Source organism: Gymnoscopelus microlampas, assembly GCF_963454915.1.
Source record: "Gymnoscopelus microlampas genome assembly, chromosome: 18".
Lineage (NCBI taxonomy): Eukaryota > Metazoa > Chordata > Actinopteri > Myctophiformes > Myctophidae > Gymnoscopelus > Gymnoscopelus microlampas.
This window is the reverse complement of record NC_139955.1, coordinates 36,311,944-36,384,032: the sequence shown is the minus strand read 5'-3', so window position 1 is coordinate 36,384,032 and position 72,089 is coordinate 36,311,944. Positions and strand designations below refer to the sequence as shown.

The 72,089-nt window shown below is 42.5% G+C and overlaps 3 protein-coding genes and 1 long non-coding RNA gene across 5 annotated transcripts; all 4 read left to right on the top strand.

The window, feature by feature from the left end:
* Positions 1-1,337: 1,337 nt before the first annotated feature.
* Positions 1,338-5,629, top strand: LOC311034040 (protein eva-1 homolog C; the record flags this gene model as incomplete). Its single annotated transcript, XM_084041780.1, has 8 exons — positions 1,338-1,442; positions 2,730-2,935; positions 3,381-3,504; positions 3,696-3,848; positions 4,095-4,238; positions 4,785-4,862; positions 4,945-5,025; positions 5,244-5,629. The coding sequence occupies exons 1-8, from the start codon at positions 1,346-1,348 to the stop codon at positions 5,627-5,629; spliced, it is 1,269 nt and encodes a 422-aa protein (XP_083897906.1). The 5' UTR covers positions 1,338-1,345.
* A 13,649-nt stretch (positions 5,630-19,278) lies between these two features.
* On the top strand, positions 19,279-20,854 carry LOC311065436. The gene is made up of 3 exons (XR_014602831.1): positions 19,279-19,388; positions 19,804-20,015; positions 20,487-20,854. It is a non-coding gene; the product is annotated as an uncharacterized lncRNA (long non-coding RNA).
* A 1,749-nt stretch (positions 20,855-22,603) lies between these two features.
* Positions 22,604-46,361, top strand: ocrl (OCRL inositol polyphosphate-5-phosphatase). 2 transcript variants are annotated; one of them, XM_084041512.1, is made up of 24 exons: positions 22,604-22,753; positions 24,441-24,519; positions 27,617-27,708; positions 28,178-28,216; positions 28,657-28,770; positions 30,001-30,195; positions 31,538-31,799; positions 32,231-32,398; positions 32,654-32,755; positions 33,588-33,702; positions 33,847-33,963; positions 34,500-34,681; positions 35,531-35,642; positions 36,705-36,814; positions 37,271-37,406; positions 37,557-37,667; positions 37,896-38,061; positions 38,603-38,838; positions 39,672-39,695; positions 41,331-41,447; positions 42,518-42,602; positions 42,904-43,031; positions 43,270-43,381; positions 44,020-46,361. In XM_084041512.1, exons 1-24 carry the CDS (start codon positions 22,699-22,701, stop codon positions 44,142-44,144), a joined length of 2,982 nt encoding a protein of 993 aa, XP_083897638.1. In that variant the 5' UTR covers positions 22,604-22,698; the 3' UTR covers positions 44,145-46,361. The 2 variants fall into 2 exon arrangements, with proteins under 2 accessions (XP_083897638.1, XP_083897639.1); XM_084041513.1 differs by lacking the exon at positions 39,672-39,695.
* A 135-nt stretch (positions 46,362-46,496) lies between these two features.
* Positions 46,497-61,384, top strand: vimr2 (vimentin-related 2). The gene is made up of 10 exons (XM_084041514.1): positions 46,497-46,794; positions 48,325-48,469; positions 49,417-49,575; positions 51,184-51,303; positions 53,338-53,433; positions 54,199-54,330; positions 57,434-57,562; positions 59,164-59,274; positions 59,415-59,539; positions 60,924-61,384. Exons 1-10 carry the CDS (start codon positions 46,685-46,687, stop codon positions 60,964-60,966), a joined length of 1,170 nt encoding a protein of 389 aa, XP_083897640.1. The 5' UTR covers positions 46,497-46,684; the 3' UTR covers positions 60,967-61,384.
* Positions 61,385-72,089: the final 10,705 nt, after the last annotated feature.

The following is a 72,089-nucleotide window of genomic DNA, read 5'->3' as shown; positions in this document are numbered from 1 at the left end:
AGTGGATGATGGGAATTTCCATCACAGAAAATGAAATTGTTTTTTCTAAAACATGAAACAAATCCTGGAAATTAAATGACTAACACAAGTCCAGCCCAGTAGGAAACCCAGCTCAGACAGTCCTGCTAAAGCATCCTCCTCTTCTATCATACATGTCTGCAAAGACTGGGAGGTTATGAGCTGAACTTGTCCAATTATCAAATACCTCCTCCCTCTGCCCCCTTCACTCTACTACTACTACTCCCCTCCAGCTCCAGGCCAGTCATACCAGGGAGCTCTGAGGAAGTATTAGTCATTATATGTACAATGCCTTTAGGAGGTGAATGGAATTTTAATGGACAAGTTGTGGGAGTGTCATGCTGTTACGCACAAGATTAAAACGTGTCTTGCCTTTTCTTTTATCGGATCAATGTATACAGAACATTCTGATCAGGACTTATGTTTACCATATCAACCTACATAGGAGACATCTTGGAGTTGTTGTTTGATTTCTTTGATGCAATTTCTATTTCTATTCTTCTATTTCTAAGTTCATGCTGTGCCATTCGAGATGAATATATCTTTTATGGCCTTTTCATATCATCATTGATAACATCCACCACACCCTACACAGACGTCTGCACTCACCAGTAGTGCATGTTAGCCTCCAGTGTTTGGTTGTTATGACAACCAGGATTGAGAAAGACAGCGTTTGTAAAGGGGAAATTAATGATCAAGTCATAGCATTTCTTGGTAATATTGGCTACATCGTAAGGATGTCCTGAAAGTGAAATTCTCTCAGTGTTCCCGGAAAAGACAAACAGCAATGGAAAAGTGTGACTTGCCACTGACCTTTCTCTTCCCTCTTTCCCTTCCACAGAGGAAAAGGAAAGCCCTATCTCATGGAGATAAATGGTCATATCTCTGCGGGACACGCAGCAACTGGAAGTCACTCCCTGAAAAAAGGTGCCTTATCTCCATGAACAGGGCCCTTGGTTTTGACCATTAGGCCCATTAGAATAATGATAGTGTCTTGATTTTGCCAATACATACAGAGAGGGCCAAGATTTCATCCCACAAGAACAATGAAAACATATTTAGTGAACTCCTCACAGCTGTGCACAGGAGTTGATCAACGACAATTGAATATGTCTTTTTGGAATTCTTACGCGCTAATACAACATAAAGGTACACAAATGTCTGTGTGAGCTCTACTCTAGGCAGTCAGCTGCTTTTATGGTCACTGGGGGGGCTGTTCTTTGGCGAACACAATGGCATCATTGACCCCACAAGACACTCGCACGCAGTGGGTCAGTAACGCAAGTCATTGCGATTAAACTCTCTGGCGTTATGCGAGATATGTGCGATGATGGTTCCATGGAGTTTCAACAGGTGCTGCTGTTTTCTGGCTCTTCTCTTGGCTCTAAACACACACACTACACTGTCTGCTCCTGACTTCTCTGGTGAGTGCATTTTGACGTTTCAGAATTTCTTAGAAGTATGGGGCAAAGTCAGGAGGTTGATCTGTTCAATTTGGCAGTGCAAATGGTGCAAAGGAAGCTCCTGAAAGACATCAAGAATCCCCTCGTTTATCTTCTGCATATCCGGTGCTACAAACAGCTGCGATGGCATGCTGAGCCACCAGAACCAGGGGTTAGGAGAGTGTTGAACCTGTCCTCTGTGTTCTTGTAAATGATCCAGAACAGGATCAGAATGGGCTATCTCAGCATATTGAAGCAAAGCCAAGTCTTCCGGGGGGTACTTTCAAAGCAATAAACAAAATACACTTGAGATTAATGCATAGGTAGGAGGAATACTAGAAATACAGTTTGCTGACTTTTTTATGATAATGCTGATTTGTTCCCACAGGACAGAGAACCAGTCTCTGCAAGTATGACGACGCTTGCCTTTATCAATGATACCTATTGTCAACAATCCAGCCCAGATGTCTATATGACCCTGATAAAGATCTGTATCTGCTTATGTCTTAGAGAGTTCTAATAATAGTTCATTGTGAGCGAGTGCCTGGTACTCTGTTGCACTCTGAAGCCTGCCACTGAGGCACACAGCCAGGAAGACGTGTACACACATACACATGTAGGGGACAACGGCAGGAAGTGCAATGGGAGGGGAGCCTTAGATGACCATTCACTGTCTATATTTACTTGGCCCAATGCGTTTGTATCCATGAGGTCAAATGTTGTCTTGGAGAACTGCGCCCTGTGTTTGGGACACCACCCACTTGTCAACCAGAGCAGGGAGGGGACAAATAAGCATCTAATACATCCGTAAAAGTGTGCCTTATTGAGAACTGAGTCAGTCAATCATTCCCTGTTTTATTAACGTGTCATGTCAGGTTTAATTGTAATACATTCAAACATAAGATCACACTTTTAGTTATATGGCTTATGTCATGGTGCACTTCTGCTTCTATAGATATGATTCAAATATGGCTGATATGATGAATAAAGTATATTCTAATCTTGAGATAAATGGCACATTAAACCACTCCCCTTCAGATTAGATAAGAAAGTGATTACATGCACGCTGGCTTTGTATCATTATACAATTACAATGCTGAATCTGTTAGTCATTTCCCTCTCTTTAATTCATAATGTAAAACACACTGAAGTCCACAAACTTCTGAGGTCCACAAACTTCTGAAAACCTACTATTACACCACCAAAAACATATCACACGTACGATAGGTTCCTACTATTACATTTGCACCAACTTGTATTATCTTCCAGTATACCTCCACACAATTCTGAAGAACCACACCACCCATGCCTGTGATGGGGCCACACTCCGCATCAAGTGTCCCTCAAGGACATCTATAGCCGTCCTATCAGCATTCTATGGACGACGTGTGCCAAGTCAACATTTATGCCCCACTGCTAACACAACCACACCTGTGGAGGACGACACTGAGTGTACGTCTTCCATTGCTATGGAGGTAACCATCTGATGATCTGATGTCGTCATTTTATGAAAGCAAAGCTCTATACCTCACTATTACTGCAACTATTGATTATTTTCTCAGCGATTATTCTATTATTACTTGTTTAATTAATTCATCAATTAGTATATCAGGGGTGTAGACCAAAATCTACACTGTAAAATCCTCAGTGTTCACTTAACTTGATACACATTTGTATGCTCTCAGAGTTACAGACCTGTAGGGGTCCATTTGGATACACCGCTCTATATAGAGGAGTTCAGCCAAAGAACATGTTTTGGTATTACCTCAGTCTTTCCTTGATCAGGGAAAAACAAACCCTCCCATCTTGGCGTTGTTACTTCACTTAGCCTCATACCAAGTTTAAAACAAGTAACACTGAGTGGATGTGATAAATGGAAACTGTGTCACTGACAGTGGTTGTGTTTTCTTGTCCTTGCAGAAAGTAGTGTCAGAATGTCAGGACCGGCGCTCCTGTTATATCCCTGTCATTAGTCCAGTGTTTGGCCAAGACCCCTGCCCGCTCACCAGCAAATATCTCCTGGTTTCCTACAAATGCCGTCCAGGTATTCATTATGGTTAAAATCATATAACCAGGAAGCAAATGCTCTTGGGGTCTAGCTGTTTATAATGATTTAGGCCTACATCAATTATTTTATATGCTCAAAAGATATTTTAGATTATTTTGATTATGTACTTGTCACAAATACATACTGACATTTCTTTATTATTATTATTGTTTTATTTTGTTTTCCAGAGCACCATCGTACAAGGTTGGTGTGTGAAAATGAGCGCTTGAGGCTGGCATGCAAGAATGACACTGTCTTGGCTATCTACTCTGCCACCTTTGGACACCTACTGCATGGAAGTCCCAACTGCCCTCAGGAAACTGCCCCACATGTTGACATGGGTCTGAAACTCTCATACATGGAGCTTAAGTGCCATCTAGTGGTCAAAGTACCAATTTAAATCAATCTGACAGAGAATGGCTGTGCTTTGTTAGTCTGTTATTATTACATGAGGGTAATCCATTCACTAGAGATCCATTCACTAGAGATCAAATATATTTAACAAGTCTAAATCTGATTACAGTTCAAATGTTGGGTATCAGTGCTTTCTATGAGATTAATAACTTCAAATCACACATTTTCCCCAGAGTGTCTGTCCCCATCAGCCCTGCGGAAAGTGTCACGGAGATGTCATGGCAGAGCTAACTGTTCAGTGTTGGCAGACACTCAGACCTTCGGGGACCCCTGCTTCCCTGGCACCAGGAAACACCTGCGAGTGTCCTTCACTTGTGGTAAGTGACACGGCACAGGGAGGATGTTACTGTTTGTGAGCAGTGGTGGACAGAAACAAAGTACATTTACTTTATACTTTACATGACTATTTGTATTTTTGGATACTTACAGTATGTTATGACTTTCATTCCACTACATTTCAAGCACAAATATTGTACTTTTGACTCCACTGCATTTCTAGGACGGGAAAAAAAGTACATTATGAATTAACCACTTAAGCCCTATTTCAAATATGGTGAAAAGAGACTACAAGCTCACAACGCTTCGCAGCGTCTTTTTTCACTATTATCAATATATATTTTTACATTTTCTGGAAAATCTGTGAATTATTGGGAATATTTTACATTTTTATACAACAATGCATTGATATTAAAAGGAAAATGTACTTTGTAATTTGTACTTTAGAATTCTTAAGTATTTTTTAAATCAATACTGCAGTATCATTCACTCAAGTAGAAATTTGGCAGAGCAGCTTTCACTGTTTGTGAGGCAGCATGATTATTTGCATCAGGTCTTATGTGCAAATCTTACATTGTTTTCTTCAGTGCCTCGATACCTTCTCGAGGATGTTGTGGGTCGTGGTGGTTCCACGGATCCCTTCATGATCTCTGACTACACACATGGTAAGAATAAGACAGAATAGCCACTATTTAGTAGCGTGTAGACATTCACCGGCTTCTGAGCCCGGCCCCCTCTCACCTGCAGGCGGATGGTACACTGGCCCCAACTCCAGGCCTCAAAACATCCTCTTAACCAACTCTCTGGAGGTCTTAGAAAAAATTCTGGGTATGTGTACACACACTGACTCCTGCTATGTAAAACTAATGTGGCTCCTCCTATTCTACAGAAGACATGGGTCTTACATGTCTTATGAGAGATAGGTCTCTCAAGCCTATAATCAAAATAACATAAAGGCCGGAATGATTACCTGCATAACTGTGCATTTACTTATTTTTTTCTTATTAGTTTGACCTGTGACCTTCATAAACATATCTCCTTTACAGGTCTCCCAGAGAGAGTGGCTCTGTACTTTGTATCTGGTATCTGTGGTGGTCTAGTATTCTTGCTCTGTCTGTTTGGCCTGCGCTCCACAATAGTGAGAGATGTGAAGGGCTTGGCCTCTGACCTGAAGGACGAGTTCAGCGCGTCTCGCAGAAGACGCCGGGAGCTCATGGAGGATCTCTATGACGATGACGTCTCAGACACCTCCTCCTTCCGCCGCCTGACACAGTCCTACCGCATGGCGGACAGCCTCAGTCCATCCGTGACCACCGTGGAGATGGTGGAGTGCGAGTGGCAAGAGCCAAGGAACCTGCCCAATGGAGATATCTGGCCGCATCGAGACTCCAGCCCTTACGCCATACACAAGATTAAGGCCTTCAGTACCTGAGGGGTTAAATATACCTATACCTTAGTAATGGAAAATCCACAACATTTAGGTTACTGTTGAACTGTAATTGCTTGAACACTGTCTGGTTTAGTATGGTTGTGCTCCTGTGTTTAGATCCCACTCAGGACCTGTTGTGTGCAGGCATGTGTCATCCCCCTCTCTGCTAAGTCTTTTCAGTATTTAGACTACACTATCCAACAAAAAGGCCATACAAATAATGTTGACATTACATTAAATTGTGTCTCTGTTTGCATAATACATAACTACGAGGTTCCCCTAACAGTTAAACGTGTAACAAGTCACATGGAAGCCTTAACTCCTGCCAATAGATGGCAGTATAACATTACTCATACAGTAACAGTAGGTCCAGTGGTTTTTGGTCTCAGTTGATTGTAACTATTTTCTGGTGAGAAGACTAGCATACTTGAGGTAATGGATCACGTCATGTAGGAGGAGTAGCTCACATTTGTACAAAACTCAAGTCATAATTAAATAAAGATGAAACTGTAGTAGAATGACATATGTGTGTCACTCACTTCATTGATCATCTTACTTAAAGTCAACTCAGAGGATATTGAAGGATATTAAAAGAGCGGCCTTCAAGTTCAGACAGTAGCCTACGACAATGTAGGGGTCAGTCAGTGGTGTAAAGTAACTGTACATTTACTGTACTTAAGTACAATTTTGAGATACTTTTACTCCACTTTGCAGGAGGGGTGAACAATTGTATATAATATAGAGGGGGTCCCTGCTTCATCTCTCTCAGCTAGGGGGTCCTTGGCCTGAAAATGTTGAAGACCCCTGTTCTAGAGGATAATTTACAGAAAATAACTCACTGAACAGTAATGTAGTGGAGCAGGAGAGGAATATATGGTATGTTACACATTGAAGTAATCTGTATCCTTGAGGTAAAAGTAGGCCTATAACATTCACTAAGTAAAAAAGATATTCAACTGCATGAAAAGTAAATATACTTTAATCTATACATTTACATACACAACATTGTGACAACAAACTTATGTCCAAAACCGTTTCTTTTTAAGCCCATTTAAAAATAATAGTGAAAATAGCCAATCTACAAGCTGACAACAGTAGACACGTTGCTGCCTTGTAGGTCTGCTGAAATAGTGAAAATAGCCGATCTACCAGCCCTGAAACATGACTGTCATACCATGACAGTCATGGAACCACTTGTTCCTGGTTTGCGAATTATTTTGTACATGCAAAATTGCTGCTATACAAAAACGTATTGTTACTGCACTGTTTCTTATTTGTAATAAAATATCACATCACAAGGTATTCTTCATTTTATAAATGGTCCAGTATATTATTAATTCATATCAGCCACTGTATTCCAGTGGGGCAAGGCAGCCTACTATAAGTCTTAAACAAAATAGATGTCACATGTATAAAATATATAAAACATAACCCTAACCCTCAACAGTGGGATAAAATCAATATGGTAACATCTTATGCAAATGAGCCATGCGGTCAAATGTAAACAAACCGCTAGTGCAGTCTGGATCTGTCATGACCATCATGGATGAACTTCAACCTGGTGTTTGCACTGTGAGTTCTTTATGTAGATGTGACAGTTGTAAATGTAAAGAACTCACAGAACGTTCAGATTTCAAAAATAAAGTGCTGACTCTCAAGCCACGGATATAACAAGTTGAGGCGCACGGCTCCAAGTACCCGCATCTTCCGTATTGTTCAATAAAAAGCATTTTAATCCGATCGGCGGCCATTTTTTTCTTTGTAAAGTAACAGAGTGCAGTACAACTTACAACAACATTGGAGAAAATAGCTGGCGATCGGATTAAAAAGCTTTTTATTGAACAATACGGAAGATACGGGTACTTACACCAGTGCACTTTAACTTGTTATATCGGTGGCTTGAGGGTCAACACTTTATATTTGAAATCTGAACGTTTATGTAGATGTGGCAGTAAATGTAAAAAAAAAACAAAAAATAGGAACAAGTGGTTCTATGTCGCTTGTGACAGACGAGCGTCATGTGAACCATGGCTACTATTTTCACTACTTTTGTGCAACAAAACATCCTCAGAGGATGACAATACCCGTGTCAGCAAGTGTCCATTCATCAAAGATCTCAAATAAGTGGCAATTGTTTGTTTTTCACGTCGGAAAGCTGCATGCAGACCAGATAAGGTGGTTCATTCTCTGACTCCCCATAGCCCCCCATAACCTGCCTACGGTATTCGGTAATTTGTACCCACACATTAATGCAAGTACCGCTTCCGTATCCGCTTTAGACCCAGACTGGATCAGCAACCTGCAAAGACGAAGCCCCCTCTAGAGTAGCTTTAAGAATAACTGTTATCCAAAGACATTTAATAATTAGCTCCTACCTAGCTCTGAGTCTAATTCATAAGAAAGAAATTCTGATTCCTCTGCGTCTGATTCCTCATCAGCACTGGATAGCACTGTGTTGTCCGTTTCCTTGGCAGCGTTGGCTTTGCTCATGCTGGACTTTAACTCATTGAAGCTCTTATACAGTTCCGGTTGCGTCTGTACCTACGACAAAACACACATACACAAAAAAAGAAATATGGTATATTAGATTACATATTCTAGATAAACTTCAAGTTGCAGTGGTGTCCGTGGCGGGCGGGGCGGCCGGATTATGAAAAGATATGCCCAACACCCACGCAAATCAGCATGTCACATGCCCATATATGGAGATACCAATGGGTGTGTGCCCAGGAGAGAGAGGGAGGGGGAGGGAGGGAGACATCCTATTTCAACCATGCAATAGCCCAATGCTGGGTACTGAAACCTGTTATTTGCACTGACAATACACAAGTCGCTTTGTAATGCGTCCATTGGTGACGCGTTGTCAGCGCAATATCCCTGGAAATACAGTGAAAGCAGAAATCGTGGTATAATTCATCAGCCAAACAGGGTTAATTGTGTGCTTTCACAGCCTAGGTTTTTTTTAAAGTACTCACTCTGATCAGCCTCTGAACTCTTCAAACACAGCCCTACAGTATAAGTTTTGTTTAAATTATCATTGTGTATAAACACTGAAGCCAAAGAGGCTTGAATTTTGACAGCAGCATGCAAAGACTTAAGTCATCAACAAATGCATCCGTGAGGTTAAATCCACCTTCATCCACGAGAAAAACTGCTGCGTTGTTCGCCGACAAGTAGTGTGGTCCCTTTCAGACTGCGAGTAGAACAAGTCTAGGGCCCACTTCGCCCGTCCAAGCTCCGTTATTTCCTTGGGTCTAGGTCCCACTTCACCCGTCCAAGCTCCGAATATATTTTATCCCCAGCCGAGACATGGTAACGCCCGTACTGACCTTAGAGGTTTGGGGTCGATACCCTTTGCTTTCATCTCAGCACGGAACGTTTTCTTTCTGCCTTTGGTTCTTAGACGACCATTGAGGAACTCCAGAAACCGTGTCAGGTCATTTAGGAACTTCTCATCTATACGGAAATTGCCTGGTCAAGGAGAGAATAATGGGAGATTGAGAGATGATGGTTGGTTATGGAGAAAGACAACTAGAATTCTATGGTGTCAAGTCTATCAGCCTGCCCAGCAATCATGTGTGCTCAACTAATCCATCATACAGCACAACTCCAATCGCTAACCTTTGTCAGTGTTCATCAACCTTTTTTGAGCGCTTTATGAATAAGACAATGTGTTATAACTCAAACTTCTAGCTGTGAGGCGACAGTGCTACCGACTGCACCACCGTGCCCCCTCTAGAGTAGCTTTAAGAATAAATGTTATCCAAAGACATTTTAAATAAATCTAATGTTAACTTGAGAGTGAGGGCCTCAAGAATGAATAAACAGATGAATAATTAGCTCCTACCTAGCTCTGAGTCTAATTCACGAGAAAGAATGTCTGCTTCTGTGTCTGACTCATCAGCACTGGGTGAGGAATACATGTTGTCCTTTTCCTTGGCACCGTTAACGTCGTCCTGTGGCGTCAACTCTGTTATCCTTATCCAGAAAGCAGAGGAGGCAGTTTACAAAAGGAACATGACGGTCTAAGCTAAAGCATGAAGCGGACCATGGTGTGCTGGATTTATTTTATTTAAAAACGGTTGATTCCCCACATTCTCCTATTATGTCCACCTTTAAAATAACTACATATTTAGAATATAAGACAGTGTTTTTTCAATGGTCAAGGTGACTGGACAACCATGGACAAATAATAACCTCTTACTTACTTTTCCCTGAGTGTTTCCATATTGGTCTGACAGAGGTGAAAACTAAAGAAACAGAAAGCATAAACACACAATCAATAAACTGTCATAAAACACGTCTCCCACATAACCAATAAAAAGTGCATATCAAACCACAAATACAGCATAACCAAACAATAAAAGCCCACAATAAGATGACAAACCAACAAAACATAAAAATAACATTCACCTTTTCCCTCTCCTGCTAGGTGCTAACCAGGTGCCTTTCCAGTGGCATGTCCGTCACTCCATCCATAAAACAGGGGTTACTAAACCCCCCCCTCCCCTTCCTGGATGAGAACACCAGGCCCACAAAGTCATCTTCAACTCAGTCCTCTGATAGTAGTCCAGCCTCGTCAGCTCCCCCACCACCTAATCACACACAAAAGAAACGTAACAATAATTGAACATATTACATATTTGCAATGTATTGTTATTCACCATTGATTATGACATCTGAACCTCTGTGGGGTTTAAATAGCTACACCTATTGCTTAATGGTGTATTGACAGAATAATGTTAAGCTTTGGATTTACGTTTGAAACCGTAAACATTGATTCCGTGGGGACTGATTAGATTAATTCATTAGACCAGGGGTCTTCAACGTTTTCAGGCCAAGGATCCCCTAGCTGAGAGAGAGATGAAGCAGGGACCCCCTACTCTATATTGTATAAAAGTGTGTTTCAGATTAAAGTTTTTTTTTTACTTAGTCCGCTCTTTTTTCCCTCTTAGTCTACTCTTTTTTCCCTCTACACCTATAGCCTCTTTGCCAAAAATAGCCGATCTACAAGCTCTCAACGCTGTTGAGGGTTAGGGTTATGTTTTATATATTTTGTTTAAGACTTACAGTAGGCTGCCTTGCCCCACTGGAATACAGTGACTGATATGAATTAATAATATACTGGACCATACTAAAATGAAGAATACCTTGTGATGTCAGTGACATTTTATTACAAATGAAAAATAGTACTCACATTTCCACTTTTTTTATACACAAAAAACGCTTTACATTTATCGTTCAATTTGGGTGTCCTAGACAAAGCATGAACATTTTTTTTTATTTACAAGCGACTTTACATAACAAGCCCGAAGTCGCTTGCTGCTGAGGTAGAACATGAACATCTTAAAACAAAAATAAAAATAAAACGGGCATCGTCTTCCCGAAGCCTTATTCATACTTAAGTCGAAGTCAATGGACAGGCACTGGACACAGTGTCTAGCTTCAAATACCTCGGAGCAATCGTGTCCGATTAGGGATCCAAACGGGAAGTCCTTGCCAGAATTGCTCAAACAACTGCTGCCCTGGCAAAACTCAAGCCCATATGGAAAGACAAAAACATCAGTCTGGCATAAAAAAATGAGACCAATGCGCTCACTTGTCATCGCAATCTTTCTATACGCTTGTGAAACTTGGACCCTGAGCTCCAGAAGAGAATACAGAGCATGGAGATGAGATGCTACAGAAGACTCATGGGTCAACACAGAAAAGCAAAACCACAGTCGGCTGGTGCTGACTTTATAGCTGACTGCTGGGCTTGATTGTCATGGGCTCCAGCTGACTGACTAATTAAGCAATCGAATTCAGCTGGCCTTGCCAATCAGTGGTACTCCACTGCCTTCAAATGGCCATTTTCACAACATGCTTTGAAGGTCAAGCCCATATGGAAAGACAAAAACATCAGTCTGGCATCAAAAATGAGACTAATGCGCTCACTTGTCATCTCAATCTTTCTATACGCTTGTGAAACTTGGACCCTACAGCAAAGCTCCAGAAGAGAATACAGAGCATGGAGATGAGATGCTACAGAAGACTCATGGGTATTTCCTACACCCAACATGTCACCAACGAGGAAGTCCGGCAAAAGATCAGCCAAGCCATCGGGCATCGGCCCACATGATGACCTGTTTACTACTGTCATAAAGATAAAACTGAGGTGGTACGGTCCGGACACATCACCAGATCCTCAGGCCTTGCAAAGACCATCCTGCAAGGCACCGTACAAGGTGGCAGGAGACGAGGGAGACAGAAGAAAATATGGTAAGATAACATCGGAGAATGGACTCACTTGAAACTCAGTGAGGCAATGAGAGCTGCCGAGGACAGAGAGGGATGGAGAGCTTGTCAACAGATCGTCTGTGGTGCCCCAACGAGAACGACCCTCCGGGGTTATGGGATAGGTGAGGGTGAGGTGAAGTCGAACGACGGGGCGTGTCGCCTGCCCGAAAATAACACCACGGGTCAGTTAGTTACGGAACTTGGTGAGAGGCAGCAGCTCATCGGTTCTCTTCATGTCCTGGACACGCTGGAGAGTCTGCTCGTCCATGGCCTGGTAGCAGCGTCTGGCGTAGTCCAGGAGCCTGTCCTTCGACGCCTCGAACTCGCCCACCTCAGCTAGCTGCGGGGACCAGAAAGTACATGTGGTTTTATAACCCATCTAAGCAGTGGCGTGCACAGACATTTTGAGGTGCAGGTGCTCAAGTAAATTATACTTTTTTGTTGACTTGGTCTGCTCTTTTTTTCCCCTCTACACCTATACCTCTTTGCCAAAAATAGCCGATCTACAAGCTGTGGGCTTGTAGATCTGCTATTTTTGGCTAAAGTTCTCCTCAGAAAAGGGATGCTAGGTTTCGAGTGGTTATGGTAAAAAGAAAAGTCATATCACATAAAGATTTGGCGGACCCCCTGTAGTAACTCTGAGGACCCCCTAGGGGTCCCGGACCCTCTGTTGAAGACCCCTGCATTAGACACATGTCTATAGCTAATGTTCTCTATGGTCAGTGATTACTAGGGTTTGATTTGACTGACTAATTAAGCAATCGAATTCATCTGGCCTTGCCAATCAGTGGTACTCCACTGCCTTCAACTGGCCTTTTTCACAACATGCTTTGAAGGTAGTTTTCGCCATGTTTAAGCTTTCAAAAGTATTTTTTTGGTGATGAAGATATATTACCTTGTGATCGAGAGTCCTCTTCATGCACTTCATGTATGCCACCTGTTCGGGGTATATTCTCTCGTGCGGGAACAGCACACTCAGGCCTTCGATGTCCAGCCTTGAAGACATTTGCACAAACAAATATGTACTCACAACCAAGAGACGCACACATGCAGGTCTGCACAGAAAACAAAAAAACTCTGCAGGCTGGTGCTGATTTTATAGCTGACTGCTAGGCTTGATTGTCATGGGCTCCAGCTGACTGACTAATTGCCAATCAGTGGTACTCCACTGCCCTCAATTGGCCTTTTTCACAACATGCTTTGAAGGTAAAGCCACCACCATCAGTGACAGAGCTCAAAGTATATCTAGGGCTCTTGAATTTCTATAACAAGTTCTTGCCAAATCTGTCTACATTACTAGCACCTTTGCACAAGCTTCATGTCATGGGGACCAGAACAAGAAGCAGCATTCAAGCAATCAAAAGAACTGTTACAGTCCAGCAGTGTATTGGTGCACTATGATGAAACCAAGGAGTTGTGTGGGGGGCCTGGGGGCGGTTCTGGCTGACCGCATGGCGGATGGATCCGAAAAGCCCATTGGGTTCGTATCACGCACCCTAAATCCAGCAGAGAAAAATTATTCACAATTGGACAAAGAAGGGCTGGCTGTGATATTTGGGGTAAAATGTTTTCATAAATATCTGTATGGAAGGAAGTTTCAAATCTACACTGACCACAAACCATTGATACGCTTGTTCAATGAGATGAAGGCCGTGCCCCAGATGAGATCAGATGCTGAGCAGGAAAGGATAATGGAAATGCAGATGCTCTCAGCCGCCTACCATTACCTGATTGTCCAGAGGCAGCTCTCGTAGAGGACCAAGTGTTGATGCTGGCACAAGACCCCTTGATGACACATGCACAGATCAGGAGCTGGACAAGCAGAGACCCCATTCTAGCGAGAGTATGTGAGTATCTACTGAAGGGGTGGCCTGATAACATGGGGGTTGAGTTTAGTCCTTATCAGGAGCTTAGTGTTCAGGATGGGTGTGTGCTGTGGGGGGCCCGGGTAGTGATTCCACAGAAAGGCAGAGCAGCAATGTTAGAGCAACTGCATCAATCACATCCAGGCATGAGTCGAATGAAAAGTTTAGCCAGAAGCTATCTGTGGTGGTCAAATATGGACATGGACATAGAGCATAAGGTCAAGTCATGCACCACATGTCAAGAGCACAGGAAGGCTCCTGCTAGTGCACCTCTCCACCCCTGAGAGTGGCCGGACAAACCCTGGAGAAGGCTGCACATAGATTATGCAGGGCCTTTCATGGGAAAAATGTTTCTTGTGATAATAGATGCACACTCAAAGTGGATGGATGTGTATCCTGTGAGTTCAGCCACATCGGCAGCTACTATAAATTGTCTGAGGAACAGTTTTAGTATACATGGAATTCCTGAGATAATTGTTTCAGATAATGCTCAATATTTTGTCAGTGAGGCAAGTAAGCAGTTTATGGCAAAGAACAAATTCACACATATTACAGCAGCTCCTTACCACCCGTCCTCAAATGGACTAGCAGAGAGAGCTGTACAAATCTTGAAAGACCTTGTGAAAAAGAGTTCAGGTGACACATTGGAGACAACACTGAACAGGGCTCTGTTGAGTTATCGCATTACCCCCCAATCTACGACGGGGTTGTCTCCTGCTGAGATGATGATGGGCTGGAAACTCAGGTGCACATTAAATGTAATACACCCAGACCTAAAGCAGAAAGTGGAGTAAAAACAGCGACAGAGTCAGAAGGCATATCACGACAGGCATGCATCAGCTCGTAACTTTCTTTTGGGGACACAGTGTATACTAGAAATTTTGGATATGGGCCTAAATGGATTCCAGGTTTAGTACAGGAGATCACTGGACCAGTGTATTACAAGTGTTGTTGGGGAACAGCAGACAAGTGTTGTTGGGGAACAGCAGAGTGGACCGGAGACACGTGGATCAACTATTCAGCAGACAGGAGATGGATCACCCGGCAGCAGCAGCGGCAACAGCAACCGAGACGGAGGGCAACGACTGCACGGAGACCGGGGAGGGGAACGTGGGACCCCCCCAGGATAGCAGCAGCTCATCACTGGCCGAGGAGGTTTCTACGGCGACACCGGCAGAGGAGGACGAGGGAGAGAATGGTGCAGCCGGAGGGGAGCTGAGACGCTCTCACAGAAAAACGAGACCAACAGATCACTTGAAGGACTTTGTCAGGTAAAAGGATATATATATATATATATATAAAATAATGATAATAAAAAAGAACGAAGGGGAACAGACATTGCATTTTTGTTTTTGATGTCTTAAACTTAGGCATAAACTACAGTGACTGTGTGTATGCTGTTAAAGACAGACTATTAGTGGGTGACACTATAGTCAGGGAAACGGCAGGCAGTAGTGCAAATTTAAGGGGATGTTATATGGTGGGTTTACTAGGCATGTTATCGACTGTCATTACGGGGCCTGGACAGGAGGGGGCACAAGTACACAGGTACACAGACAGGCGTCTTCAATATTCAATATACTACAGTAAGTTAAGTTAATGTGTGCATAACACTTGATTGATTGATTGAATACTTTATTTAGAAAGACATGGTAAAAGTACATGGAAGTACAATTCACAATACAAGGTCCTCTAAACTGGATCGCTCATAAAAGCACTTGGCTTATTTAAAATGAGATCCCTGTGCACTCAAATCATGATGACATTTAAGAAGACATACAAATATACACTACTATGCAGGACGTCATACAATCAGTTTACAGGTTACTGGTATGAAAAACAAGAAATATGTACAATAGACAGTTTTAGGAGGAGGGGGGGGGGGGTAGGTTAAGACTTTGACAGGGGCCAATTTGCAGCCTCCTGAAGGTGATTCTTTAGTTTTGAACACAACGGGTAAATAACTTAATTGTAAATGCAAAAAAATAGAAATCATTATAGCTTATTAGAAGTCTGTTTAAAGTCAGTGTTCAGTACTCTTTTTGCAAACTTAGTTAAAAGTCCTTTTATATCCAAAGTTTGCTTTCTCACCTTTTTCTTGCCTGACATTAACATTGTAAACACATTTTATTGTTTTCTAAACTAATTAAATATTAAAGCTTTTTTATTTATTACTGTGCACGGTGATCCCCATTAGTTTAGTTATGATTAGAATTCATCAATTGAATATTCAAATATTTCCTCTTTAGCTCCTGAGCTCAGTGAGGAAACCTTTTCAAGATTTTTCAAAAATAGCAGATCTACAAGCTCATAGCGCATGCATGTATAAAAATGCCTTTTTATGCCTTATGTAAAGCACCTTCTGTTGCCCTGGTGTATGCAATGTGCTATATTACAAATTAACTTCTACACTTTCCAGGAGGATTTTGATATCTTCTTCACTCCCGAGTCCCACCAACTTTGCTGACCCCAAAGTTCGAAAGCGATCCAGGAGTATCACATAATTGCCTACGAAATCAATAGTCGTTTATCCAAGGGGAAGGTCACAGCCCCCACAGTGGTGGCCAACGATCCTGATGGCAAGACCAAGACCATCTCAACCGAAGCTGGTCTGCGTCGTCTGGGAAGGCAACTGCAGCGCAGTGCCCTGGGGGTGGGCAAGGTGGATAAGGCCCTTAGGATCCTCAGGTCAGCAAATGTGTGGTTGGTTAACAAATCAAGAGAAAGGAAGCTAGTCCTTGCTAATGCTTAAACAAGGCTTTATTTATTTTTTATTATTCCTATTTACAATTGTGTTGTCCACTCTGCAGACATTTGTTGCTCAAGATTGTTTCCATACCTTATCATCTTGAAGACTCATTCCAGGCCACAGATAACAGTTGTGGTCACAGCTTTTATAATTATAATATTGGCCAATATCATATCATTGTTTTTGCTAGTTTTCTAAATTAGGCACTGTTGACAGACTATGCCCCTGCCATTATACAATACAATGTTATAATAAGAATATCTCAAATTTATATTGTGCTTTCTAAGTACCCAAAGATGCTTATTGACACTTTGGTAGAGGTTTTGGTTGTGTAGTTACCTTGTCATGATGTAACTTGTAAAATTGGTGAGATATCTTGCTCTGTTGCACCGTTAATTAGAAAATAATAATCCAAAAATAAGTCTCTTTGACTTGCATTGCACGGTGAAACAGTCACTTTTTTAGCACACGAAGGAACAAAGCAGATTCTGCCAAAAAAAAACAGTACAGCATTTGGTTTAAAATAAAAATGAAAATTTTATGTTGATTGAGCTATTCTTAGTAGGAAGAAAACCCAGACTGGATGCGCGTATCCTGATAAAAAAAATAAAGAAGAGCCTTATTGGGTTTTGTGATGTTCTTTATTTGCCGAATCCGCTTTGTTTGCATTCATTTATATGCTAAAAGAGTGACTTTGAGAGATATTTCACCATACAATGTAAAGTCAATGAGGGGATTATGTTTGGATTATTAACTTCTAATCAACAGCGCAATATATCTCGCCATGTTACGAGTTACGCCATGACAAAGTAATTAACCAGTAACTAAACAACCCAAAACTCTACCGAGGTGTCCTCCTTGTGCTTTAAAGAAATTCAGTATTTTGGGGGATTCTGCACTAAAATAAGATTATGTATAACAAGAGCAGACTGGGCTGGAGCATGTGGATTCTTCACTATTTAAAATGTGAATGAAGAGGCTCACTTCTTGTCTGTTATCTAATTTATCCTACCCCACACAGTGAGCTGTATGAGCACCACTGTAATCCCAGCACAGGAAAGGTACCGTTCACTGCTGCCCAGAGGCTGTGTCAGATGTTAAATGATGGTGCGTCCATGGTGATCGCTGATGACCTTGACTTGACAGCTGTCATCCACAAACTGGCCTGTCAGGCTGTAACTGTTTTGCGACTCAGGTAAATGGCACTGGCACAATTACATCCAACTTACCCGTACCTTAACCTGAGTTTCTGTGAAATGTGCAGTGCTTGCTTATTATTCAGAGAATAGTAACTGATATCAATGTAATTCTGACACCCTGTCACCCCTTTTAGTAGAGTAGTGTAAAAATGTTACCTGTCCCTCCCATAGGTTCAAACTACCTGCAGCCTCTCCTGTCTAACATTTGCAGATGTTGCAAGAGTGCAGTCAGTTGGAGCTGGCCCTTGGAGTACTAGTCAACTGCTATGGCATCTGCTTGCAGCATGTTACTGCCAACATAATGGACCCTGAGCTCAGCACACAGGTATAACCTACAGCAGTATCACAGTTGTGGTCATACAGGTTGTGGCATCTGGACTTGGCTTGAGACAGTTGCAAGTAATATCTGTATTTGGGTATTGAATTATGTCCTTTTTCTCATTACTCTTCTTTCAGCTTTATGGTAAGAACAAACTAATCCAGTACTATTCTTGTGTGAAAGATCTACAGAAAACAACATTATCGTCTCTCAATGTGGTTGCTGTGGGCCTCTTGAACAAGGTGAGTTCACCTGTGATCTCGTGAAAAGTTGTCTGTAGAAATGGTCACTTGTGTGTTTATTTTATCTTTCTATATATTCGTTGAAGGTATTGAACTGGAGAGAGGTGGATTGTGACTTGGCTATTGGACTCTGCACTCTTCTATCCAAAGCCACTCTTCAAAATACTTTGGAAGATTATTGACAGCACCAGGCAAAACTGCAGCAAAATCTTGGTATGATGAAATGGTTTCATTCATTCACAAAAAAAATAAAACGCATACAACATAGCCAAAAGCATCACACCACACAGGAATAACATTTCAAAATAACGCTTCTGTAGTCAACGTTTTCTTGGTGCAGAATCCCAGGAATTCCTCAAATCTATAAACAGTGGAGTGCATGATTAAGTTTGTTCATTATTTTCAAAGGCACAGCCCCAGAAAAAGGCAGCAGAGCCAAAACGAGTGGCTGTTTTTGTACATCCTCTTGTACATGACATGACTGAATTGTCCTGAATGCAGCAATAGAGAATTTTAGATATCAATGTATTTTTTCCATTCACTGTTTGTAAAAGGTTGGCTCCATAGACTGTTAATCTCTGTTAACTGTTAAAGGGATAGTTAAGATTTGGATTTGATATCGCACATCTCACTCCATTCTTGTCTTAAAGAGTTTTTAAATCGGCACACGATTACTTAGAAATGTCAATTGGAAGTTTGTTAGCATTTTGTAGCAATGCCAGTGGGAACAAATGAAATACACGTCCTATTTTATTTCTTTTTTGTAATCATCCACTTTTAATTTTCTAATGTCAGGCTGTGGGCATGGTTGAAGCCAGGGCAACATGTATATATTTGCCCTATATAGGTATGGATTCCAGAACTTCTCATTAAGTCATTTCCATGTAATTGTATTTTTAAAAAACTGATATTATTGTTGAGATATGGACTAGCATAAATATCAGAAGTTGTCCCTTTATCTGTTGCCCTTTCTTAACCCCATGTTTTTTCCTGCTTGTAGATATCATCCGGTCTGTTTTCCGCCAGCGCCCAGAGAAGAAAAGTGCTCTGATCCCAGTTCTGGTGAAGAACAGGAGCATCACACCTGACATCATCCTCCAGTACTGCAGGTCTGCTGGCCAACAGTTCATTGTGTTGACTTCGACTTAATAAACATGACATTTATTCCGTTTAAACTCTCATTTATTCACGGTGAACAGGCAGTAGCACAACAACAACCGATCCCTCCATATTCACATCTGAACACAACAACGCTCACTGCACATGCATTAAACCCCAGTGTGTGTAGTACCGTAAAGTGTACAACAGAGGAGCAATATATGTTAACACATTGGTCTTCTTCACAACAGTATTGGATGTCTATTTCCATTATGTTATCCCTGTGCCATGTAACAAAGCTGTGTGCAAGACTGTTGATGCTGTCGACTAAAATGATCACTGGGAGTTGCTGCATGCATCAAGTCCTTCTGGATTAGATTGACACGTTGACGTTCCCCTTTGCTTCCAACAGCACCTTTGGTCTAGATCGAGACGACGTGATCAACCGCTAAATCACAACCCTGCTGCTGCTACAGGAGGAGGAGGAAGACACTGGTGCAGCTGGTGATCCTGGGATAGGCCTGGAAGATGTGCAGCCACTGAGCCATGCTGATGCCCTGGAACGTGTCCTGCAGATCATGCCCAGGATGCAGAGCACCACCAACCTCACTGACAGCCTCAGTGCTGCCATGCTCAAGGTCTGTCATTGGGAGATTATATTCCACCGCTAATTCGTTTATTGTTTACGCTTCGTATTAACAGTTCATCATTAGACTATTGATTATTACAAAGGGCTCCTAGATTTGTGTCCTGTTCAGTCAGCCTTTTGTTACAGATGGTGATTGTAAAACATTGTTTTATCTAGCCCTGTTGCATGCTTTTGTGATGTTTTTGGATAATGACTGTATTTATTTTCCATATGAAAAATACCTTCCTCCTGCAGCTTCAATCCTCCCTATAACTATGAGAGGATTGAAGTTGTGCTCAAGATCATACAGACAGCTGATGAGAATGTCACCGTTAGTCAAATATGGATTTTCCCCCCAGAAATTAGTGTAGTTAACGTAATTACAAAGAAAATAAATCACCTTAAATGTACAGTACATCCATCAGCTGAGCTATCAGATCTAATCTGTGCATTTAATGTTGTGTCTTATGTTTCCTTCAAGGTGAGTCTTGACAAGCATGTCTGCTGAGAACCACATGTTTGACAATGAAGCCTCTGCTGTTGGAGCAGAGCAAGAAGGGCCAGAGACATGTTTTACACCACAAGGAGACTTTCAAAGTGGCCAAGACGATGATGGAGTATATGCACTGCATACAGAAGCTAGAGTGGGCTTCTGCCACGGCCCATAGAATATCTCAGGAACTGCCCCCCAGGTCTGATCTGTCTGTTCATAACAGACACTTGACATAGCATTACTTAGTCTGTTTATACACATGCATCATATTTTCTCACGTATTTTATTGATTTATTGGCCTTGAGAAGACTCAGTCACTTCGGTTCTGCTTATCTCTTGGTAATAAATGGCTAAAGGACCCAAACATTGAGTCGGACCCCAACATGCATGTTCACTGAAAAGCATGTTTGAAAATGTTTATCTTTGTAGACCACACTGACACTTTATTGCAGGTCATGGCCTGAAGATAGCGCTATTTAGTTTGTTTCAATGCCTGGGTAGAATGTGTTGCATGTTCAATTAATAAAAAAGACTATTTGGAAACAACACGGATGATGTGTCCAAGTTTGTGCATCTATAGATGTTATTGTTTACTGTAAAACTATGGGAGTGGGAGTACCGGTGACATTCAGGAACAGACTGGGTGATGACCACAAAGAGCGTGGTGACATCTGGAGGAGAGACGGAGGACAGACAAAGGAGGAGCCAGGCCCGGAGGCAACCCACAGTGCCTAGAGCCTCCTAGTGTCGCCAACACCTGCTGCTAACATCTCACCAGACACCCTAACCCCCAATTAGCACTGTCTCTAACTTCAGTAGCATGCCACTTGGACACAGGCCGGGGTCTGATCAGCCTCGGTCGGGTCGCCTGGAGGAGGGCGTGTGTTGCAAGACCCGAAACACCCAGTGACTCCAGGAAACAACACTGATGATGTGTCCAAGTTTGTGCATCATAGATGTTTTTGTTTAATGAATATGTGTGTCAATTGTCTATAAAAATGCGTTTGAACGGTCAACTGAGATAACTTAAAGGTTTATTACAAGGGATATTTGAGCCTGTCAATGTTGAGAAATAAAGCCCTTCAGGCTGATTATTCCAGGGAATAATAACCCTGTCTGTGTTTATTTCTCAACAATAACTGGCCGTCAATTATCCATTACATTTCAATTATCCCTTACATTTTATCCTCCACTAGTCTTGATAAGGAAAGTGTTTATATATACCCTCAATTCAGTGTTCTCAGTGCCATAAGATGAATTGAAAACTTAGATCCAGTCCACCAGTTTGAGTAAATTCAGCTGATAAAATTAAAACCTATAGAGCTTTTTCTCATTTTAATTAAAGAAAGCGGGGGGGAACACGATCAAGATGGCTTGTATATTTATTAGTAAACATGACTATTATATATATATATATATATATATGTGTATTTATATATTTTGGTGTGGTTTTCTCATCTGCATCTTTCTCGTTTGCAGCTGTGTGCTTCATGCAGGACCCGAATTATACTTTAGTACCCTGACTCCTGGGCAGTGCATTATTTCATATTAGACTATCCAGAACCCTTTATGCATGTAGACAGTCCAGTCAGTGTTAACTTGTTAATAACGTTGTTATTAACGAATAACGAGACTTGAGTCTGGCCACGCGAGATTCAGCCCACCTCTGCTAGCTCTCTGACAGCTGTCACATACAATAAAGATAACAAGGACAGGCATGCGACGTCACGAACAATCAAAGACACGAGTGTTAAGCACTTCCGCATGACGGTGATATCACTGTTGAATCCTTGGAATTTCTACTGTGACCCGGAAGGAAGGCCGGCTGCTGGTGGTTGTGTTCAGTGTTGCCATGTCCGCTTATTATAAGCGACTTTGGGCTTCTTTTTCTTTAAAGTTGCTTGTAAATATTGGTAGTTGCAGCGGGTTTCGTTTTATTTAGCCTTATTTCTAAAGTGTACTTGCTTATTTGGGCTTGATTTGGACATACAGGTTTAAAGTGCTCATGTGGCCAAAGTAGTTGCTTCTTTTGGGCTTGTTTTCCTAGACCTGGTTGCTTATCTCTCTCGCAGAGTCTGGCAACACTACTGCTGGTGGCTGTGTTGCTGGGGTGGGGATTTAACTTTCTCCCTGGATGTTAAAAAGCAAGCACAGTGAAAAAAAGGCTAAATGACAAACTACTATTTGTGTCACACTAATTATGATGGAGTCGTCGTTGAGCTTTGGAGGAATATGTGACGAAACGTGTTTGGCAATATCCTTTTTTTGAGCACTCCTTTTGTGTCACTGTTCTGGTGTTATGTTTTTTTTGCTTGCCCCGTTAAGCTAACGTTAGCTTTTAGCTTCACGTACGGTTACTAAGGTAGGTAACGTTATTGACGTCATTACAGCCCTGGCAACTTAAATGTTATGTTTAAATACGTAATGTCCTTAAGTAATACGAGGACAAAAGTAAACTAGGCTATTCGGTTGTATTGGAGACTTGTTGTTGAATGCAGCTCTACTAACATACTAACCATGTCATGATTGTCTATAGCCCTAGAATGGCTGTGATGGTGTGATATTACATGCATTGAACAGCCATTCTAGGGTCTGTAGGTCTATAAATACAGTGATTGTCAACCTTTTTTAATTTAAGGACCACTATTTTGATATGCATGACTAGGCCACTGGCCACGGACCCCCATTTGATCTCTACTAGGACCCAAATCTACACTGTAAAATCCTCAGAGTTAATGTAACACAGAGAGTGTACAAATGGACAGTGGTGGAAAAAGTACTCACATTCTTTACTCAAGTAAAAGTATCAATATTGCAATATGGAAATACTCTGTTACAAGTAAAAGTCCAGAATTCAAAATGTGTACTTGAGTAAAAGTACAAAAGTATTGTACTCGTTATGCAGAATGTCCCATTTCACAAGTTTTCCAATAAATACATTCTATAAAAATGTTTTGAAAATAGCAGATCTATAAGCTCTAGTTTGTAGAAATGTATATAGGGTTGAAGTGGTTAATGTATGTTTTGTAATAATAATCAAAATCTGCAAAGTAACTAGTAATGCAAGTTTTCAAATCACTGTAGTGGAGTAAAAGTACAATATTTGTCACAGAGATGTAGTGTAGTGGAGTAGTAAAAGTACTGAAAAATGGAAATAGTCCAAAAAATATCTCAACATTTTAAGTACAGTACTAGAGTAAATGAACTTAGTTACTTTACACCAAATGGAATGGAATTGACCCTTAGGGGTACATTTGGTTCCTACTGTAAGTGTCAATTATTTAGCTGGAGACCCTGTGGAAAGCTCTCAAGGACCTGTGGGGGTACCCCAGACCCCACATTGAGAACCACTGTAATATTTTGTAGGCATTTGGTTGTGACTTGCCCTAGCGCTGTTTCTTAACATGCCATCTATGGAGGTGGTTCTCAAGGTGGGGTCCGGGGACACCCAGGGGTCCTTGAGGGGGTTCCAGGGGTCCCCAGCAAAATCAGTTATAGCATCAAAATGTGTAGCTCACAATGCGTTGCGATACGACACGTTGTGAGCTTGTAGATCTGCTATTTTCATAAAATCTTGGAAAAGATGTGGAATATTGTTAACATGTTAACAGCACAGGGGGTCCCTGCCTGGCACAAAATGATTTCAGATGGGAGTCCGTGGCGAAATACATATTCATTTTGGGGTCCTTGACATGGAAAAGTTTGAGGACCATTGATCTACGCCGGGACTTGAAAGTGCCACAGTGCTGCTGCTGCTGTTACATGCCATCTAATGGCCATTAGTATGGCTTGTATAAACTGTTACCACGTCAGTGTTTCTTCACCACCCAGCCAACCCATTTACTACTTATACAATATATATGTGCAGTGTTTTGGTTTGGTTCAGTCATGGTTCTTTGTTGAAGATGAATCCTTGATTGTGATGATGTTGATTGATGCACACTGTAAGAGGCCAGGAGCTGAGGTCAGGCCACAAGGAGCCCAGACTACTGTCGCTGATTGAGCGCACTGGAGAGTTTATGTAAGTATTAGGCAAATAAATGGGTGGTTGGAAATTAAAGGAGTAGTTGACCCAAATAATTACTTATTTTCTATCAATTACACAACCCCTGAAGCATGTCGCATTCCTAAGCCAATAATTTGATGTCCGGTGGAGTGAGTCGTCTTCTATAGAGTCCCCTACTGACCGATGACCCAGTCATCAAATTATTGGCTTAGGAATGTGACAAATACAAAAAGATCTCCATGAATTCAAGGCTTCATGGGGTGTCTAATTGATAGAAATAAGAAAATAAGTCATTGTTTTGGTCAACTACTCCTTTAATCTGCTTTTCTTCATGTGGTGATGGTACTGTAGATGGAACTGGTGGTGAGATCTTCTTGGTCATTTGGTTAAATGCAGACCCTCCTCCTGCTTATCACATCTGTACTTTGCTTCTATTTTGCACTGTCATAGTTTGTTATATTTCAAAAACCAGTAGGTCTTTGTGTTCTCCTTTCTGGTTTTTAGCGTTCACCCTGGCTTTCTGCTACTTGATATGTTGTCATCTGGGGTAGAGAAGCCTGGGTTAATGTGGTTTCAGTGCTGAGGAGGGTATGGTAAGAATGCTGATTTCCCCCATACATTTACAGGATTCTGTGCACAATAGCAAGCTTATACAGAAGCATGGGCTTTAATTTTACAGCTCAAATATTGTGCTTGCTGGTGAGGTTGTCCTGTCTGTGGTACTATCAGATGAAGAAGGCATACATTGTAGATAGGCTGTCACGATTACAAATTTAAGTTGACGATTAATTGTCACGCAAATAATTGCGATTGATGATTTAATTGTGTTTTTGGCATTGAACATTGGAACATAATATGAATACAATTTTAATTTCTGTTTGGTTTTTAGGCTTCATAATCACAAATTGCACAGGGCAGATTATGCCATTATGACACATTTAATAAATGTATACTTTTTTTAAATAAAAATAGCTGATCTACAAGCTAAGCTCGTAGATCTGCTATTTCTGCTATTTTTGGAAAATGTATGAACATTTTTCAACATGGAAACTCTTATGACGATTATGCAAAATAACTGCGATTATCTCAAACAATTGCGATTAGGCGATTATATGTAATAATTGTGACAGGCCTAATTGTAGAAAGCACTGTGCACAGTGCCCCGGCTGAAATGCAAGTTGCAAGTTCCATATTTGGGCTGAGATTTTGCCCTAATATGGAAATGACTGACATCATAGTACTGACATCATGGACGACTGTGATGTCATAGACTGGCTACATGACGTCTGAGAGCCACATGGACGCCTCCCTGTTATTAGAGCCCGTCTTGTTGCATACCTAATCACAGCTCATATCAGTCAGGAATTGACTGCAGGTGCTATAGGTCTGAAGGAGGTTTTTCTACTTTCTAACCCTCCAGGGTATGATTTCTTTTTTTGTGGTGAGAGTAATGGTGCAATGAACCATTAGTGCTGTTTGCATTTGTGGCAGCCTGTGCCAAAGTTGGGGAGAGAAAGAGCGATTAGCCTCAGTGCCAGCCAGCATGCTGCCCATTATGCAGAATTCCACCACTCTGTCCTGGAGTGTAATGAGACTCACATGAGCACACAAGCGCCCTGGTCAGCTAAATGCATTAAAACCGTACACACCAAGCTGTGCTCCACTTGCGATGAACGGCAAAGGGGACATAAGTCTCATACAAGCAAGAATATGTCAAGAGCGGGCGCTCTATGCAAAGCAACTCACCTTGGGGAAGGGGGGTAGGCTTCTGCTGCACTCCTGAAGGCTGATTTATACAGACATATTATACTGAATAGACTATGCATTTCATAGCTCTTGTTTGGAGGGGGGTTTATTGAGTTGAATAAAAGATTCACCATTGGTCCTTTGGCATCCTCATTTCCCCTCTACAAAACTGTAGATGTGTCCCGACACACCTGTGTCGGGACAGGTGCTGACTATGGCTGCGTGCATACTAACATATTAAAGTAGTTGCTCCAGCCTTGATGCAAATTGTTGAATTATGCCAACGTTTCAACTTCTGTCATCATCAGGTCATCAATGTTGGCACTTGGCAGCAGTCAAAAGGTTTTCATAAGAAACAATTCTTGCATTGAGGCTGGGAGTAATGCAGCAGTTTTATTTTTCTTTCTACGATAAGTTGACCAGACACATTTGGTCAAGCACGGCTGAATAATTTTCCACTAACTCAACACAAGACTTCCTGTGTAGCAGGCAGGAAGTGTGATAGTGTTGCGCAAAAACTGCCGCTTTGGCCCTGGCTCCTACTCCGTCATGGTCATAGAGAGTGAAATTTGACCTGTCCTACATCAACCTGTGTCACAGATTTGAAGCTGTTAATTGTGATTAGAGCTCGGGCCAAGTTAATGAATCAAAGCCAAGGTCTGCCGAACATGTCCCATGGGGCAGCAGTTTGGAGTTGTCAGCAGGACATGACAAAAGCTGTTCATCTAAACCTAAGATTTTAGAACTGGACATTGATTTGGTTTAATGTTCTGCTTGGTGGTCTGCAACCAAAGCATCTACATTGCAGTATAGAGTTTTCAGAATGTTTTTGCATAGATAGTTGTTATTGTGCATGCAGTTTTTCATAAGCCTTTAACAACACAGCAGTATTAAGGCCAGTCCACACCAATGCAACTCCTTGCAACATTATCTCTAATGGCTGTCACAAGGAGTTGCATTCGTGTGGACTGGCCTTAAAACTGTTTGGTTGCAAGGAGTTGCGACTAGTTGCATTGGTGCGGTCTGGCTTTTAAGGGAGAACAATGTCCTTACCAGCTAAAGCTCACATAATTGAGATACTTCGCTGTTATGAATTCATAATTAGAGAGGGAATATAACCTGCATGTAGGACTAATAATACTTTCATCCATGTTACATCTCTAATGTTGTTGTTCTAATGCACTCATATTGACCGGTTTGCATGAAATGAGATGGGCTGTTATAATAAGACTCTTCTTTACTCTTTTTCTTTATGTTTTAGATCAATTGATTGATTTGCCTAAATGTTGTAGAAGAAAAAGCTTTTGTAGCGGAGTTTATACTAAAGCTGTAATGTTAAATGGTTCTTTGTTCTCTTCTCATTCAGACTGGGTGTTTTGGCCTCCCCGGAAGCTGTCGTGTCATGTCCAGTACCTCAGTTGTCTATACCCATCAATAGTAATTTCCTAATTGTTCGGGGTAAGTACATGACTCTTAAAAATACATTTCAGGAACTGTAATTAGTTGTAGCCTCTGGTAAAGAAAGGTCAAACTAATCAGATGATTAGGAGATTCTGACTAGTAGAGATATTATAGGTTGAGATGTTTGTTTGAGGTATGAGGTGTTTGTGATTCCAGTCATGCATGTTTATAGAGTACTGTGCAGCCCACTGGCTCTCAAAAGCCTGTGGGCATTAGGCGTCGCATTCCTTAACCTTCCGGCATGGGCCTTTTTGTTCAAGGTCACTGCACAGCAGTGTTGAAATAGTGATCCAGGGGTTTGGCATATTTCCTTTAGTTTTTTTGCAGACAAAATTTGAAAGTCAACATGACATAAGAGCCTATAATGAGAAACTGTTAAAAAGCCTCTGGTTACTCCCACCACAGACCTTTGAACTGCATGGCCACTCTTTCACTCTCTCCCTCTCTCTCTACCGTTTCCGTTCAGAGGCTGAAGAGGCTCATCTTATTGACTTGCCTGCGAATAGTAAGTGCTTGCTTCTTTACCTCTGGTTTGGATGTTTGTTGGTTGTTTGTTTTCAAATGAAGATCTTGCTGGAAATCACAGAAATGTGTCATGTTCCCAGTGAGGCAGAGACTTAAGGCTTGTATTGTGGAAACAGAACAATGCTTAAACATGGAATGTATCGTAACAGAGCTCTCGTCCAATCCGGCTACATTTTTAGAGCATGCCTGGAGCCAAATGCTTGTCGACCTCTTTATTTAGTAGCAGGGGCTAGTCATGGGTTGCCACAGCAATCTGGAGGCATGTTGAATGGTTGTCTGTTAAATCACCTGCCTTTGTATTCTACGGGCTGTCTGCATTTCTAATGCGGCTCCATTAGTCCGTGGAAGACATGGTTCCATTTGTTTTCTATGCGTGTGACCGTGTGCATCTGTGTGTCCGTCCTGTCCGTACTACTCCAGCTTGTGTGCGGATACGGGTTCGAGGGGACAGAGCCCCTGAGCTGCTGCTGGAGCTCCAGGACGATGAGCGCACTCACACTTTCTTCTCCCAGGTGAAGAGGGCCAAGCAACAAGGTGAGCCTCCAGTATCACTCACTGCTCCACCACACCTGCTGCATTAATTATTCACCTCATCCAACATTTATTTACCCAGGGTAGATTACACCACTCACTGATTTCCTACTGTATGTGTTGTTGTCACCCACCCACACAACACACAGACGCACAGACACAGTCTCTCTCTCTCTGCAGGGAAGAGTTCTTTCCCTGCCATTGTTGTGGTCAACTCTATGCTTTGAACGCAATGCTACCGCAGTGACTGCAACCTGTGTTTTGATAGTCTACTTCTCCTTTTTCCTGTATTTATTTTGTTGGGCTTGTATCAGATCGTCTGGGGGGAACTGAAATTGATGGTGGTAGCAGTTTAATACACTCGCGTTTTCCTGTTGTGGTATGATAGCAAGTACATGATGCTGCAGTGGTGCTCCTGCTGTAGTATTTTGACTGCCAAAGCTTTGATTTGGGGAAGATTGTCTTGTAACAGAACTTATGAATAACATGAGCCTTTGTTTACACCAGAGCTTATTGGCCTAACTTATCCATCCTTTTGTGCCTGTACACTGAATCTCTGTGCCAAAAATAGCAGATCTACAAGCTCACAACTTGTAGATCTGCTATTTTCCCTGAATGTTTGCCTATTATGACATGCCCAGAATAGCGATGCTAGGGTTCATATGGTTATGATGAGTTATTACTATAGACATGACATGGAGGAAGTCTGTAGTAATATCCGCCTGCATTAGAAGTATTGCATCATAACTGCTTTATGTCAGCAAGCTACTCGCTGCACGGCTGCCGTTCTACTCCGTGAAGCCACTGCCTTCACTGACAATAGCACTGTTGTTCTGGGTGTTGCCTAACCTTTAGCTATATGGTGTTTTTCATTGAGTAAACGTAATGGAAACCAGATGGGAAGACACGTTAGAAAATGACTAATGACCTTTTGTGTAAGGCTGTCATGATTGTGTGAACATATGAATGAAAATTCCATTTCTGTTTGGCTTTTAGGCTTTGAAGTTGCACAGAGCAGATATGACCAATAACCTAAATATACAAATAAATTACTGCCATATTTAATAACGTTGTTCTTTTAAGAAAACATTAACATTTTCAACATGGAAACGATTATGACGATTATGCAAAAAATGAAGCAAAATAATTGCTATTATTTCACATAATTGCGATTAGGCGATCATGTAATAATTGTGACAGGCCTACTTTTGTGTCTCCATTTTATTTTCCCAGTCATTTGCACAGTACCCAAAGTAATGGAGCCCCTCGCTCCAGCTCCACACAGGGGGCCTGTCCCCATTCCACCACAAAGAGGAAACAAGACGGCCAACTCTGTGGTGTCTTCTGGAGCCAACCCACCTAAACCCATCAGCGCATTGCCTCCCAACATCAACAACAGCACTACAATGAACCAGACGGCAACAACAGGTACACTACATTGTCATAGATGGAACTGGAGTTTCGCCCCCAAAAGGATGGGGCTCCCTCTTCTTAGAACGGAAGAACTTTATGTTTATTTTCACTTTACCTGAACTTCAACTTTATTGTCGCATCACAAGTTTACAGGTGTAAAAGAGTGGGTGAAATGATATTATGTACAAGCTTCCAACAGTTGCAGTTTCAAGAAAATAGTCTTTAGGGGAAGACACAATGCCAAATATACAATACCAGATATTCTTAAGGAAGAATATGCTTCTTGTGCAAGTAGAGAAACATTTGCAGCAGATGTACATGGCAGCAGATACAGAATCGCAGTCTCCTGTAATAGATGGAAGCAGAGTTTTGTTGGAGTTTCAAAAATTAGAGGCCTAACTCTTATTTTTGTTTTCAAAGTACATTTTAAAGTTTACATGTTCTGATAGACAATTGTCTTTGTTTTAATTCAATATTTTGGCTGGACAGCCTAGTTAACCACTTAAGTCCTGTATGCATCATCATACAACAAATAGTGGGAAATAGCCAATCTACAAGCTCACAACACGTTGTGATGTGACGCGTTGTAGATTTGCGTAAAATTGTGAAAATGTTTGAACACACTTTAACTTATAATGAAATTAGCTTATAATGATATGCCCAATTGGCATGTAAAACAATTGTGACGTTGCCTAGAGTCTTCTATGTGCATATGTGTGTGTGCATCTCAGGGAGATGGCTTTGTATCTCAAGTAGCACCTTGTTGAGGAAAACAGAAACACACATCATCACACTGAACTGCGGTCAGAACTTGGGCCATAGCCCACTGGAAATATTGCCTAATTGGACTGTCTGGTTTCCCCCTGGCTTTCACCATTCTTCTCAAATTCATCCCGTCCATATCGTCACCCTGCAGGCACCCACCTGTACAAGGTTCCTTTTACAAAGGTTTGGCAGCCAAGACAGACATAAACATTGCTGGGACTAACCTAGGACCAATGTTGACCAAGGTTTCATTGAGCGAATGGTGTTGGGTCACTAAACTTCTGCATTGCTGTCAGAGGGGAACATTTAAACAACTGTTTACTTTCATTAAAAGACAAAAATTAAAGCAATGTTCCTGTCATTTTATTTGGTTTTGGCTAGTATTGTAGGTTCACATTGTTGTTTCAGTTTAGGTTTTTTTATTTATTTCAGTTAACAATAAGTTTTTTTCGCTATTGTTTTTATGTATTTCTTTTTTGTGATAATTTTGTTAATGATAACATGAACATTTGGAACAAAATGTCTACGTTTATACAATTATTGATAGACAGGCTTTTCATGGTTTAATCTCCAAATGTTTTATATCATGCAGCTGACAGACGAGACCTAGCTCAGTCGCTGGCCTCAGACTTCGGATTTGAGGATGCCTTCAACCACACTGTCAAAGTGGAAGAGAAGAAGAACCAGCAGAATCGTCCGGTGGCGTCCAGGGAGCCTCCCCCTGTCCCTCCTCTACCGCCTCGCAAAGGCTCCTACACTCCCTCCAATCCTCTGCCCCCCCCACCAGTCCCTAAAGACAGGACCACCTCCATGCAGGGCAAAGACAACCCCTTGATCACACCTGCCAAGCAAGAGTGAGATTTGCCTCCCATGATAGCATGTCGATTCTAACCCAATCACAGGATAGTGCCTGATTGGGTTTCTGCATGATTTTCCTGTTTGTTTGCTTTTTTTTCAAGTAGAACCTTATACTGTAAACTAATTACATATCTCGGGTAACCCTATCCTGAATATTGATTCGCTTAAATGGGAACACCCATAGGCTTTGGGAGCGAGGAAAAACTATGACCAAAAGGCATAAAACATTCCAGGTCCAGGCAGTCAGGGTGGGTTTGATAAGTAAAAGGCCTTTATTGCATTTTGGCTAGAGACATTAAAATACACCAAGGTGTGTCGGCTTGCGCCTTCTTCAGGGTGTCTGTTGAGAATGTATCAAACATCTTTGGCTGAAAGGATGATTTCTTTACTTTATTCTAAATAAATGTTTTGTTTTTATTAATCGTAGCATCAGATTTGATCGTGTGGATAGGCCTTCATCGTGGACCGACAGTCCCACCACCAACAGCATGGCAAGGCAGGCCATGTTCTCCAGCCAGGCAAACCAGAGAGAGTACCTGATCAAACACCGTCTGGCCAAGAAGGAAAAGGAGTATGTGGACATACAGCACTTCAGGTGAGCAGCAGCATGTATTCGCGGGGGTGTGTGTTCTCCTGTCTAGACTTGATTAGCATTTTAAGCAGCAGCTCCTGTTACAACTCTGGCTTTGGTGAGCCGAGATTTAAATTACTGTGTTTGACTTCAGGCTGGTAAATTTCCACACTCCTGTTCCAGATCGTTAAGACCTACATAACCAGAGCTGTCTTTTGGGCTAGTGTGATTGCATTCATACACAATTTACCGGTGTGGACGTTTCTGCTGTTGTTTCAGGTTCTTCACGGGTACGTGGAATGTGAACGGCCAGTCTCCAGACAGCAGCCTAGAGCCCTGGCTCTGCTGTGACCCAGAACCTCCTGATGTTTACGCTCTAGGGTTAGTAGGATCAAAAATATGTTGTTGCTTCAGGCAGAAACATGTCCAAAACCGGCACTTTTCAGGAAATAGAAAGACAAATGTAGTAACTATTTAGTCACAAGCTCTTGTTTTCACTGATTAAATATATATAAAACCCACAGACACTCATAACCACTTTCACTTTCAAGATTTTCAGAAACTGCTAAAATAGAGTAATTAGAGCCAAACCACGTGCTCATTTGTTTATGTTTGAAGCACAGTTCTTATATGACGCAATATTAAACACGTCTATAGGAATTCAGAACTGGGGGGGGAAAAAACATGAGGTTGCGTAAATTATGTCAGACTTCGCACCTCTACAAGCTCACGCCTGCCTGATCATACGCGTGTAAGCTTGAAGATCGGCTATTTTCGCTACTTTTTTGTGACACTGTTATAAAACAAAGTATGGCATTCATTTATGAAAAAAACGTTGAAATGTGGAGATACAAGGTTTCTACACGACAGCAACGACGATATGAATAATAAAGAATCTTGCATAAACTCTTAAACCCTATATTCTTTGATGACCGGGGTCTCCCACGGGTCTGTACTTGGCCCCCTCCTTTTTTCCCTCTACACCCATTATTTTTCCCTCTACACTGTTAAGGCCTTTGCAGACAGGGTGCGATTAGTCCATCAGTTTTTACCGCATGCGAAGTTTTTACCTGTCTGCAAAGGCCTTTACGTTGTCGAGCTTGTACATCAGGTATTTTCACAGGATTTCAGGATTGTTCAACTATTTTTGAAGCTGAGGTTCATTTGGTTAAATACCATTTTTAACATTTGGCTTGTATACTTGTGACTGTAGTTTTCAGGAGTTGGACCTGAGCACTGAGGCCTTCTTCTATTTGGACTCGTCCAAAGAGCAGCTTTGGGTAGATGCAGTGGAGAAAAGCCTGCACCCCAAAGCCAAGTACAAGAAGGTGAGTTGAGAGAGAGAAAGACTTCTATAAATCGTTACTTCATCCAATGTCATGTCCCTGCAGTGTTGACCACAGCACTTTGGCATGCAGTCTAGTGTGAGCAATGTGGACAGGAATGTTCTCTTTGTTTCATTATGTCTGCAGGTCCGCACCATCCGACTAGTGGGCATGATGCTGGTGGTGTTCGTCAACAAGTTGCATAAGAACCATATCAAAGAGATCGCCGCAGAACACGTGGGCACGGGCATCATGGGAAAAATGGTATGTTCAGCTCATTTGAGCACTTCAGTTCCTCCTGCTCCCATTCACATGCTCCCATGTTGTGTTTGTCTCACGAATGTGAATGTTGCTGTTTCTTATGCCGCCCTGCTTTTGCCTGCATGATAAGGAAGCAATATTTGAATTTGATTTTTAAAATAAACAGAGGGCAGACCTTTTCTTAACCTCCATGTATACTTAGTTGTAGACTTGTAGATTGCTATTTTTTGCTATTCTCATGCACAGTGTATTTAAATAACACTGTCTATGTGCTGTAATTTCCCCCAAATGATTATGTTGGTTAATGTGGTTAACAGATATTTTTAGTTAAATAGTGATATTATCAAACATACCAAACGGTCTACATTTCTCAAAAGGAAATGCATATTTAATTCAGTCTGACCAGAGGCAGGGATAAAACAAATCCCCGCTGGTGAAAAGACAAATGACCAGAGCAGGGGATATCGTTCACCCCCCAGCAAATGCAACCCTGCTGTGAATATAGAAATGGTAGAGCGGTCTGTGTGACTGTCTTGCAGGGGAACAAAGGAGGTGTGGCGGTGAGGTTTATTTTCCACAACACCAGCTTCTGCTTCGTTAACTCGCACCTTGCGGCCCACGTGGCGGACTATGAGCGTCGCAACCAGGACTACAAAGACATCTGTGCACGCATGACCTTCCACTTGCTGGACTCGCCCCCGCTCAGTATCGTCAAACACGAGTGAGTTCCTCACAGTAGAACAGCCTCACCAGGTTGATGTTCACCTGGTGTTGAATGTGTGAATGAGTGTTATTCACTAATAAGTTATTGTTTCTACATACAAAAGAACCCTTGAATACTTGTTGTCTCGAGTTTTCTTTACTCTTGGTACCAGCATGCTAACTGCAGTCCCTGGTTTGCACATCTCTTTCACAGCATTTTGATTTCAGTGAAGATAAACGCTCTGACTCTTAGAAAGAATCAATGATGCACGTCACCCACGGCCACTTGTTTACGTTGTCATATAGACCTTTTGCTCCTCATCCACATCTCTGGCATTTAAAGCGCTGAGGTCACCAGCTAGTACACGCAAAGGAAGACATGACTACTGTAGTTTCACAGACAAACCTAATATTCATCTATCCATATATCTTCATCCGTTAGATATTGTTAGATTAATGCATTAGATAAAGATGCCTGTCAGATTCTCAGACTATGCTGCACATAAATCTACTCTGACTCAAACATTTGCGCACAGATTGATAAATGTCGAGCATTGCTTTGAAATGACCGCACGCCCACTATTCTGTCGTACGCTTGTTTGATAAATGAGGGTCATTGTGTTGGTGGTCTGTTCCCGCGTTGGTGCTCGGAAATAGAGTAGAGCTCTGAAAGGCGTTAGGTTTTGACGCAGCCATTTGTCACTTCCAGTTTATCTACAGTCATTGAAAACAATAGGTGCGTTTGATGACACGTGCGTCTTATGCTTTCTATGTGTCAGAGCTTTAAAGATGAATCGTTGCGGCACTATAGCTGTTGTTGTTACACTAATGTTGTAGTAATGTGGTGTGTGTCTCATGTGTGTTTCAGTGTGGTAATCTGGCTGGGGGATCTCAACTATCGACTGTGTGTATACGATCCTGATGAGGTCAAACAGCTCATAGCCCAGAATGAACTGAATAAGCTTCAAGAGTATGATCAGGTGATAACCTCCAATGCTTTGAGAATTTGTCATTAAGAATGCAGTAAAACTTGGTTTACCTTGCAAAGGACATACTGTATAACCCCAGTATATAGTAAAAACATTAATAAACCATATATATGTATGTGTGTGTGTATATAATGTATATAATGTATTTTAAGTTATAGTTATAGGTACATTTTAGTACATTAGCGTCCATACTTTGAATTCACCAGCTATAGAAATGAATCAAACCCAGAATATCAATTTCTTTGGAAGTGCATAAGGCACTTGCTTGCTTGACAACAGATCATTTTAAATGCTGGAAACTAAAATCATGTGGAAAAACGGCACCTATGTTATAATTTGGCTTTCTCATAAACAGTAAATATGTTGTATACATTTAGGAAATTGGTGTTTACTGCCCTCCCCCAACCAAGTGATGTTGAGAGTGGAAGTCCAACCTGGCAAACTCACCCCAGCTCTGTATAAGCAAATCCAATACCATCAATATGCATTTAATTTCACAGTTAACAATGATTCTTCATCCCAGGACAGCTGCTTTTTCAGCAGTTATGGAGAACTGTTATGGAGTCTCATTTCATAAGTCATTTCCATATAATTTTAAAAAGCATATGATGTATTCTAGATATACTAATACTGTATATCTGAAGTTGTCCCTTATCTGTTGCCCTATATTTAACCTCCAACTGCATAAGTGGAGCTGCTTGATAGCCAACAGTAGAACCTTACACTCGAAATGAGTGCAGCTCCCAGATGTGAACCTGTGTAAAATATCACATTGCTGGAGAAAGACCAAGAGTACTGAGTCAACCATCTGTAGAGAAATAGAAATTTTCCCACAAACGTGGAGAAGCTGGCGTGCAAACACCCACATTATGTTGTTTTAGACTTCCGCATGTCATATTTTTAGTATATGTAATCTCTCTCTGTTTCCTCTTTCATTCTGTGTGTTTAGTTTGTGAGGGCCACAAATAAAGAGTAATACAAATAAAGAGTTCCTCTTGTCTGTCACACTAAATAACATTTGTGGAAATATTTGTCCTAATTTTTCATAAACAGCTGAACATGCAGAGGCAGACCAAGAGGGCCTTCACAGATTTCATGGAGGGAGACATTAACTTCATCCCCACGTATAAATATGATGCCAAAACTGATCGATGGGATTCCAGGTAAAAACATAAATAAACCCACAAAGACACAGACGTACTCCAAGGATACACAGTAAAATCCTCAGTGTTAATTTAACCTTTTGTAACACTGAGAGAGCGTACAATGTAAACAAATGGATCTGTACAGGTCCATTTGGTGACATGTACACTCTCACACTTAAATGAACACTTTAAGTCAACTTTCAGTGTGTGTAACGCACTTAACCCCTAATGCTCCCCTTCCATTCACTCATCAGAGCAGCCATCTGCGGGGTTAAGCAGTAAACACATTTTACACCTCGCCAGGGTCCTCCCCCTTTCCCCTTTCTTTTCCCCTAGTTGACCTTTAGTGTCTCTGCTGTGGAAACTTTAAACCGACACTTATTGCAAAAAAAGAAAATGCCCCCACCATACATCAGTACATTAGCCTCAGCTGTATGAACCTGCTTTTGAGTCTGTGGCTGTTGTGGTGTCCAGTGGGAAATGCCGCACTCCCGCATGGTGTGACCGGATCCTGTGGAGGGGTGGCAATGTCAAGCAGCTGCACTACCGTAGCCACATGGAGCTACAGACCAGCGACCACAAGCCTGTCAGCTCCCTCTTCAGTGTTGGGGTAAGACCATGTGGTCCGGTTGGACTGGTTTGAGGAAGTTGTACGTCATGGTCATTGTTTACTTAAGAAAGACAAAAGTGTGTGACAGGTTAATGAAAACTGATGAACTGCACGAACGTCATCAGGATTGTTATCGTCTGTGTGCGACAGGTTAAGGTGGTGAACGAGCAGCGGCACAAGAAAGTGTTTGAGGAGATTGTTCGTATGATGGACAGAATGGAGAACGACTTCCTCCCATCGCTGACTATAACTCAGAGAGAGGTGTGTGTGTGGGGGAAACCACAAAGAAACATACACACACATATCCCACAGTTTACTGATTTGCTTTGTCTAGTATTGGATTACTGTCCACCTTACACTTTTATTTTTCCTCATTAGATCAGGAAGAAATCAGGAGTCCATTGCACCCCCAGGACATATTGACTTGGGCACTGTGTTTAATGTAAAAAATAAATGAACAATAAATTAGCTTTCCTCTCTCTCCCACAGTTTAACTTTGCGAATGTGAAGTTCCGGCAGCTTCAGAGGGAGCGCTTCATCATAACCAACGATGGCCAAGTCCCCTGTCACTTTGCCTTCATCCCCAAACCCAACGACGCACATTATTGCAAGCCTTGGCTCCGCGCTGAGCCCAGCGATGGCTTTTTAGAGCCCAGTGAGTCCTTTTTCATCCTAATGAGCCCTCACCTCTGTCCTCGGCCTTGTCTCAGTGAACTCTGTTGCCAGTTCACATTTGATATTATTGTTGAGTGGACACACAAGAGTCTAATGGCGTAGCACTTGCCCTAGCCTTGACGACCTTGCAGGCTTATGCAAAGGCTAAAATGTAATTTAGATAGCATGTTAGACAGAAGCCAGGTCATTTGTAGACCTGGTATCCTATTGTGTGTATAGTTTCAATGTACAGATGATAGATTTCTTTATTTTATACCGTTTAGTGATAGGTTCTTGATTTACCTATGATCCTAGATTACTATTTCTATGCATTTGATGCATCACCTCGTGTTTTCCTTGCTTACTGTAAGTCTCCCTGGAGACAACTTTGTCCTATGCACATTGCACAGCTTTCGTTAACTTTGAGGCAATGTACTGTAGTTGATTATCACTCAGTAAGGTGAGATACTCTGTTAAAAATCTCGATCTAGCCATCAGAGATTGTGCGATTCACTTCTTCACCTCCCTTCCCCTCCTTACAGCTGAGACCCTGGAGATCTATCTGGAGGTGTACGTCAGCAAGGACTCTGTCACGCTGCTCAACTCCGGGGAGGACTCCATAGAAGACATCCTGGTGCTGCACTTGGACCGCGGCAAGGATTACTTCATCACCATCTCTGGCAACTACCAGCCCAGCTGCTTCGGTACCTCCCTGGAGACACTATGCCGCATGAAGAAGCCCATCAGAGAGATCCCCATCACCAAGCTCATTGACCTGGTGAGAGCCATCGAACCCCCTGTATTGCAGTGCGGTAAAACACAAACAGTACAACACCACACACGTGTTAAGATAGGATTGGCACTGTATGTAGAAGGGAATGTTGAGCATTATGCCCTGGTACTGACATTGAATGGAGTTGAGGCTACTGCATTTACCCTCTGTTGAATGTGATACAATAGAATTAAAACGTAAGACTCTTAATTGTCAGAATCGAAAAGAAGTGTGAGTTGGTCTACTCCTCTCTGCATACAGAAATCCAGTTTCTTCTCTATTCACTACCTGATACACGTGTTAGGCATAGGCACATGTGAGGGCTTGTTCACTCCCTCAGGGTAAACTTGGCTAAAGAGCAGGTTGATATTTATAGAACAGTGTTTCAACCTGTGACTGTAAAGTAGCATGTGGAATGAGGAAGTGGCAACCAGCGTATGAGAAGGGGTTTCCTAAGGAGTTGGGAGAACTGACTAAGGTTTGACACAGCTCACTTTGGCTTGTTGCATAATACAGTAGCATATAGTTATTGCACATCTCCAGTATGTCTCCAGCTCCACACACCTCTGTCTGCTCCCACATCGCAATTTCAAAGATTTCCTATCAATCATCATTGCAGTGATTTCTCATTTCTGCTTTTACTTTTCCATCACCCTGCTGATCTGGTGTATTTGGGAGAAATGATTTACTCTACCAGCATGCCATAATCTAACTGCTTCTCTGATTCTATGTACATGCACAATACGATCTACTTAGTTCTCTCTCCTACTGTTTTCCTTTATCGCCCTCTCATTCCTTTCCAACTCTTCACTGTGGTTGCGGGCTGCTTTGGTGTTCAGGGAGAGGACAGCTTCACGGAAAAGGTAAACATTTACATGTGCAAGTATCCAGCAAGACCAGCTTTATCCATTACATGGGGCGAGGCAACCCTGCTCTTATCTAAATCTATAACTGCTTACAATGATTTCCCTCAACTGTTATTTTCCTTTTTCCTTTTTCTGAGAGCGGTGAATTGGCGGTAAATTGCTTTTGGTCGTTATTCAAATCAGTTACATCAGGAGTGCATTGTTCCTGCCATTACTGTACTGCTCGGTGGTACTCAGTTTGATACATGGTGGCTATATCAGCCGACATAACAACTGAATAACTGCGTATTCCTGCAGGCAACCCGTCAAAAGCCTGAATTATGCTATTATATACCAAGTATAAATCCGGCATAATCCTGCAGGAAGCCTGAGACCACCAGCCTATAGTCTTACAAGTTCAGACTCCCTGTCCGTAGACTCCATACACATGCTTTTTGTATGTATGGATCACCACCCATCACATATATGACACACACAGACAGACAGAGAAGCTCATTTCACAGCAGGTTACCGTCACTGCACAGCGCCTGTGCACATGCGATTAAGGCTAGCTGAACAGTACCCAATGCTTTTCATTAAACTCAAACGGCCGCATTAAGCCTAAATCCCCTTCTGCCGTCCATAACTCAGCCCCTCACTGGCCTGTGAAACTGGATCCCTGCATGGATAAACTTGCTTCTAAATTGCCACTTATGAAAACTAGCCTCCATTTGTCGTTCTCCGATGATTACATGCACATACTACATTAATACCGCTTCCTGTTTGGTCACCCGTTTCCTCTCTAAGCTGTACCATACTGTGCAAACAGTATCACTTAAGAGTTCCTTCTGCAACACTCTAAAGTATATCTATGGTCCACTAGCTCCGCAGGCTATCACTGTCTCCCACTCCAGTTTTCTGTGTGTGTCTGTGTGTGTAACCCTGCTGCTATGGGGTTTATTTTTGGCCCCAGTCTCTTGAGTTCCCAGGGATCCATTTGCAGAGACAAAAAAGAATGTGATATCCAGCGGCTCACAGTGAAATGGCTCCCTGCCAAGTCCCCAGACCCCACAGATAATCCGGCCATCCTCGCTGACCTCACCACTAATGGATGAAATGTGCAGTGCCATACATAATTGTCTTAGTGGTCTCCGTTACAGTTTGATCACTTTAATGTCTTTACCTGTGCATTGGATCTCAGGGAAATAATCTAATCAGTTCTTAAATCTTCTCTAGAATTTCAATTCTAATATCCAAGTTTATCCTCTTGAGTTCATTTTATTTCTATATTAAATACTGGAGAGTGAATATGTCTCGTAGTCGTATGTCTTATATGTATGTCTCATATGGAAAAAAATGCAACAGACAGGTGTGCATAATTGAGTGACATGGCTCATCGCTGACCTTTGACATTTGACAACAAAAATGCATGTCAGATATTGACTTACATCAAATGTACATAGTTTCAAGGCCTTGTCGTCCTTGTTGTGATTTGAAGATGATACATACTGGCATTGCCGACAGTGACATACATCCACAGACAGACATCCTCTTTACAATAGTTTCCCAATGGCTTTGTGGCTTTACTAATAAGCCAGTGCTTCTCGTAATAAACGTCATTGTAAAGTATGCTGGCTGTGTTTGTACCATCAGGAGAGGACCAAGGTGAACTTCTTGATGGACAGTGCTGGGACAGAGGACAAACCTCTGAAGATCCCCAAAGAGGTTTGGCTTCTGGTCAACCACCTCTTCACCAAGTCTTGCCAACAGGTGAGAAGGTTTTGAGTGATTATCGTCGGTATTTAGGGATGCTTATCTTGTAGAAGTGGCATGCTCTGGAACAGTGCCCAATGCTGGCTACACGCTAGAGGATTTTGTAAAAGCGTGGGAGACCACAGACCTCATTTTAACAGATTTAACTGACTTTTCTTATTTGAATCCTAAGAACTCACACACCAGTCAAAATGTCAAATGTCAATGCCAAAATGCAGGACCACACCCTGATGATCTCTCATTAAAATCAAATGTGAGCAAGAAGTCAGATATCTATGTCTGTAATGAAAATAGTTGTTAATTTCACTTACCCAAATCCCTAATCCGTCACGTGTCTACCTTCATGTTGCTAGAGCAGGCTACATCTCCTAATGCCTCACTTGCAGATGGAGAAGAAATGCCCCAGTTTTATTTTAAAACTGGGATTGCTTATTTTGTGGTTAATTTATTACGGCACGGCACCTAGGGGGAGAGCCTTCTAGAAGAGTTTGTGTGTCTGCAGCTAATCTCACAAACCACTGGGCCAATCAGCACCAAATATTTTGTGCATGCTGCCAGTAGGCCAAGTAAATAAATCCCTGAATATTGTCTGTGAAAAAAGAGAGACTGTTTTTAAATAATAATTTATTTTGTGAATTCATTATCTCAGATCCACTGTCCCATCACCCCTCCATATTTAGGCAAGACGTCTTCTTAACAAGAATGTTCATTTGAAAGATGGACGTTACGTGGCCATCTGACTTAAATAATGGACAGGAGGAAGTAACCTGATCCGTTATTTTAAGATTTACATGCAGATTTGGATGGACAAGTATTTGATTTAATGCTTCCCAGTCAGCGTGCTCTCATTGGCATTGCAGGTTTCTGCTCATGTGCTCAACACTACAGGATTTCAAGTCGAAAATATCAAAACATATTTTATATTTATTTTTAAATCATGGAGACTCCGATCCAGTCAGTGACATTAAGATTGTCTCTGAACCCCTCACACTACAGGATTCTTGAAGGCACTGCGCTAAATGTTTCTCTGTTCATTGCCTATGTTTGTCTGTGGGTGTGCCTTCTAGGAGGATCTGTTCCAGATCCCAGGCCTACAGGAGGAGCTGCAGAGTATAATCGACTGCCTGGACACCAGCATCCCAGACTCGATCCGTATCCTTGCACACAAAGTCCCATTGGCTCAGATTCATAGAGGCCACAGCGGAAAATGTGACACTGTCATTGAAATGCAGACAGCAGATACTTGGTTACAGCCATACAGTACATGAGCTGCTTCCAAGCTGACCCTGTACAATAATAATATCTAATAATAACAGCAACAATTTTCTCTATATATATATATTAACACATACACACACATTTTGTGCAATGTGTTTTCTGCTACAGTTATCTATAAATAAATTAATTGACACATACACACACAGGATGGTGTTTTCCCTAACGGTATGTCTAGCTGGATGTAACCACTCGGTGGCGGAGGCTCTGCTGATCTTCCTGGAGGCCTTGCCAGAGCCTGTAGTGTGTTATGAACTCTACCAGCACTGCCTGGACTGCTCACATGACAGCCGCCTCTGCAAGAAGGTGCACACTTGATTTAGTTTCAGTTTATTCTATTAGAATAGTAAAGTAGCTATTTCAACTTTGAAACCCACTTTAGTTTTTGTGATGTTAAGAATGACAAGGAAGGTACTGTAGTTGAGAGAGTGCCACTGCCTCTCGGACTCAGCACTTTGCCAGGATCATGCTGTGCCATGAGTGTTCATTGTAATTTCTTCTGTTGCATATTAAGTGTTTCTCTCTGTTCTGTGATGAACGACAGCTGATCTCCCAGTTGCCTCGCGCTCACCGCAATGTGTTTCGCTACTTAATGGCCTTTCTGAGGGAGCTGCTCAAGCACTCAGCCAACAACAACCTAACTGCCAGCCTCATAGGTATGTATGAGCTGGCCGTACATCTTTGCACTGCCTTGTTTTCACATTGAAGTACTCAGAAGCTTTACTCACTGGTCATACAATAGGAAATAAGCCTATTGATTTGTTCAGGGATGATTTGCTGAACAAACCTGTTCTTTAAAAAAGAAAAAAACGAATTCTGAGGATTTAATGCACAACATGGACATGTGGACATGGACTTAACAATGAGCTGCTCCACTGGGCCGTTTGTGTTTTTAAGTTTCCTGCTAAATGAAACCACCCTGACAGTTGTTGAGAGAGGGGCAGCCATTATTCATTCACTTCCATGTCCCAGATTTTTCAGCCAGTCTAGGGATTTGTACCAGTAACCTTTTGATCGCAAGCCCACATCTTTAATTTTTAGCCCATCACTGGCCCACATACAAACATGTTTCACTAATTGACGGAATAGTAGTTACACATTTATGACAGGAGGTTGACAAATTAAAGGGATCATTTGCAGTGACAGGAATGTTTACTCCTGCGGTTAGGAAAGGCTGCTGTTAGTTTTGTACCATAACTTGCCACAGAGGACACGTAATAATCTGTAGTTTTCATTAACAAATGTAACATACCATACACTTTCTTTACTTCTATCTCATGTTCTCCTATTTCAGCTACCCTGTTTGCCAGCCTTCTCATCCGACCACCACCCAACATGGTGGGCAGACAGTCGTCGCAGGACCGGCAGAGGGCCAATGACTTTATCCTAGGTTTCATTATGGCGGGAGACGAGGAGTAACGGGGGACAGGGGTCAGGTAATGGGTCTGGAGGGGAAGGCCTTGACAAAAGGCCTCTAGGATTTGTCACGGCACACGTCATTCCCCTTGGTACTTGTCAGCCATTGGAGACCAATGCAGGCGTTTTGCACCTGCTAGCTTACACATACTTCATTTTAATGTTATCCCAGACCTCGTTGTGATATTTCCCAGTGACAGCTGGCATCACCCGACCAAGACCCAGAGCTTCAATTCTGATCACAGTAGGGCCGATGGTTTTGGTCATACCTGTGAAATGTTTGAACTGATGCTGAAGCACTTTTTTGCCGACCGATGAGGATCCATGTCTCCAGACTTGATGGTGTCCTCCCTCTCTCCTGAGTCCTGACCCCTCTTATTGTAGGTGCTCATGCCAAAATAACCCCTTAATAGTGAACGGTTTGAATGTAAGAACCGTATGTATACGTAGATGCTTAGTGAATGACTTGTACACTAAACAAAGGAAATGTGCATCATTGGAGCTATATTTCAAGGGACTTATTGCACTTTCAGAAACCAGAGTTTCAGCATCACTCAAGAAACAAAAGAACTCTTGAGAACATAGTGAAACGGCACGATTGACTTGAGAAGAAAAACACCAAGGATAATCACCTTTTAACAAGGTGAAATATGACAATCGGCCATTTGGGAGTCATACTTTAGGGGCGATAATAGGAAATGTGTGAGGATTTTCAGTGGACATATATCCACTGTAGGTTAACTGATGTTATTTATATATGTTTGTTTGATCAAACTTGGCATCATGTTCATGGTTTTGTTTCCTAATGAGCGTGTTATTTTCACCCCATCACTATTTTGGACATGCTTCTACAGCCTTGTTCTGTAAAAGTCCATAGCTGTGAATGTTTGCTGTGATTCTGTGTAGCTTTTCAATTGTGAGGCTTACAATGAATTACAAAACAAGTCTCGCTAAGACACTAGCTTTGCAGTCAACCAGAATGGTGAAAGAGTCCCCCACTGTGGTCTTGTGATGATGTCTTAACTGGTGTAATATAGTGTTCCTGTTGACTTCTTTGGGGTGTTCTTCTGTCTTCTCGTGGTTCTTACAATGACTAAGTGGGTGGTGCAAGTTATGTATGTCTTGGTGTCTACATGTGTGCATCCTGTTTGTCATATGGGTGGTACTGTCAATATCTTGATGTGTTTTACGAGTGTCTCTGTCATTCGACGAGCATAAGTGTCTCATTCATTGTTTTTATGGGCCTGCATAATGCCAAGTCTCCTGTAGCTTTGTATGATGCAGCGTTATTAATGGTTCATTACTCTACAGGACTAAACCTGCTTTGTACACCTTCATCTGTTTGTGCCACAGAGTAAATACTTCTTTGTTTTTTTGTTTTTCATTCGCTCTGGTTATGGAATAAGTAACTAACGAACACTACATTTTCTTCTTTGCTCTTCAGACATCATAATATGCCTAAAATATCTGTTATGTGACACTAGTCTCCTGCGCTCCGTATCTTCTGCCAGCTTGTCACACCTGAAAAACCTACAAGTTTACTTATGAGACACTACAGGATCTCTGTCGGTTCAAAGGAATCTCTCTTTGGGTACAATGGGAACACATTTTGTTTGTGACAATGGTGACAATTACAGTACAAAGCTTAAATGTGGATCAAGCCTTTTAGGTCACCGTTGGGCTACAATTGCTCATTTTCATGTAGCTTTGCCGCCTAATTGCGGTCTGTAAAGTAAATTCCCCAGATAGGCATGGTTAGGCATTGCTTGGAGCAGTTAGACTTAAGTGCTGGCTAAGCTTTGCCAAAAAGTGACATAACCTCTAAGGAAGTTTTGTGATGTGTACGAATTCGGCAAAGTGTGCATGAGTAGCACAGCTACTCACAATAATCATATATTCTGAAAAAATCCTTTCTTCACATCTTGAAGGAAGTGTTGTCCCTATAGATCATATTCACACAGCATCCATTTTGGTCTTACTTCATACCCGGGGGGGGGGGGGGGGATACAGCAAAGGGGCCACTTTGTGAATATGGTATATGCCTTTGTACCATCTGATGTATTATAATGGTCATGTCGTTTATCTCATCTCTTTATGCCTGGGGTTTTGGTCTGTTGTATTAAGTAATGGTACGTTATGCAAAGAGAAACTGTTGTTTTAAACTTTTAGGATTTTTGGTACTTTTAATTTATTTAACAGAAATAAAACTATGTACAAAGAGGTTATTGATGCCGTGACCAATTCTCTCATATAATTCCTGTTATTACAGAAGCCCAGTCAGTGAGCACACCCTGTTTGCAGGCTCTGAAGAAGGCACAATGTAGGGAAAACACAACATGGTTGTTATGGCTCAGTCCCCACCCATGTGACAAATCCTTATTGACTGATGCTGGGTCCTATAGTTGGTCCCAGTGATGTCCTATGAAATATCTGTCACCTCAGTGCAACATTTCCGTCTCCTGCAAGTATAAGAACCCCAGCTTAGAACCGCTGTCACCATTTGCCTGTTGTTCTCAACGTTAACCTGTACCCTTCCCAAAGCCATGGCCATGCTGAGAGTGTCTTCATACCGCAAGCTGTTTGAGGAAGCCCAGTGGAGCCAAAATGGGGGGTCCAGCATGCAGTGTGCAGGGCAGTACCGCGCCTCCACCAGGTCGGTATGATTCTCTGTAATGGACAAGCCGAGACTTGGGACCAGATTTGGGTTAGACTTGTCACTATGCAAAATGGGGTTGATTTGGTATATGGTACTACATTCAGGTTTTGGAATGATTACTCAGTACAGTTTAACCACTTTAAACCAATATATTTAAAAAGTTTTCAAAATAAAAATGTCAAATATTTTTGAAAGTAGCAGATCTACAAGTTCACTACATGTTTTGAATGATGCAAGTCGAATGCGACGAATTGTCAGCTTGTGGATTGCTATTTTCACTATTTTCAATAACAAATTGTATAACATAGGGCTTATGTCTGTAGTAACAATGTTTAAATGGGGAGATTTGCTTTTGCAGGACATGTGATACATATGTATACAGCTAAACTAAACAGAATATTACATAATTATATTACTCTTCATCTTATGCATAGTATTATTGTATGTAGTTGTATTCTGTCATGGGATTGGTTCTTGTGTGTTCAGGGCGGTGTAACTACCCTGTTTGGTGCAACGGAATGTTTGAAGAAAGATGACGAATGCCTTTTCTGCATGTGGTGATGTCATCATCTTCAACAGTGTTAATTTACACTGACATGATATGGGAGGGGCAAAGCATTCACTAGAGGAAGCCAGGACGTAGCCTACAGTAGTGTTTATTCTGACTCTCCTTGTTTAGTTTGCATTGCTAAAATGTGACCATCCAAATTTGCATGTCACTGTATGCTTGTATTTACAGATGGGTGACAAATTAAAAGAAATACTTAAATAACTGAGAATGGAGAAACATGACAAATGCATTTGCTTCCATACATGTGGACTGCATGATGCAATTAAGGAATTAACCTCACATTCATGCTCTGTAAGTGAGTAACCTTTGGATTCCTGCCACGAAAGTTACCTTGTTCACCGTTATCCCATAATTAAATATTTCTATCCTGATGAGAATAGTCTCTTCCAGGATGACAATGCCCCTCATCCACAGGCACGAGGTGTCATTGAGTCTTGGTTTGTTGAGTATAAACATTATGTGAATCATAGCCATGGCCCCCTGAAGTCACCAGATCTCAACCCAATCTCACACCTATAGGAGATTTCGGACTGCTGTGTTAGACAGACAGCACTTTTCAACAACACCATCATCAAAACACCAACTGAAAGAATATCTTTTGTTAGAAAGGTGTTCCATTCCTCCAATAGACTTCTCAAGTTCATGCCAAGCCACACTGAAGCTGTTATGGCAACTTGTGGTGGCCCAACACCTTACTAAAGACATTTTATGTTGGTTTTTCCTTTAATTTTGTCACCCGTCTGTCTGTATGTGTGTGCATCATTTATATAAATTCTTGATGAGGGAGGATTAACCACTTTCAAAATGGCGCCTCTTTGGGCAAAAAGAAAAATGGCAGATCTACAAGCTGTGAGCTTGTATATCGGCTATTTTCGGCACGTAACATTGTCGTACTACAAAGTATAAAATGTTTGTGCAACATCAGGTCAGTCCTTTGTACACTGTCCCTCTCACAGGAGTGCAGCTGCTGATCATTGTGACTGTGACAAGCTAGACTTTGTAGCTGCCAAGGCAATCAATAAGGAGGGTCTGAGCCGCTTTGCCCAGGAGCGCACCATCATCGCTACCCTCAATGACCGCCTGGCCAGACTTATTGAACTGGTAAGGCTGGAAAAGACCAAGACATCTACTGGTCCAATTGAACTATTTCAGAGACTGATTGACTGAAACCATAGTCTATTTTGTTAGTTTGCTGCCCTCTAATGGTTAAAAACTACAGAAGGGTAAAAACATGCTATTCTGATATTGTGAAAAAGAGGCTATAGAATATAGAATCTTTGTACAGTAACAGTGGTCTCCCCATCTGTCCAGCTTTTCAATAAACAGAAAATACATTTCCAGGACGGGATACCCACTTGATCCAATCAAGAAAGAGAACTCCTGCAGATAAACAAGTGAAATTGGAAGTGATGAAACAAAATAAATTAGCAGACTAAATTGGTAAATTGGAAATGGAAGCTGATAAATGGGTTCTCTCTTCTGATTGGACGGAATTGGTGACCCATCTGAAAATGTGTTTTCTGTTTATTAAAGAGCTGGAGAGACAGGGAGGCAGCGGTGGCCTAGTGGTTAGAGGGGCGGCCTTGATACCGGAAGGTCCCTAGTTCGATTCCCCAATTCATCACATCAATCATGAATCACCGCTGAATAGCCCTTGAGCAAGGCTTCCATGCAGGGTCCGGCTGGAAACAAGTTTCGTACTTAGTCCGACACCCTGGGTAAACAACAAACTTTGCTTTGTTACTGAACAAACACTTTATAGCAATGATTACTATCAGGATATAGAGCCTTTTAACAAAACCTACCTAAATCTATCACTTAAAGCAAGTTTATCAGCTGCAGCTGTGTTGCTTACACGTCACAGTGTACTAAGGTGAGCCCTTCAGCAGTCTTTTACCCTTGGAGGGCAGCAAACAGCATTCTAACAGAATTGGACTATGGCACCTTTCCCAATTTTTGTTACTTGTGTTGTCTGGTGTAGGGGAATGATGTTGTGCATCCATCATGTGTTTCAGTTGTTTTTAGCAGTCTCTCTCTCTGTCCTGCAGGCACGTTGTTTTGAGTTGGAGAATGAGTCTCTGGAATGCAAGATCATGGACCTAGAGGACCAGCAGAACAGCCAGCAGGTTTCTTCCACTACCACCACCACCGTGGCTGTGACTGACTACAGCCTGGATGCCGTGGTGGTGAGACTGCAGAGGGAGAGAGTGAGTACAACACTGCTTCTCAAAGTGGGGTCCTTGAGGGGGTTCAAGGGGGTCCCCAGCAAAATGGATTAATAATATATCAGCAAAATCTGTTAAACAGCTTTAACCCTATTTTATACTTTGGCTACCGGTATTCAAAAATGGTGTGTTTAAAAAATGTTGAAACATTTGGAATAATTTTGAAAATGTTTAACACCAGTCTTCTCTTATGGGGGTCCCTTCCCTGGCACAAAATCTTTTCAGATGCGGGTCCATGGCCAAATACATACATACATACGTTTGGTTACACGTAACCTCTTAAGCTCTATACTTCATACTTTATCGTCATACGATGAGTAATGAAAATTTGCCCAAAATAGCGATGCCATGGTTAAAGTTGTTTTTAAGGCTCTGCCTGGTGGTCTATGCTGTGTCTAGGTATTTTAACTATTTATCTCTCTGATGATCTAGCTCAGGGGTTTTCAACTGATTGTGAACGAGGGACCATCACCTGACCTGGGGACCACTGTTGTGTTGGGTTAAGATTAGTGCTTATGACTGTTAAGGGCTTGATTTAATTCGTTGCACCATACTATGTGCAACAAATTATATCAAGCCGAGGCATTATTTAACTGAAACATGCGAGTGGTCCAGAGCTTAAAAAAAGGTTGAGAACCACTGATCAATTTCCTATCCCACATTTACCCTTATTCCGTTCTCTTACTTTATCCAACGTTCCATTAAACTCATGTTAAACTGATATATTGATTTGTATCTTATGTACGAGTGAGCAGACACATGCGATTATATGGGCACATTTCCTAATAATGATGACCGGTACACTTCCCCTTCTTGACATTCTAACTCCCATTTTATGTAGAATTTCTTGACCCCCGACTTCCAAGTAACTGACAACATTGATGCGTCATCATAGGTCACCAGTTCCGTGGAAAAAAATAAAAAATAAAATGAAAAATCTTCACCTTCCTACATTACTAAATGCATGATCAGGGACCACATGCAATACCTTCACGGACCACCAGTGGTCCACGGACCACTTGTTGAAAACCCCTGATCTAGCTAGTCTAAGTCTGTGGTTCTCAACATTTTCAGGCTGTGACCCCCCAAAATAATCATATTTGAATATGGACCCCCAACCCTGATAAACACTTGTTTGGAATGTAGGGGTTGAGGCATTACATTTAGTTTGACTCATTCTACAGATACATATTTTATATTTTATTAGATAAATTTGCCTCTTTCTTATTTTATTTGACAATTTGGCCAATGTTTGACCAGTTTTTATAGTATAGTTTGTTGATTACTTTTGATGCAGTAATGGTCTTTTTCTTTTATTTCTTAATTCTAAATTATATACCTTTTAGGTATTAAAAAGGTCTTAAAAGTCCTTAAACCGTCACTTCACTGTCACCTGGGGACCCCCCAAAATAATTCCCCCCCCCTCCCCCCCAAGTTACGACCCACAGGTTGAGAACGTTTCATTCTCTGTGACATGGTGCTACATTTGCATTGCATCTTACCGATGCACGTCAGCTGTCACAGCGGCAGTGCTGTCTAACCTGCAGACCTGTCGCGGGCCATCACTGTCTATTCTGTGTGTCCCTACAGGATGACATCCTGTGTGACACCGAGGAGCTGAAGAAAGAACTGGAATGTCTGCAGCAAGAGCATGAGATAGCTGTCAATCAGAAGACCCTCATTCACCTGGAACGGCAGGATGTTTCTGTGGTAAAACCTGCGTCTGGCGTGCCTCCTGATACAAAGACTGCTTCCATTCAGAAGGACATACAGTACAATGCTCTGCTTTATAACAACATGCACAGCCAGATAGGACAGTGAGTCATACTACCTATGTCCCCTGTCGACCTGCAACCTTTCTACTGGACCAGATCAGATGTTTGTTAGTGCCCATCTACAGTACTGTATATCCAGTGAGAGCAAATACTGTGCACAGAACGCTCCTTGCACACCTTAATTGCAATAATGTCCTGTGGACACTAGATGGCAGTGTTCCCATACCGCAGCAGTCTCTCTCTCTTTCTCTCTCTTTCTCTCTCTGCTCTGCTGGTGGAGCACAATACAGCTGCTCCCTCTGTTGCTCTGCCCAAATGGTGTTGATCACCGTCACTCACACAGTCTGGGCCGGTGGCCACGGTGCAACCTGAGACCCCCACCACACACACACACACACACACACACACACACACACACACACACACACACACACACACACACACACACACACACACACACACACACACACACACACACACATGCTGCAGCCCATCTTCTCCTTGCCATGGCCAGATGTGAGGGAAGCTGATTCCATGTCTCCTCATTGAGTCATGTAGGCTTTAATTTCCCCCTTACAGATGTAACGCAGACAGTAATGTGCTGGCTGGCAGAGGGCTGAGTTTCTGAATAGGAAGCAGCTGCCTGGAAGGTTGCAAAGCTTGGTGGGAATTAGCCAGGGGGATGGGGGGAAGAGGAGAGGATGCTACCCCGTAGTTCTTCTATGAAAGAAGCATGCTTGCTGATCACTCAACATGGTGATAGACTAACACTGGCTAGGGATGAAACAAGGGATGGACGGCTTTGTTGGTGTCCAGCAAATGAGGCTCCATCGACTTATCATTGGTATTATTGTCTGATGCTTTATTCCTGCCAATAGCAACCCTGTGGTGTTCCCAGTCACTTCTTTACACAATCTAACACCAACTCCTGTATAGGCACAGGATATTTTTTCAGTAAATTGTTAGTGGATGTTTGCTTTTGAAGGATTCTGTGCTAACATTGGTCTAGTCGAGCCAACAAAACAATGTGAAGGGGCTGGATCTGACATTGGCCCCTGAATCAAACTCGAGATTCCAAACAGAAGGCATGATGACATGCCGTGGGGGGAGAGCAGGGGATTTGTTGTCAGTGCACAGCATGCGGTGGAGCACGCCAGTCTCTGCAAGTGCTCGCTCATGTTTGAACCGAGACACAAGGCTAGCTACCTCGCCCCCTGCCATCCATCAGGAGCTCCTGCCGCCAAAGTACGTTTCAGAAGCCCTATCTACTCCCCCCCTCCCCCCTCCTCCATTTTTGTGACCAATCAAATGTAAATGCAGTAATTTAATTTGTCGCCAATTAATCAGCCACTTAAAAAGACTATATGAGCTTTAGAACCCCTGCCGGCGAATGGATTGCTGGACACATCTTTTGTCTCTAATTAGCCCTAGCCAGCCTCCTTTGCATCTTCCTGCTCTTCCTCCTCCTCCTCCTCCTCCCCCTTCCTCTGCATTGCGGTGGTTGTGCTGGTACTGATGGTGGTACTTAAGGTGGGTCTCTATTGTTCTCCTCATCCTGTCGATGTGCTCAAGTGCCCACGCTGCACTGGGCCTGGTACTGGCAGTGTTGCACAGTGGTGGATGTTGGCATGCTCCATCGAATCGGTACTGTGTAACTTGACCAGCACACACGCGCTCACACACACACACACACACACACACACACACACACACACACACACACACACACACACACACACACACACACACACACACACACACACACACACACACACACACACACACACACACACGCACACACAGGAGGAATCGAATGTTAAATGCATTATTTATTTATTTTTAAACATTTGCACATTTGTATTAGTTAGTCATGGTTCGATTGAACCGAGTCAGTTCAACAGAGCTTGATTTGGTTTATTTTAGAGAACTTGTTGTTCGTGACAGACTCAACTCTCTGTTCACCACATAGGAAGTGGATGCAGTGACAGCAGACTGTCTGGCCCTGAGAGAGCAAGTGGAAATCTATGAAGGGCAGCTGGCAAACATGGAGGCCCAACACGCAACGGTGAGAACCAGAACACGATAGCTACAGTATGATGTAAGTAATGAAGAGTTTATAGCCTTTAATTGACTCGAGATGCAGCACTTAGGCCAATCAGGAGTGTTGGACTAATGCCCGGTCCTGAGGTGACAGCACAGCTGTGGTCTGTGACCCTCAGTCACCTTGCAAGTGTCCCTGTTGCCAGGAGCAACAGTGATACTGGGGGAAGATTGGAACACGGTACAAGCATCCTACAGTAGTTGCATCAGAGGGTTCAGTTCAAACACACACACACAGACCCCTCCCCATCTTCTACTGTATTCCCTGCCTCACCAGGGGGATGACAGACACGTCCCAGCCTCAGTCATACTGAGGAAGCATGAAGGCAGAGAGAGGAAATGGAGGCAACTCCATCACGCTGTGTTTTCTGCTGGAGAAGGCCGCCGGGCTGCCTGGTGTTTAACACAGTCCCTCTGGGACACGATAACTCGATAACTCTCTGTGCGGGAAACGTGAACACCGACCGAACACAGGAGTCCCCTTTGTTTTATTAACTGCTGTTATTATCAGCACGTCCAAAACAGTGTATTGCCTTAGGCAAATTGGTGGCCATTACATTCCCCTTACAGTAAATCTTTGCTGCGCTGATGATAATGATTCTTTTAGTGGATGAACTTGAGAATATACATAGACTATATAGTAGACTATACATTATATATACTGTATACAGTATGTGTGTGACTGTCTGTGTTTGTATTTATTTGAATGTGTATGTATTTTTGTGTGTAGGAAGTGGAGGATTTGACGGACCCGGTTGAAGGGACAGCGTTAGCATTGGCGGGTACAGAATTCTGCAGCCCTGACATCACACAAGCCCTGGCCATAAAGGAATACTACTGCCAGCTGGCAGAGTGCCTGGAGGTACGGCACAGCACACTATAGGAGAAAACAGACACATATCGCCGCTGTTGGGCAGAATCCTTGTACTGTATGTCCAAAACCGTTACTCTCCAGGAAATGGAAAGAATAACCTGTGTTCCAGTGGGTCCACTGTAATTATTATTTAGTCACACAAGTTATTATTAATAACTTTTCATTGGTCAATTATTTATAATATTTGTGACCGTGTAGATTGGCTACTGTTTATATGACACTGTCATATGACAAAGTATAAATTAAGGCATTCATTTATGAAAAATATTTTTAAGATGAAATATGGAGATAGAAGGTATCTGCCTGACAGTGATGATATAAGAATCTGGTAGCACCTGCTGGCTCACACACGGTTGGAGTTACAGTAGCCATCTTAGAATTGAAGGTTCTCCGTTCTAGCCCCGGCTCGATACCCGGATCCCTCTGGCTTTGTGTCGTAGTGTCCTTCAGCAAGACACTGAATCCCCAACTGCTCCCGAAGAGCAGGTTGGTGCCTTGCACGGCTGGTTGGATGAATGCAATGCACATTGAAATTGTAGAAAGAAATGACTTTGGAGAAAGACGATATATATAAATACTAGCCCTGGTCCAGAGCGTTTGTGAGTTGGAGAGAACTCACTAACGCTCTGGACCAGGGCTATATAAATACACCATCAAGAGAATCACTTTATTTGTCAATTGCCCTTTGCACTTACATACATAAAGAATATGAAATACTGTTCCCTCTCAGCCACTTGCAGTGCAACATAAAACACCAAGCCTTAAACATAATTTACCATTTTACACATGTATGTCTGCACAAACACATGCACCCGTACCAACAAGAGACCAGCCGCCACCCTCCTGTCCTCCCAGTGGCTGGTTAATGCTTCCTACTTTCACCACGTCACCCCCATCGCTCCTTCTGACACGTTTGGTCACGTCCTGACGTAAATCAGAGTTTTTACGCTGCGCAAAGGGACAGTCCCACTTGTTTTCTTTCCCTCTTAACACAACAACTGGGTAGAACTTGAGAACCTAAGGTGCTGTTCTGGGCCAGAACAGAACAGCTTGTGTGTGTGTGTGTGTGTGTGTGTGTGTGTGTGTGTGTGTGTGTGTGTGTGTGTGTGTGTGTGTGTGTGTGTGTGTGTGTGTGTGTGTGTGTGTGTGTGTGTGTGTGTGTGTGTGTGTGTGTGTGTGTGTGTGTGTGTGTTACAAGTGAGGAGGTGCTGGGGTCAGATTGTAGCTCCGGTGGGTCTGACCCTCTCTGAGCTGAGGAAGTCTGCCCCATTCAGAGGTCAGGGCAGCAATCAGACCGCTGGCCGCCTTCCCAGGCTCCTCAGCACCACTGGTTGTGTGTGAGCCCCCCTAAGGCTCCTTCACAAGGGGTCCTGCACAGCAAAATCCAGTGTTCATTTAACTTGAGGGGTGAATTCACAAAAGGAGTGCACACTTTTTTTTTGTTACGCGGCCCGAACATCTAGAGTTCGCTCACCTACGTCGCAGCGCCAATCCGTCTGAAATGCCTATATATGAAGATCTCTGTGTCTGTCAGTCCTTGTCCCTTTTATGCCCATATATGGAGATCTCTGTATCTGTCAGTCCATGTCCCTTCATGCCCATATATGGAGATCCCTGATGTCATCAGTATATGCCCATGTATATGCGCATGCCCCCCTTAGTGATTTATTTGCACCTGATGCCATGAGGTTAGACAACACAGTCCATACTTGGGCGTAGCTGCATTGGGAACTCCTTATATGTTTATGGCTGAGTCATGGTGACATGAGCGTAACGTCAGAGGCCGGCCAGCCAATCCTCCCTAAAGCCAATTTTAATATAGGATAGGATGAGCTTAACGCGTGGACATTGCTACTCTGTTTATTATCGCTGCCACTTATTTTGTACTTTTTTGGTCTCGTATGTCATGGTTAAGCACTGAATCCAACTTTGTGACAGTTGAAATTGCTTAGGAAATAGCTGGGCTTCACAACACCGTACCTAGATTCAGCAGTAAGTGGTGGTATGTGATGTACTTATAAGTAATAGCCAATAGGGCTGCTCAGGCGGGCAAAAGTAAGCAAAACTGGTACTGGCCCAATTCAAGCACTGTCTGTGAAAACAATGTCTTTCATGAATAGTCCAATTTCCAGATGTAGCCTAATTAAAAGAAACATTCTTCTCAACCAGCAGACTTCAGTGTTTCAGGATATGCTGTGGAAAATTATAATTTTAGGCAAAAGAGCATCAAATTACCAGTGGTTCAGTCCATTGGCACAAATAAAATTAACCATAATGATTGCTACACTGGCATTGTTCCTTTTCAGGCATTTGCTAGGCCTACATAACGCCTCACCACCAGCTCCACAAACTCCTCTGTGACAGTCAAAGACAGCACACTATAATATATAGTGTGGTGCAAAAGCCACCATTATGCTTTTCCACATAATTGCATTCACATGGAAATCAAGGGCAAAGTGCACTTAAGCTGCGAAACTTTATGGATGATGGTGTTGCTCTCTCATATCATTAGCACAATATCTTTCGGAAAACTTAAGCCGTTCATGCAAGTGATGCGCAAATCATGGTGCTATCTGCAGCCACAATGCATTCTTTTGGGAGTGGTAAATGACTCAAAATTGACCTCATCTCTTATTTCCCCCAATCCCCCTCCAGCAATTGGCGTTCTCTCTTCCACTTACCTCCCCACGCCCACCTCCACTCTTCCCTTTCCCCAACCACCTCCATCTCCCTCCCCTGCCAGCTGGTCACAGATCTGCGCCTGCCTCCATTACAAGGTGCAATTGTCTCAGTGCTAAAATGATTGCCATCAGGGTTGAATGGTAATGGTAATGGCTGGCTGGCTCCCACACACCTGTGGACCCTCATGGCGCTTATTTGCTGTGTCATTTGTTCCCTCTAATCAGGGATATGGTGGGCACAAGGAGGGACGGCTGTTTCAAGATCAGACTGTGGGAGGGGCTGAGTCATGAATGTCTCTGATTGTGCTTCGAGATGCACTTCACATCTTAGAACAAACACTCTCGTGCATTTCCCAGTGCGACTGTGAATGTTTATTGTAGATGCAAATGCCTTTCAATGTTTTTTCCAGGATGAATGCGGATCCTCATCAGCAGTGGTTCCCATCGATGGAGAATTAAAACAGTTGGAAGCGGCGGGGTCAAAGGTCAATGCCAAAGATTTGCGCCAGATGACAGACCCCAATGAACTGAAGAAGCTGGTGAGCGGCCTCCCCTTATATTGGTTTTATTTTTTCTAACTGCGTTTTTCCACACTTCCTTCACCTGTCATTTGAAATCTTTCCACGGCTAACCGCTCAGCCATCCATCTCCTTCTGTAACTGTACTTACTTAAAACATTCTCAGGCTCGGAACCCGCAATGCGCTCCGCGTCGGCCGCCAGCTACTAAATCAGATGTAATGGCGAGAATGAATGGTTTCCCACAGAAAGCTGAGGGAAGGGATATAGGGGGGCCACTGAGTGACAGTAGACCAACAGAGTGTGGGGGATCCTGCTGACCGTTGTGTTTACTCTGTTGGACACATCAGCAGGACACGTGAAGGGTTCTGCTTTGGATCAAACTGGGATTTATTGCCTCCGTTATTAAAGGACAGTCTTCCACAGTGCAGAGAGCTCCCCCCGCTTTCATCATAAACTTCTTAAAGTGCCACACTCTGAAGACTTCCTCCCCAAGTGGAAGAATGAAAATACTCCCGTCAGCTGCCACCTTTCAACTGTGTGCTTTTTTTTTGCGATAAGAGAAAAATGGTCATAAGAGAGTCGCTTCCTGGAGCAAAAATGTAGGCTCTGTAGTAGGCCCGCTAAGAGTAAGAGATCAATTGAGGGGCGAACCACAACAGCTGCCACTCGTATGCACTCGCCTGGTGACTCTGCACTAATAGTAAGTAACTGCTCACAGTTCACCTCCGTCGCCAGGTGATCCATCAGCGGTCAGACCGCAGCCGACACCTTGCCCTGGTCCATGACAAACGTGGTGGTTTGGTTCTCATTAACTGCGGTCGTAGCACTGCCTCCGACTCTTTAAATAAACAGTGCCCTCCGTAACCACAGCTGAGCTCTTGCAGGCAGCGCCCCCATATATGCTGCACACGAACCCTCGTTCTGTTCAACTCCAAGCCCTGACGGATGGACAGGAGGGCTTGATCTGCTCTGTTTCCTCTCTCTCTCTCTCTCTCGCTGTCTCTCTCTGTCTCTCTCTCTCTCTCCCCCCTATCTCTCTGTGCTTGTGATGAATGCCTCAGGTCCAGTTTCTCGCTGAGACACAACATGGCCAAACAAACAGATTGTGATGAAATCAGGCCTGACGCAGAGATGTATATAATAGAGCAGCTCACTGGCAACATCCATACTTGCCTGAGCGTACACACACACACACACACGCACATGCAAGAGGCCAGGCCTCACTTATCATGCCGGGGTAGAAGAGAGTGTGTGTGTGTGTGTGTGTGTGTGTGAGTAAGTGAGATGGCCAGGTTGTAAAGTCATCATCAGCCTGTGAGTAGTAACCCCCCCCCCCTCCTCATCCTCTTCCTCCTCCTCCCCTCTGATCTGAGCTGAAAGACGAGCAAGCCCGCCTTCCATCCCCATCTGGCTGTGACAGCTAATTGTTGAACTTCTGTGATTGCTGTAATTACCCACAGTGGGAGACAGTGCCTCAGACATTGGGATTGTGGGGGGGTGCGAGTTTGTTGTGAGAAGGAGCATGATCTATCGGTTTATCTCTGCCGTTCCGTTTTATTGGGACGGCTTATGTGTGTGTTTTTCTGTGTATTTGGACATGTTATGAATGAACGTCTGCAGAGTGCAGAGCTGGAGAAGGAGCTCGCTGAACTTGAGAAGTGCAATGAGGAGATGGAGGAGGAGGTGGAGATGAAGAAAACAGCGTACCTGGAGGAGATTGACGATCTGGAGGTAAGGCGATAAACTGTGACTATCGCCCACGCACCTTTAATCACAGCTGTGATGGTCGGAAGGAGTTCTATTCTAATCTTGTCCCCCCTCCCTCTCTCTCCCTCCCTTTGTGTGTGTGTGTGTGTGTGTGTGTTCTTCAGTGTACCTTAGAGGAGATGAGGCACCAGGAGGCTGACTTCCAATCCCAGATGCAGGAGCAGTGTGAGGACTACAAGGAACTGCTAAATGAGAAGATGGCCAGAGACATTGAAATTGCTGCCTACAGGTTAGATTCTGGGTCAAGTTCTGGGTCAAAGATTATTTGCTATTCCATTGCAAACTTTACTGGCAATTGCTCAGAAATGTCACATCAATTGTGGTAGTCTCAGAGAAACATTTTATGGAGCAAACAGCATTAACTTTGATAGGGAAGATTCTATAATCGATATTCTGTTACTTTGCTGAGCTGAAATTAAGTAAAAGCCTATTGTTTTTGTTTACACTCTGTGATGCACAAAGTTGCCTCTGGGGTTGAACGCCACTGATGGTCCTCCAGAAACCACATGATTTTGATTATATCCTGTCCAGTATTATCTGAGTGTGACCTGACATAACATCACCTGGATATCCCTGATAAAGAAAGAGCTGACATCATTGACCAACTAAGGTCAAAGCAGTTCCCCAACCCACAAACAGAGTGTGATGCAATTTCCTGTATATGCGTCCTTCAAGACATTTATGTCATGGCCTCCTTCCGTTCAGGATGCTTCACCATCTGCTATGCTGATATATAGAGTGACGCACGTCGGCGGTCCTATCCTCCTGCCACAGATCCCCCCTACAGACCCCCACCCATCCTAGCGGTTAGCCCTTCCATCATGCCTTGTAGGCCTGCGTTCAGGAAGAGGCCAGCCCCACACAAAGCCTCATTAGAATGGGCAAAGAGGATCTCACATTGTCAGAGCGGAGCACTGGGTCACTGCCAGTTCCTTTCTACACCAGCCTGTTAAAGTCACTCCACACACACACACACACACACACACACACACACACACACACACACACACACACACACACACACACACACACACACACACACACACACACACACACACACACACACACACACACACACACACACACACACCACCGCATTCGTTTTAAAACCCACTTTTTACCCAACAGACATTTAAGGTGCACGGAAGTCTGTGCCAAGTGTTGTTTTCACTCAATCCTTACTTTTTATTTACCGTGTTTTGTCTTCCATGATTAAAACCATGAATAAGAAATGAACATGGAAGCTGTTGATGCTGACTGCAGAACAGACACTAACGAGTAACGACCCTAGACTGCCGGTCCTGAGTGGCACATTGCCTGTGGAAGATTCCCATTGTGGTTTTGAGCAGATGCAGTCCAAATGGACTTCATGTGTTGATGTGAGCCTTTTGTTCTGTAATTAAGTATAATTCAGTCTGTTCTGAGGTTGTTCTGTTCATGAACTGAGCTGCAAACAGCTAAGGAACATGCCCTGTACAGATGTCTTCTGCACACCGAAAAGAGGCAACTGGTGATCACTGTCACTGCCATCCTGTGTGCGCTTCCCCTCAATGTGTTTCTATACATTAAACAGGTCATCTCCAAGTTGTGTTTTGTCTACTTCTGTCTCTCAGGGGTCTGGTGGAGGAAGAGGAGGCGAGGCTGTGTGGCCTGTGACTGGAGACAGATGGACTGACTGGAGAACGGACAGACTCCCCCACACCGATCAGGAGCAGACGCACAACGGCTAAAAAACCAGACCTAGTTCGGACGTATGGGATGAAGGTTAAAGCACCCCGACCGCAATTTGAGCACAGATGTAAACTTCTCGTGAGAGATTAATGCCGTCTGGGGGCCCGGGCAAGGCCATTGATAACAGGTCGCTGGCAGATGACCCCCAGACTACAAGAAAGATGGAACTGTCTAAAATAGGCTGGGGGATGGTAATGCCATGAGTGTGTATTCATACTAGATGTGTGCGTGCGTGTGCGTGTGTGTGTCTGTGATCTAGGAGTTTAAGGAGAGGACAGTTTCTTAAGTGACACACACACACACACACACACACACACACACACACACACACACACACACACACACACACACACACACACACACACACACACACACACACACACACACACACACACACACACACACACACACACACACACACACACACACACACACTCAGATAGAGGAAAAAACTCCCCAGCGCGTGGCTCCGTAAAATCATTCTGTTCCTGATACCCCCTCACCCATCAGTCAAATGAAGTCCGATCACCAGCACTTAACCTCTGCCCTCTCCACTCGCTGATAAGATGCTCTCAGCCAGTCAAGGCAGACCAACTTTGTTTAGCTTTTACAGTCAAATAGTGCATGAAGTCATGTATTCATGTTTTCTTTACACATAATTGGCAGTCAAACTGGTCATGTGTACTTGCAGCATGTTTAGTTTGCAAATGGTTCATGAAGCTGTTTCAACAGAATGCGCACCTGGATGGCTTTAAAAGATACGGTTGTGTTATTAATTCTGCTTCTTTTGAAAAGGCACTTTTGAAAAGTGGCAATTTGCTGCCCTGTTTTGAAATAACCATGTGACAATTCTTTCATTGAGTATTTTATACTTGACTATTATAAAGTACTCTACCAGGGAAGATAATGAATATAATAAACCCTCTGCTTATATCAACTCGGAGTGTTTTTCTTTTGTGACTGTTTAGCGTATATGATGGCAATAAAACACTTGGGATTCTTGTGGCAGAGAGGCTACCCTTTCCGTGCACAGAACAGAGGATGATTTATGTTCCATGGTGCTTCCTTCATTCATCTTCATGCTTAACCTACGATGTGAACGTTCCCAGCTATTAATGATATCAAAGGCTTGTTAGCTCGGCCATAAAGATGAAAAATGCCGCTAATAACGGATCAGATAAGATTAGCCACAGCCAGCGAACCCCTCGAGAAGTTACCCTCTGCATTAAGTGAGATCAGTGTCTGGAGATGAGGGCTGGGGCTGCACGGCTGCAGTGACTTGTTTAATTGTCCGGACGTGAAACACGGCCAGCCCCGGGAGGAAGCCACTGTGTCTGTTTTTCTCAGGGCCGCAGTACTCAGTCATGTCGTCAGAAGACTGGATCTAGGAGACATAAGCTCCTTCAGTCCTTCCATCCTATACAACTTGCATGGAGTCAAAATATGTATATCCACAAACCACTCTGTTCCCCTGACCCCAAGGGGTCACTCTCTCTCTTGGCCTCACGGTTGATACTAAAATATCTGTCTCCTCTGCTCGTCTCTTGGGAAAGAGGGTCATTTTTTTTTGCCATAAAGAGTTGTATTTCCCTCTTTTAGTTACTCTGTCGCTCTGAGGCCCATCTCATGAGGAAAGGTGGGGGGAATGTCTTCAAAACTCCACAAATATATGGAACATACCACTATTTTAACCCATTAAAACCGGAAAGCATTTGTGTCATTTTAGCTACATAATAGTTTTTTTAGAAAACTCTTAGGATTTAGAACAGTGGTTTATAACAGTAAATGTCTCAATAATAGCAGATATACAAGCTCACAACACGTCACTTCGTGCCACGCTACAAGCTTGTAGGCTACTATTTTTGAAAATGTTTGACATTCTGCCCCTCTTCTCTACATGTGACTTTTTCTTCATCGTAATGCCCTTATCAGAATACAGTATAGCTCTAGAATTGGTGATGCAACCGATTGCAACCGATTTTATTTCATGATTAAGGTATTTCCACCATTCTTCTTTCGTGAGCGTGGAAACGCCTAAAACCCCCCTGCTTTCGCTTGCTGTCCATCATAAGACAACTGAAAGAAATGCCTTTTAACCCCTAAAATCCAGGCTGTGACAATGAGTGGCCTGGGGCAGGACTCTGGCACCTCTGCTCCTTCAAGCCGGACAATTTGATTTGAGAGGAGAGTTTCAAAGCTGCGTCATGGGTCAGTGGTCAGCAAGGGGCCTTGGCCTTTTCATCCCTTTGGCCTTGATGAGTTGTGTGGAGGAGGGGGTAAAAGAAGCCATTATACGAACTGGCAAACACCAACAAACAAAGAAGTAATTGGAAATAACTGTGAACTGGCTCCCTTAGCCTAAAGTATACAGTATATGAAGACTGAATGCTTCAGTATAGGATTTACAAATGATTTGCTCATGCTGACTGAGCAACTGTTGAGTCCATAACATCCCATTGACTTCACGTTGTGAAGGAATGCCTTCAAGTGAGGAGTGACAGAACCACGGACCATGAATTATGAAATCTGAGCTCATGGTATCAGTCAACATATCTTCAATTTGCACCTGAGGAATTTGATTAAGGCCTGAGGTAATGGTATCCAGGTCAGCTTGTATGACACAACTTTGCTTTCCACCTACACACAGGTAACCCCAAAATACCCTTATCCCTGCCAGATCGCCCAGGCAAATAAACACTGTCCGCAGTGAGGAGAAAAGTCATTTTTTAGGGTTTCTTCAAGGCGGTGTGGAAGTAAGCGACTGGGCTGGTGTTTATAAAGCAAATAAATAAGAGAAAAGGTGGAGGGGGGTTGAATCAGGGAAGAAAATAAGAATTGTAAAAATATACAAAGTCGAGTGAGCTATTGAGAAAGTATTTCCTTAACAAGAGGGGAACAAATAATAAATTATGGGGCCCCCTTTCCCCTGAGGCAGGACTGCCATGGCTGAGGGTAGCGGAAAGTGGGCATCCCTCTCTCTTTATAGGGGTCATGTTCAGGCTTCCACCCTGGGGGAGGAGGGAGCAACACACAACACAGGACCTGTGCGGCAAAATTCGGCATGTTAATTTAACTCTGAGAGTGTAACAATGCACCCTTAAAGGAGAATTCCGGTCATTTTAAGTGTTATGTTTGATGTGTGTCAAATCACTTACCAACGTAGGAATGAAAATCGCGTAACTCCACAGAGCCCCCTATCGACCCCCACCGTTGTCATTATAGGAGGATATAGGATAGCCCAAATTCGCCTATTTTAACCAATGCAAAGTCTGTTTTTTTGCTTCTAGTACTCATTGTTGAGTCCCATGATAATGTAACAGGCGCTAAAACTCCCGACAAGCTAACGGCTAATAACAAACGAGCTAACGCTGGGGCTGCTTATCTCTCTGCATGGCAGCCCCAGGTTGCCAGGTCGGGAGAGAAACCAGCAACCAGCATTAGCTCGTTCTGTTATTAGCCGTTAGCTTGTCGGGAGTTTTAGCGCCTGTTACATTATCATGGGACTCAACAATGAGTACTAGAAGCAAAAAAACAGACTTTGCATTGGTTAAAATAGGCGAATTTGGGCTATCCTATATCCTCCTATAATGACAACGGTGGGGGTCGATAGGGGGCTCTGTGGAGTTACGCGATTTTCATTCCTACGTTGGTAAGTGATTTGACACACATCAAACATAACACTTAAAATGACAGGAATTCTCCTTTAAGCGTTACATTGACACTCTGGATTTATCTATATCATGAGACGTTCCACTGTTGTTCCTAAAACAAATCTTCACACACAAACACATGCAACACACGCACACAAAAATAGCTCTTTCGCACACTCCTACCATGCCATGGTACGAGGATGGTGGTAGTGTGACCATGTAAATCTCAGGGCCCTCATCATGTCATCAACATAGTGTTTTTTCTTGGCCCTTGTATCTACACTCGGCATGCATAACCAAGAGACTGCTGACAGCCATGGCCCCAGATTTACCCCACGCGCCCCGCATGCATGTCCCACAGCAGGTGGCAAACACCACCAACCAACCTACAACTTTTCAACTCTTTCCCCCATCATTTAGATAAATATTTCACACCTTCATTTCTTGGCAAATACTTCAATGCTGACTTTTCTCATACGATCAAGAGACAAAGAAATAGTGGCTTTTTTTTACCGTTCCTGTTGATTTCACCAAACTCTGCACCCAGCGAGTTGGTCTTGGCCAAAGTTCATAACAAAAGTTTCCCTTTTGTCCCTAAGTGTTCAATTAATCAACTTCAGACGGGGTAATTGATGGAAGCGGATAAAAGTCTTGGCTACAGGGACCACAAGAAAACAGCCAGGATTGGCATTCTGTTGCTGTGGCTTTCATTCCCATTAAAGGTTGTTAGCATCTTTTTAAGCACAGTGACTTTATTGTCAGTCCAGGGCTTACACAGACCCAGCCATTTGCAGTATTGGACTCCTGGCAGATGGCCTACATGGGTCATGGCCACCCCTTTGTGTTTAGTTCGCATGTTAAGCCGCACCTTGTCATTAAAATGGCCTGCTTCCATGCACTTAGGGTGAATATCTGAACTCCATGTTTTGGTGTAAGGAAAGTATCATCTTGTTACGTGTCAAATTACGTATCATTGAATAGGTGCTGTGTCTACCGAGGTCTACCCATCTGATGCAATTTCAGAGATTGTTTTTTTTGTGTGTTTTTGCTATTAGATTGCACACAAGAGAGGCAGAAAGAGAGAGGTGAACTCACAATATCATGATTAAAATGTTGCGGTTTAATCTGTTGAACTACCATGTCCTCCAAACTGGCACTTATAGCAAGGATGTATTACAGTATAACCAGTTTGACACAATTTGACTTGTATGAATTTAAATTAATACTAATGTATGGATGAATTAAAACATTCTTATTTAGGGATTGAGCTATGCTTTTGTAATATCACGTGCAACTGAAAGGAGCCTTTTTTTTTTCACCATTTGGCTGACTTATTTGAGCACATGACCAATTTGTCTTCTGTGCCTCTGAAGACTTGGAGCCAGAGCACCAGTAGTCCAAACTATCATAATTTGGGCTGGGAGTAAGAAATCACATGTGTCACAGTTTATGTAGGCAGTCATAGCCTCCAGCTATGGCGGGGTTCGAATTTGGAACAAACTACGAAATCATTTTCTTCGAGCGCTAGTCATTCATCTTGTCCCAGACACCCAGACACCTAGGCCTGCTTCCTGTCAGCACTGACAGGACCAGCAGGTAACTTCAATATTCTATTGTTGAATCCCATGTATTTCTGTAATTATATTTTACATGCAATTCATCCAAATCTAATCCTGCATTCACTGCCTTGTAAAAGGATGTATGACTTCCAGGCTGTAAAGACCAAATTGGGTGGAAAAATATGACATGATGTCTTTGATTATCTGGATAAATCCTTTGAGGGCTGAGTAAAGAACTTCCACATATGGAGCAAATTCACATTACTTTGTGGCAGTAAGAAGGTTATCCACCAATCAATCTAGGAATTCTGTACTCCATTGCTTACAATAGTGTGTGTGTGTGTGTGTGTGTGTGTGTGTGTGTGTGTGTGTGTGTGTGTGTGTGTGTGTGTGTGTGTGTGTGCGTGCGTGCGTGCGTGCGTGCGTGCGTGCGTGCGTGCGTGCGTGCGTGCGTGCGTGCGTGCGTGCGTGCGTGCGTGCGTGCGTGCGTGTGTGCGTGTGTGGGGGGTGCTCTGTGCTCAAACGCTCAAACGCTCTCAAGGACTTCATCTTTGTCGTATTTCATCTTTAACTAGACACTTTCTTCAGCTTGTCTCCTGAGACTCTTCATAACTGACCATTGAATGGCCAGTTGAATGTCCAGCCACCAGCGAGACTCAGTAAAGCTACTAAACAGGGCCATAGCTTGCCTTTGAGACTTCACTTCTTGAAGGCTCACCAGCGGACTTGTCAAGCTTGCGATCTTTTACAGGTCCGTTTGCAGACAAAACACCCCCCCACCCCCCCAAAAAAAAAACAGCCCCCCCCCCCTCAACAACATCTGCTACCAATTTGGCTGAGGCATTCCTGCAGTCGGTGCTGTTTAATATTCACATGGGTTAGGATCTGCCGGGACAGGGGGTGGATGGAGGGGGAGGGGGCGGCTCACCTTCCATAATGCTGTGGTCTACCAGTTCAGACAAAGTGAAAAATGAGGGGTTAAGAAAGAGTGAGCTGGACCAGGGCTGGGTTAACCAGGCTAATTTGCCCTGATAATAATGGTGTTCACACAAGGCCTTTGGGGAGCAGCGATGTGTAGAACATGGGCCTGACGCTGCAACCACACAGGAAGTTTACAACACGGCCCAGCAAATCAAAATGCATTTAATCATCAAGCATGCAGTATGGAACTGGCAGCAGCTCCAGAGCCAGCAGCCCTCCTGAAGATGAAGACAAATGTTTGGAGGAGAAGGGGCCAGGGAGAGACGCAGAGCGTGCACCTCAAATAAGGAGCACATTTCAGGGAGTTGAAGGCCCAGAGTTGATGTGCCCTACACAAAACATGACATGCCAAAGGTGCATGTTTCCTTTCACTCTTGCCAAGTGCCTTCAGCGCGATACAAACGAGTTGTTTTAAAAATGTTTTTAATTGTTTTCATGTGATGAGTTGTTGTACCATGGAATGAGTGATAAAGATGGATGCATTGGAACTTTTATAGGAAATTACGTGTGCATGGTAGACTTACAATCCCATTTTATTAGCAGCAATCAAAATACCCTGCACATACACAAAACCGTGCCATATGTGCTCTCTGATTGATCTGAAGCAGGGAACAATAACCCTGTTAATTGAAAATTAGACCAATTACATGACATACTGTATCCTCATTCAACACGGCCACCAAAAGGTCCTTGTGGATTATAAGGATGTATCCCAGGCACTCAATTTAGAAATCTTCGCTTCCTTCCACATGCATGGTTCAAGTTTATATATTTATGCTTACTTCTATGTGAAGCACATATTTGTGGTTTATATTACTGTATGTTTACTCAACCTCTGAGGAAATACAATACTTGCGCACAGAAATCATCAACAAGCAAACAATACGCAAGACCTAAAATATTTCATTCATATATATGTTACGGTGGGACATTGTGGGAATATTTATCTATTAGAGAATACAGCAGCTAAAAATAAACCACAATTTGATCCTGGGAGGCATGGCAGTGTATTCAAAAATAAATTCTGCCTGGATTTATTTGAGTTTTGTAATCCCTGTGTTATTTTTTAGGGGAGAACATAGAGAAACTGACTTGATGTCAGCATGTGAGCATATACAGCATGTTGTGTGTTTATTGGAGATTTATTGGAGACCACCTAAAGCGAAACAAATTCAAGAACAAGACTGGGGGCAGGCGAGATCGAGTTAAGATTGAGGCGAGTGGGGTCGAGGCTGAGTCAAGACCAAGACTGTGGGGGTGTGTGTGTGCGCGCAAGATTGAGTCAAGACTAAGATTAGGAGGGTCGAGATTGAGTCAAGAAGAATGACCAGAAGAATTTTTAATCCTAAATTGAGTCCAATGTCCATGACCAAATAATTTGGTGTGGGGTGCAGGAAGTGTGTGCATGACTTCACAATCTTACCTGGGTTTACTTGCTGCTTTTTTCCATGAAAGGACAAAGAAAATCCAGGCTTGGACCTATGTGTGACAAAATATTTGGAAACCAAATTTCAAAACTAGCAAGGAACTATATTTAAAATATATAGTTTACTCAGCCATCTTGACATATTTTAACACTGGAAGAGTTTTTGGATCTGTCACAGTTTGTTTAGGATCTACTGTGTTGTAAGAGATTCTTTGGATTATCAGTTCACTTGGGTTTTTCCCACAGCGCAGACATTACATCAAAAGGCAAATGGTCAGGCAGGCAAGCAGGCAGTCATCCAATAATAATAGCCATTGTTTATGAGTACAGCTCATAGTTACATTATACAGTTTATGTTTGCAACAGTATGTAGAGGTGGGTAATATACCATTAGGTTGAGAGGCCCCTGTGGACCAAATAAATACTACAACAACAACAACATAATAATAATAATAATTATTATTATTATACAACTAATGATAATAACATCATAATAATTATCATCTTCATTATTATAAAACTAATAATAATAATTACTATTATCATTATTATTACTGTTGTTGCTGCTCGTATTGTTATTAAGACCAAATTAAACCGCCCTTATATCATTATACAACTATAAGTCTCAGGTCATAGGGCAACAGCCTGTCACATGACATCACACAGCTGGCCGTGGTTCACTGATGGAGCAGAGAGTGAACACAGTAACATTGCAGTGTGAGGGCAGGGTGAACTTTCATCCAGGTAAATAATACAATTGCTAAATTGATAATAAGAATTTTGTCGCGTTACATTATAGCCTATATCAATTAGCATAACGTAGGCCTCAGTTAAAGCTATTTAAAAAGACTAGTGTGTCGGTGGAGGGACAGTTTGCTAACCACTTGACGTCAGCTCTTCTGCTCAATTATTATGACTTCGTCGTCTTCTTGACTCCATAAAAGGACACAAGACTACAACATGAGTTACATTAGATAGCAGATAGGCAGTGGTGTAAAGTAACTAAATAAATGTACTTAAGTACTGTACTTATAAGTACATGTTTTAGGTATTTTTTTACTTAACTGGAGTATTTCCAATTTGCAGTACTTTTACTTTTTGACCATTTGAAAATTGTGAGCTTGTAGATTGGCTATTTTCAAAAGATTCTTTATACATTTTATACATTTGGAAACATGTGAAATGGGACATTCTGCATAATGAGTACTTATACTTTTGTACTAAAGTATATTTTGATACCAATGCTTTTGTACTTTTACTGAAGTGGATTTTGATTACTGGACTTTTGTTGTGCAGTGTTTCTGTATGGCAGTATTGATACTTTTACTTAATTAAAACATTTTGTACTTTTTCCACCACTGCAGATGGGCCTATCTTTAAAATAAAACTACTATAGTAGGATATATGCTCAAAGATATTCTCATGTCCGATTGTTTGCCCACCAGGCTTTTGATTCAGCATCTGCCAGAAAATACATCATTTGTGAATATTTGTACACCAGGCTGGCAAGAGTGGACATGCCAGAAGCACAGATAATGCAGACACATTCAAGTTCTTGAAGGTTAGGTGGAGTTTTCTTTTTAATGTTGTTGTTGTTATTATTATGATTATGATGATGATGATGATGATTATTATCCAATCAATAGTAGTAGTAGTATATTTTTCTTCATACAGGCTATATAAAGTGTTGAATTGAATACACAGGACCACAATGGAAACACTTTTGTGTTTACAATCTTTGTAAACCCCACTGTACAAACTGTTAATACATTATTCAATCAATCAAAAGTAGGCTACTGCACTGTCATCGTTAGAATCCTTTGCCATTGTTAATTGTATTGCATGGTGTAATGTATATTTTTAAGAAAATGATTTTGGTAGTGTTTTTGAAAGGCTTTATTGTGAGGCTATATCACAGACCCTTTATCCTTTATCCTTATCCTTACCCTTTTTCACTTGCAGCCTGCTTTCACAGTATGTGCACCATGGGCCTGTGATGTGCTTGGTTGAGGACACACCAACTAACTGTCGGCTACTGGTGAGTTCCTCTACTTACTAAAAAGAAATGTTAGACCTATTTTCTGATGAGATCTTTGACCCAGTAGAGACACCTTTTGTTTGATTTTGGATTGGTGGATTTGTGGAATTTTGTATTGAATGACCATTACAGTAACCTTGTGGACTGGACTAGTGTTCTAAGTTAAAACCTTTTTTCTGTGATTTGCGGACCTTAACAATAAAACTAGGGGAATTACACAGCTGTGTGTCAAAACAATCAGACAACGGCCAAACCGAATTCAACTTTGCTTCTACCGGCCACCTACACTCCCAACATGGGAGGGGTGAGGGAATTTTAAAGTGTGAGGGAGGTATCAAGATTCAACAGCTCTGGAAGAAGCTCAGAGAGAGGAGCCCAAAATCCTTCTCTTTAGGATGATCTAGCTCTGTTTTCACTACAGTGCCAGAATGTTTCCAACAAAAAAAATGCGTTACTTACTGGAATGGCAATGTGAGAGACCGTCTTCACATGCCCTCCTTGGCAGCAAAACTTCTGGTATTGCCTGATAAGCAACCGTTTTCATTTGCTTATTTTTTAACGGTAATAGTACTTTATACTCGTGCAGAGGTGACTGTAAGCATGCAAGATTGTAACTTTAATCAGTTAGAGATGGAACTGATTTTCACAACATGTTATTAGAGAGGAGGGTAGGGGGAAGATGACATGGTTGGCTGGAGCATTCATATATATATGGGCTTGTAGCTTTATGTCTCAATGAAACCCTCATACATATTATTGGATGCGTTCCGATATACGCTCTGGGAATCTGCTCTGTTCTGGTTTTGACGTCATAGAATGCTTTGATATCCGTTAAATTACAAATGATCAGAGTAGAGACTCATTAACTAACGTAATGTTGTCATTTTCAACTTTTAAAATCCATTCAATTCTATGTATGAACATGATTATTACCATCGCTTTTTGCAATTAATTCCTCCTCCATTGTTCAGACACTTGGGACAACCCGGCTTTTCAGTCGGAGTGGTCGGTTTCCGAGAGCATAGCACTCATGGCACAGACCACTCTGAATTAACGTAGGACAAGAGAGCACTCCAGCACCCTGTGCGTATTTACGAACGCACCCAATGTCAGACAGGCCTTGTGACATCAAAAATATCATACAATGCAGCAGTAATAGCAACAGTGAGGGATTTAGTAAGTGTGTATTGAATTTCTTTTGTTTAATCTTTGTATATAGTCTGAGTTAAAGTCATTACCTTTATGAGCAAAGATGGTATTTGAGCAGGCTGACAGAGGGTGATGTGGATCATGTGACACCTCTGTCGCTCCCTCAATAAAGGACATCCCTTGCCATGGCAACTGCATAAACATCTGACTGCCCATTTGAGGAAAGATCTGGGTGGAATGTACAG

Excerpts from the sequence above, each read along its gene's own strand:
- ocrl (XM_084041512.1), top strand. The coding sequence starts at position 22,699 with ATGATGGAGTCGTCGTTGAGCTTTGGAGGAATATGTGACGAAACGTGT. Across the intron at positions 28,771-30,000 it reads GAAGAGGGCCAAGCAACAAG|TCATTTGCACAGTACCCAAA; the intron begins GTGAGCCTCCAG and ends TTATTTTCCCAG. Across the intron at positions 32,756-33,587 it reads CCTGATGTTTACGCTCTAGG|TTTTCAGGAGTTGGACCTGA; the intron begins GTTAGTAGGATC and ends TTGTGACTGTAG.
- vimr2 (XM_084041514.1), top strand. The coding sequence starts at position 46,685 with ATGGCCATGCTGAGAGTGTCTTCATACCGCAAGCTGTTTGAGGAAGCC. Across the intron at positions 46,795-48,324 it reads CAGTACCGCGCCTCCACCAG|GAGTGCAGCTGCTGATCATT; the intron begins GTCGGTATGATT and ends TCCCTCTCACAG. Across the intron at positions 51,304-53,337 it reads AACGGCAGGATGTTTCTGTG|GAAGTGGATGCAGTGACAGC; the intron begins GTAAAACCTGCG and ends TTCACCACATAG.